The sequence below is a fragment of the Bos mutus genome, chromosome 18, assembly GCF_027580195.1.
Source record: "Bos mutus isolate GX-2022 chromosome 18, NWIPB_WYAK_1.1, whole genome shotgun sequence".
In the NCBI taxonomy this organism is placed as follows: domain Eukaryota; kingdom Metazoa; phylum Chordata; class Mammalia; order Artiodactyla; family Bovidae; genus Bos; species Bos mutus.
Genome location: NC_091634.1, coordinates 9,354,660 through 9,405,676, shown reverse-complemented (window position 1 = coordinate 9,405,676; position 51,017 = coordinate 9,354,660). Strand labels below are relative to the sequence as shown.

At 49.9% G+C, this 51,017-nt stretch overlaps 2 protein-coding genes, 1 non-coding gene and 1 pseudogene across 6 annotated transcripts; 2 read left to right on the top strand and 2 right to left on the bottom strand.

Moving 5' to 3' along the window:
• Positions 1-368: 368 nt before the first annotated feature.
• Positions 369-20,559, top strand: CCDC61 (coiled-coil domain containing 61). 4 transcript variants are annotated; one of them, XM_070387479.1, is made up of 14 exons: positions 369-415; positions 8,447-8,605; positions 8,855-8,937; positions 11,770-11,927; positions 12,501-12,662; positions 17,100-17,310; positions 17,389-17,471; positions 18,161-18,330; positions 18,447-18,522; positions 18,823-18,959; positions 19,034-19,112; positions 19,288-19,342; positions 20,069-20,144; positions 20,259-20,559. In XM_070387479.1, exons 2-14 carry the CDS (start codon positions 8,458-8,460, stop codon positions 20,354-20,356), a joined length of 1,536 nt encoding a protein of 511 aa, XP_070243580.1. In that variant the 5' UTR covers positions 369-415; positions 8,447-8,457; the 3' UTR covers positions 20,357-20,559. The 4 variants fall into 4 exon arrangements, with proteins under 4 accessions (XP_070243580.1, XP_070243579.1, XP_070243581.1 ...); XM_070387478.1 differs by having other exon boundaries at positions 20,066-20,144; XM_070387480.1 differs by lacking the exon at positions 12,501-12,662 and having other exon boundaries at positions 20,066-20,144.
• A 572-nt stretch (positions 20,560-21,131) lies between these two features.
• PGLYRP1 (peptidoglycan recognition protein 1) lies at positions 21,132-23,319 on the bottom strand. The gene is made up of 3 exons (XM_005893902.3): positions 22,924-23,319; positions 22,077-22,198; positions 21,132-21,391 (listed from the first exon to the last, which is right to left on the bottom strand). Exons 1-3 carry the CDS (start codon positions 23,190-23,192, stop codon positions 21,210-21,212), a joined length of 573 nt encoding a protein of 190 aa, XP_005893964.2. The 5' UTR covers positions 23,193-23,319; the 3' UTR covers positions 21,132-21,209.
• Positions 23,320-29,683: 6,364 nt separating this feature from the next.
• On the top strand, positions 29,684-30,549 carry LOC138991670 (phosphatidylethanolamine-binding protein 1 pseudogene; annotated as a pseudogene).
• A 5,559-nt stretch (positions 30,550-36,108) lies between these two features.
• On the bottom strand, positions 36,109-36,181 carry TRNAW-CCA (transfer RNA tryptophan (anticodon CCA)). The gene has a single exon. It is a non-coding gene; the product is annotated as a tRNA-Trp (tRNA).
• Between the last annotated feature and the right edge of the window lie 14,836 nt (positions 36,182-51,017).

Genomic DNA, 51,017 nt, shown 5'->3' with positions numbered 1-51,017 from the left:
ACCCGGGGCGAAGACCTCGCTCTGCGCATGTGCGTCGGACACTTTCCCGTCCCGCCCCCGTCCCTCCATATGGGCGTGGTCTCCTCTGCCGCAGGGGGTTGTGGGCGGAGTCAAAGAGCTACTTCCGGGATTTCCTCCCTCTCCGAGGTGCAACCTTCTTTCTATGATTGGCAGTAGTTTCCAGCCAATAGTGATTGGAGAGGAAACTGACGCTCCGACACATTTCGGAACTTCTCTTCCGAGTTGACCAATTGCAAGCTCTGAAGGGGACTAAAGTGACGGGCGTCTGTTTTGACTAATGAGAACTTGGCTGCGAGTAAGCCAGAACCAATCATCAGCGAGAAGGCCGGATCCTGGGGCGGGGTTGGAGCTTCGGCAGTTGAACCGCTCGCGAGGAGGGGCGTCCCTGGAGAAGGTGAGAGACGGCTAGGGTTGCGGGTGCGTGGGTCAGAGTAGCGATCCTGGGGGCGAGGGGGTGCTCTCGGGGGAGAATGGGCTGAGCAGGCATCTGACCTAGTAGTGTGAGGATCGGGAGGGGTTGCCTTTAACACGGGTAGGCGCTTTCGTGAGAGGTTGTGAGACAGAGGGTAGTATGTGAGTCGGGGGCTGCTTTCTGTTTCGCATGAGGCTCTTGAACGGGGAAAGTGTGTAAAGTAGGATACAGCAGATGGTGAAACGTAGAAATGCCCTTGTAGGACAGACTTGCAATTTATTGGGAGGTTTTAAGACAGAGGATTATTACAGCGCGATGTGGAGTGGTGGAGGTCCCTGCCATCTGTTAACAAGCTTTGATTTGGGTGGAGGGCAGATGAAGAACAATATTGTGGGAAGGAATGTGTGAAGACTCCAGGGATGAGAGTGTGTTTTGACGACTTGTGAAGGCTTTTGATACACGTAACGTTTACTGAGGGCTGTGTGACAGGCACCTACCAAATGTTGCATGTGAATTAACTCAGACTTCTTAATAATGCCACGGGTGGTTAAGAGTGTGGGCTCTGGCATTGGGTTGCTTTAGTTTGAACGTTGGCCCTGCCACTGGGTGAATTGTTTAACCCTCTGTGCCTCAGCTTCATCACCAGAAGAATGACCTCTCTTCTCTGGCTATACCATTCACCTGGTGGACTCACCCAGCCTCTTGGTTTCATATACTCTTTATGTAATGATGTTTCTAAGTGTGTATCTCCATTTGGAGTCTCTACCCTGAACTCAAGGCTCATATGTGCAGTGGCTGGCTGTTCTCTACTTGGAAGTCCAGCTGACACACAGACTTCAAAAACGTGTCCCAAACTAAACTTGGAGTTTTCCCCTTCAGCCTCCAAACCTAGTTGATGACAGTTCCATCCTTCCAGGTACTCAGGACAGAAACCTTGGAGTCGGCCTTCACTCCTTCCTGTTCTCTCACCCACGTACTGTCCATCAGTCAGCAAATCTCATGATCAACCTTCAGAACACATGGGACTTCCCTAGTGGTTCAATGTTAAGACTCTGCGCTTCCAATGTAGTGGGTGCCGGTTCGATCCCTGGTTAGGAAACTAAAATCCCACATGTCGCACAGCATAGCTTAAAAAAAAGAAAAACACCACATCCAGAATCCAGTCATATCCCACCACCTTCTTTGCTACATTTGGCCTAAGCCATCACCTGTTCTTACCTGGTCTGCTGCAGTGGCCTTCTCACTGACTTCCCTGCCTCTACCCTTGACCCCATGGTCAAGTTAGTTCAAAAGTTAGATCAAAAAAAAAAAAAAGTCAGATCATGTTGCTCTGCTGTTCATAACCCCCCCATGGCTCCCATCTCATGCAGTAGAAGTCTTTGCCAAGCCTACGAGGCCCCACCTGATCCAGCTCCCCCTCTTCCATGCTCTCAAATCCCACCAATCCCACTTGTTCATCCTGCTTCAGTTGCCCCAACCCGTTTGCTGTCCATCAAACAGCAATAAAATCTCCACTTGGGAAATGTACTTGCTGTCCCCTCTGTCTGCAATGAATTCCCCCAGGCTCTCACTGACAACCCAAAACCAAAATAGCTCCTGTCACCCTCTGGCTTTATTTTTTTTCATAACACTCACCACTACTTGACGTAGATTAGTGTTTGTTTATATCCACTGGGCTACTTCGACGTCCCTCATTAGAGTGTGGGCTCCAAGTGGATCTAGAACTCAGCAACTGGAAACGTGCATAGTACTTAAAGGTATTGCTGCTGCTGCTGCCAAGTTGCTTCAGTCGTGTCTGACTGTGCGACCCCATAGACAGCAGCCCACGAGGCTCCCATCCCTGGGATTCTCCAGGCAAGAATACTGGAGTGGGTTGCCATTTCCTTCTCCAATGCATGAAAGTGAAAAGTGAAAGTGAAGTCGCTCAGTCGTGCCCGACTCTTAGCAACCCCATGGACTTGAGCCTACCAGACTCCGTCCATGGGATTTTCCAGGCAAGAGTACTGGAGTAGGGTGCCATTGCCTTCTCCACTTAAAGGTGTTATTTGTACTGTTTCACCATTACATTTCTTGAGAGGTCTCCCTGTGATATAGGGCAGGACTGTTAAGCTTTGGGAGGGTGTTGGGTTGTGTGTTGGGGTCTAGATGGGGTCATAAACTGAGCAGAATGTGGTGGCCAGTAGCAGAAGATCTCAGCTCTAGTTTGTGCTGGGGAAGCTTGTGGGAAATGAAGATTCCGGGGCCCACCTCCAGAGATTCTGCCTCTAGCTTTGGGACCACGCCCAGAACACTGCCTTGTCACCAACTCCCATGTTGAAGCTGAAGGTCTGCATTCCTTACTTTGAGAAACAGGTCAGTTCAGAGCTCGGGGTGGAACTCTTCATCAGTCAACTCCCCTTTGTTGTTGGCCTGGTGCTGGCCGGTGTTGGGAACCCTGAAGTGATTGAGGCAGTCCTTACCCAGCTTGGGAGTCAGGGAGGGCTTCCTGCAGCAGGGGGGACACTGGAGCTGAGACCTGGAAGATGACAGAGGAGTGAGCTGAGAGGAGAAGACCTTGCTTGTATCTCCAGTGCCCTGAACCCTGTCTCCTGGTATCGAGCATGAATTCACAAGCAGCTGCTGATCTGTGCCAGGCCCGGGGAGCTGAAGATACAAGAATGGTCAAAATGGCTGTGCCTTCATGGGCATCTGGCTTGCCAACTTATCATCAGCTAGTTGTACAGATGGTAATAGCTGACCAAGTGCCAGGCACTATTTGAAGCATCTTATATATACTGACTAATTCAGTTCCCACAATAATCCTATGTGAGGCGGGAGTTCTTATAATCCCTGCTTCACCAATGGAGAGAGGTTGGGAGAGGCTAAATGACTTGCCTGGGGTCACACTGCGGGTTAGGATCTGAACCCTGGAGTGCTTAAGGTGTGAGGCCCCATTTGGATTTGTTCTGGGAGGGAAAGGAGCAGAGGGTTAGGGGAGGAACTGGAAGGTGGTAGTCAGGGAAGGGCCGCTGAGGAATGAGTAGAGGGTGAATGTGCCAGTCCCTCACTGCAGGATTCCAGGCAAGTCTCAGTTTCATCTACAAAATGGGGGATGGTTACAGTACCTACCAGAGAGTGGAACTAATGGTGAATCATTGGTTGTTAAGTGGGCATGGTGTTTATCTAAGGCAAAACACATTTGAAGGATGGCAGGGGAGGGAGAGTCTGATACCCCAGGGGGTGGTGATGGGCTTCAGTGTGCACTATGGAGGTCTGGATGGTGGAGTGTCTTAAAGGGTTTTGGGGTCTACATTCCAAGGGGATAGTGTGGAAGACCTTGGTCTGTATTTTGGAGTGCAGGGCTAAGGGAGAGGGGGCTCTGTTCAGCCCTAATTCAACCATGTGATGGCTGGGGTGGGGGGGGGCAGGGGCCATGAGCTTGGAATGGGGCTAGGAGGAGTTACTTAGGCCAGGCCGTGTGTGTGTGTGTGTGTGTGTGCGTGCGCACGCACACACATGTGCACATGTGCATGCATGTGCGCACTAGGTCATGACTGGCTGGACTGTTTGGGGGTGGCAGATAGTGGGGAAACAACCATCAAGGGTGGGGACTGCCAGGGGCGGGGATTTACTCATATCTGGTGTGGGAGGTGGTGATTTGGATTTGTTTTGGGGGAGCCCAGCGTAAGGATTGTCAGCTCTGGTCGGTCCTGTGAAATCTGAAATATCCAGGGAGCACAGTTTGGGAAGAGGAGCTGGGGTGGTAATGCAACATTGAAAATGCACAGGTGGGTCACTTTAGCGAAAGATGGGAGGGCTGGGAGTTGGAAAATGAGTGTGTGTGTGTATGCGCGCGTGCACTCATGCACTAAAACCATGATGTCATGAGGCCAGAGAAATGGGGTTAGGTGTGTGGCCCAGAGTGGGGCGCTGGAGAGTCCACACTTAGTGCACGAAGTGGAGGTTCTGACGTCACGGGTTGACGGGGGTGGGGTGGGGGGGCGGCGCTTCAAAGGCAAGGCATCCCCGCTGGGTTGGGGAGGGGGGACGTGTCAGAAAGCTGAGGTGGAGAGAAGCTAGGAGAGACCTGGTACTGGAACAAAACCAGCAACCAGGATGGGCCACTGGTTGGCGGTCACAGAGCACGGATGGGGGATGCAGGTAGAAGGACAGTGGGGGTGGGGTCGGGCGTGAAGGAGGGAGGAGGGGCTCAGGGTCTGGAGGATCGCAGGGTCCGGGCGTGGTGATCAAGGGAAGAGAAATGGAAAATGTGGGGGGCGGGCGAGAGAGGGAGTATACATAGAATTTGAGAGGGGACGGAATCCAGATGAAATACAAGGGTTATGGAATACAGGCTGAAAAATGGGGTGTGTGTGGAGTAGAACCTTGGGCTGATATGCGGATAGAATCCAGGCGGAACAGCGTAGGGGGCACAAAATTCAAATAGAATGTAGGGGGAGCCCCAGTAGAACATGGGGGACTTGGAGAGGGGGTAGTGGCCAGAATATAGGGAATGAGTGTTGGGGAGCTGGTGTCAGGAGGGGGAGAGTCGAACTGTGGGGATGGCGAGTGTGGAGATTATTCTGTCTAGAAGAGGGAATGGAGGGAGGGGAGCGGGTAAAGTTTGTGCAGGTGAAGGAGGCAGGTGTAAGGAGAGGATTGAATTCGGGCAAAATATTCAGGGGCTTAATATCTGGGGACTGAGGTGGGCGGGTTTGTCATCAGGACAATTGGATGAGAAAATCCCTGTTAGCAACTGAAGGGCTATGAATGGGGGGCTTTTGTGCGGGAGTGGGTAAGGAGGAGGGCGGGGCCGGGTTAGCAGCCGGGATGGGGTGGGGCAGGCCCTCTTCCTCCTCCGTCTCCCGGATCGGGTACCACGAGTACCTTGGTGAATTAGGGGCGGTTAGGCTGCGTGGTTCAGCAGGTGTTCCGCAGCTGTTTTTGACTCCTTGGTAACCTGGATGGCGCGGCCGCTGATTGGCTTGAGGCGTGGGAGGGGCAGAGTGGGTGGGCGGGGTTTAGAACACCCGGTGGGGCGGGGCCAGCGCTGCCTGGCACCCGTATTGAGGGCCGGGGACTGAGGGATATGTTGAAATGTGTAGCTGTTTGTTTGCCAGTAGGTCAGGAATTATTAACCCCCATTTCTGAAACTCCGGAGAATGAAAGTACAGTTGTGAGAGTGTGAATTTTCCGAGGCAAAGTGGTCTCCAGATTTCATCAGCACCTCCAAAGCACCAGAGACGCCTTCCCCAAATAAAGTTAAGAGCCTGGACCTAGGGTCAGAGAAGCCTCTCAAGATGTCTGGGGCTCAGGCAATTGTCTTTGGGCCTTTGAGAAAGGGGATCTGTGGATGGGCTTCAAGAGTGGTATTCTGGGAGGCCCTGAAATTACTTGGCAAAGGTTTTTGGATCTATTCATTTATCTGGGGAGACTTAAGAGATCTCATTAGATTTGCAAAGACTCTAGGACTCTAAAAAGATTAAAAATCACTGACCTAAGAGATTCAGGGCTCATTTTTTTTTTTTAATAGTGGCACTTAATTTTATTTATTTATTTTTTGGCTCCACTCTGCCTGGCTTGCAGGATCTTAGTTCCCCAACCAGGGATTGAACTCAGGCCCTCTGCAGTGAAAGCAAGGAGTCCTAACCACTGGACAAACAGTGAATTCCCAGGGCTCGTCTTTTTCTCAAAATATTAGATTTTCTAATATCAGACTTCAGGAAGGACTAAACTGGGGAAAGTGTGAGGACTAAAGAGACTAAAGAGAAGGAAGGACTAAAGAGAAGGAAGTTAAGCACAGGAGGGGTCCCTGTGATCTGAGTGGGGGACAGCTGTTGGTGGCTCTGTCTTTGGAGCACCTCTGGGACTCTGGACAGAGCTCTTTTTCTCACGGAGCCACAGTTTCCCCATCTGTACACTGGGGAGAGAATGGGCTTGCCTTGTCTTTCTAGTCCCTTTCAAGCTCAGAAACAGCCACAAAGTAGTAATAACAAGAATAATGACGGTCAGGTGTGGGGATGAAATAGATGAAGAGGATTAAGAGGTACAAACCTCCAGTTAGAAAGCAAGCCACATCATATAGTCAATAATATTGAAGTAACTTTGTACAGGGACAGATGTTTCCTCGACTTATTGTGGTGATCATTCCATCATGTGTGCAGATGTCAAGTCACCATGTAGTACACCTGAAACTCACATAATGTCCATCAATTACATTTCAGTAAAAAATGATGATGATGCCAATCCGTATTGAATGCTTGGTGTGTGTCACACGTGGCTCAATTTTGCTGAGGATTTTTACATGGTTAATTCATTTAATCTTTACGCCAGTCCAGGGAGATGAATGCTGTTATCCTCCTATGGGCTTACAAAGGCCTGCAGGAACATCATCTGGCCCGTTACATCTCTGATCTCCTCACTTTCCCCTCTCCCTCCCTCACGCTGACCTTACTGTTTTCAGAACAAACTAGGAACATCCCACCTTGGAGCCTTTGCCTGGCTGTTCCCTCTACATGGAGCTTATTCCCCAGATATTCACCCATCTCCTCTCTTCCATCCAGGCCTCTGCTCAGTGGGGAGGGGGTGGCCCTTCCTTGGCCCCCTTAGCTAAAAAGAGCAACCGCCACCCACTAGCATCCTCTTTCTCCTCTTCTTGACATTTTTATGTCTCTATTGCCGCCTTCTTGAGGGTAGGGATAGAATCTGGTTTCTCATCATATCCCCAGCACCCAGGATAGCATGTGCTTTATTTTTTTATTTTTAAACTGGAGTACAATTGCTTTACAATGTTGTGTTAGTTTCTGCTGTACAATGTGAATCAGCTATAAATGTACATATATCCCCCTCATCTTGCGCCTCCCTCCCACCCACCCTCCACCCCACCCCTCTAGGTCAACACGGAGCACCAAGCTGAGCTCCCCATGCTATATCTATTTCACGAGTTAGAGTGTATATATATCAGTGCTACTGTCTCAATTCGTCCCACTCCCTCCTTCCCCCTGCCTGTGTCCTTAAGACCATTTCCTAAATCTGCATCTGTATTCCTGCCTTGCAGGTAAGTTCCATTCCGTACCAAATGGTTCCCAATCCTTACCATTTTTCTAGATGCCATATATATGTGTTAATATACAATATTTGTTTTTCTCTTTCCGACTTACTTCACTCTGTATGGCAGGGCATGTGCTTTAAAGGTAAGGAATCTGTCTCCAGGAGAGGTTAAGTTTCTCGCCCACGTACATGCCCAGAGCTGAACCTGGTTATGAACTCAGGCAGCCCGGGGCTGGCATTCTGAATGACTCCCTAGAACTCAGGCTGAGGATGGCGGCCTGACCCCCTCCTCCAGCTTCTCTAGCACTAACAGTGAGTAGTAGTCATGTTGGCTAAGAGAAAGTACTTATACTTGCAATGGACTAATGAAGAAGATCAATGATTACTTCAGTTTAAATGCTTCAGGTGTCTCATGGAGAATCTGTTAGCCATGCACTGGCTCTTCTCTAGACTTGGGGCACTCTCCTTAGGGGTAGCCACATGGTTTGTTCCCTCACCTCCTTCAGTTCTCTGCCCAAATGTCACCTCCACAGAAGGCCTGCCCTTGACCCCCTATTTAAAATCCCTGTCCAGCCTGATCTCAATGCTCCATCTTTCTTTCCAGCTTGACTTTTCTTCACAAACGTTTGAATAAATGAATAAGTAATAAATATATAATGCATATAGGGATTAATAAATTAATAATAGTATTAATCATGATTCTCTTATTGGAAATCATATATTCTATTAATCAGCATATATTAGGCATAATAACGTGCAGAACACAGTTCCCAGGGCCTTTACGTGTATTGTTCAGTTTAATCCTCATGACAGCTCTATGAGGTAGGTGCTGTTCTGTACCCATATTCCAGATGAGGAAACTGAAGCACAGAGAGGCAGAGTCTCTTCCTAAGGTGGTGCATGGTGGGACCAGGATTCTGGCCTTCCAGCTCCTGAGCCTGGGCTCTCAGCCCCTCTGGGTCTCTGTCTCATCCACCTCTCCAGCGACTCTGGCCATGGACCAGCCTGCTGGCCTGCAGGTGGACTACGTCTTCCGGGGTGTGGAGCATGCTGTGCGGGTGATGGTGTCTGGGCAGGTGCTAGAGCTGGAGGTGGAGGACCGGATGACGGCCGACCAGTGGCGGGGCGAGTTCGATGCTAACTGTGAGTGTGCCTGCCTGGGTGGGCTCGCCTGTCCTTCCCCAGAATCAGTGTCTCCCAGAAGATGAGGCCAGTCTGGATCCTGCTCACCTGCCCCTTCTACCTGACCAGAGCTCTCTAAGGGGGAGTGTGTGTAGGACTCATCCCTCGGGCCAGAGGCACTGGTGCTGGGGAAAGGTAGAAAGCTTGGGTGCATTGCCCTTGGGCTGGGCACGTGGTCGGAGCTCAGGAAGGACTTTTCTCTCTACCTAGTCATCGAAGATTTGACTCACAAGACAGGGAACTTCAAACAGTTCAGCATCTTCTGTAACATGCTGGAGTCGGCCCTCACCCAGGTAGGGGCCAGGGTTGGGGGAGGTTTTTGTCCTCTGGGTCCCTGGGAGGGTAGATGCCCGTCTGATGTATGCAAGACCTTCTACTTCTCTTTCATTGAGGAAATAGGGCTGTCTTTTCTTCTTTCCCAAATGTACATGGCGTATTCTCATTGTAATTGTGATGACAGTGGTTCTCATGGAGAAAATTCAAGTCACAGAGAAATGTAAAGAAGAAAGTAAAAATCACTGCATTCCTCATGTTCACTTCTGGTAATATTTTGTTAGTATTTTGATGAAAATCACTCCAGCCATCTCTCCATTTCTCTATTCACTTGTGAACATGTGTGGTGTGTATATTTGCAGATCTCTAATTTTACAGAGTTGATAAATTTCCCAAGGTATTCTGTAACCTTTAAAAAAGATCCAACAGTATTTCATAAAAAATTTAGTCATATCAGTGGATGTAGCTAATCATTTCATCTACTGGGAATCTGTTGTGTGCCAGGCACTGGAAATACAACACTGAACAAAAGAGACAAAATCTGCCCTCACGAACCTGACATTCAGTGCTCCCACTAGACAGACAGTTGAAAAAAAAATATATGTCAAGTAGTTGAAAGTATTAATATGAAAAAAAGAAGCAGGTTGGAACGTAGATACTATTCAGACATCGTTTGAAAACTATGAACTGCATTATTTCTCTGATTATGGATAAAATTACACTCATAAAATTGTGATGATATTAATGTGTGTGACTTAGAAAGTGAGAGTCTTAATTCCCTTTCTATCCCCCACCTTAGACTGTTAACATTTTGGTGTCTATAAGCAGTATAGCATAATGGCCAAGATTAATGGATGCTAAAAGTCAGACTCATCACTACCGCTTACTACTTGGGTGCCCGGGGCCAATTACTTCCCCTCCGTGTCTTAGTTTCCCTATCTGTAATGTGGGGGTGATAGTCCCCTTTTCAGAGGGTTATGCAGGTTAAATGAGTTATATGTAAAAAGCTTAGAATAGTGCCTGACTCACAATAAGCACTAAACAGATGTTGTCTGTTTTTATTATTATTGTAACTTTTGAGTTTGTCATCCTTGTTAGTGGTTGCTTAGCATTCAAGTGTACCCATGCATCATGATTTATTTAACCCAGAGGTTCTCAAACTTTTTGGTCTTAGGACCCTTTTATATGCTTAAAAATTACCGAGGATACCAAAGAGCTTTTGTTTATGCCTGTTTCATCTAGCAGTATTTGTTTGCCATGTCATAAATTAAAACTGAGAAAAATATAAAGATATTTATGAACTCATTTAAAAATAACAATAACAAACCTGTTATTGACCTAAGTAATATTTTTATGAATAGTAGTCTCAAAACCAAAATTATTTAGAAAGAAATGTAGTTTTTTTAAAAAAACATTATTGAAATCTCTTTAATATCTGGGTTAATAGATAACTGCTAGGTTATCATGTGCTTCTTCAGTCTGTTGTGATGTGTCCTGGTTGACATACATGCAGAAAAAAAAAAAAAATCCTCAGGAGGCTATGTAGCTGGCAAAGGTAGTCCTTTAATAGTTTTTTCGGATAATTCTGCTCACACATTAAAATTGGATACATGGTAGTTTCTGAAAGGTTTCTTGCAATGTGGAATCTGAGACCATATCAATGAATTTTTCCTATGCTGTCATATTAAAATCTATTGGCATATCTTGTACTTTGCAAGTATCTTTTACCTATTTTGTAACATCATGGGTTTGTAATATCACTTGTAACATCAGGAGTTGGTCATTTGGGAAATATTGCTTCATGGAATTGTGCAGCTCTTTCAGAGGTTGCCACATTTCATTATACAGTATCAGGAAGTCACATTTGTTAATATCCTCACTGATCTGGCCAGGAAAATCTTTCAACATTGAGAAACTGTCAAGCCCGCAGTGGCAGGCCCAAGTTTTCTAAAATTTGAATTTTCACTTTAAAGGTTGAATTTTATCGTTGCCAACAAATACTGTTAGCTGTTTTTCTTCAAGTGACAGGCTCACTTTGTTCATTTTTGAGAAAATGCTTGCCAAACATCAAAGACTAAATAACCATGGTTTTGTCTGTCAGTACCTTTTCAAGTAAAAATAGTGTTCCATGAAAAAGTGGCTAATTTAGCTCCAAATTCAGCCCCACAAGTGCTTTTCTTAGAAAGTGTCATACTTGGATATGCAGCCAAATGTGGACTTTCTGTTTTGTCACACAGAGTAGTAAACATCTGTGTGCTCAAGGGTCAAGATTCAAAAAAATTATTAAGTTTTGCAGGTTCATCAGGGACATTCGTAGGTTTCATTTTGTTTTTATTTATCTATTTCTTTGTGTGTTTCTCCCTGCCTCCCCTCCCCCGTGGAGACTGTATGGCAGCCGTGGAATATATAGCAGTTGCTAGTACATTCGACGCCCTGGCTTGAATTCTGCTAATGGGCACCAGCAGTTTTACCCACCATGACTTTTGTACCATCAGTGCGCATGTCAGCACAGAAAGAAAAGGCAGATGACATCTTAGTTATTATTCCGCAAGTTGTTTTGACTGCATGTACTCCCCTAAAAGGGTCTTGGGGACCCCCAGGGGTGCGCAGACAACACTTGGAAGTCACACCACTAAGCTGTCTCCTGTGGCTGAGAGTTGCTGTTCTTTCCAGTTTGTCCCTCTGATGATTTCCTGCACCAGAGGGCCATCTTGACCCACAGCCTACCACGGCTGGGTAGGCAAGCCCAGCTAGCCCAACAGATGATCAGGGCATGGCCTGGGCGTGTGGGTTGTGTGCTCTGGGTGTGGCCATGTTGAGTCTTTTGGCAACTCCTCCATTCTCTCCAACAGAGCAGTGAGTCGGTCACCCTTGACCTGCTGACCTACACAGATCTGGAGTCCCTGCGGAACCGAAAGATGGGGGGCCGCCCAGGCCCCTTGGCCTCGAGGTCTGCCCAGCTCAACTCCAAACGCTACCTGATCCTCATCTACTCTGTGGAGTTTGACAGGTGGGTACAAGGGTACCCACCAGGCTGGTAGCTGGTGGTCAGGTGGAAGAGGATGTGGCTAGGACTTAGGAACCGCTGGTACCCAAGGCAAGGTGGGGATGTTGCTTAAGCCTTGCCTTTGGAATCTTCAGTGTTGAGGTTTATGTTGTTTAGTATTGTGTTTGGCTGCAAGTATCAGGATAACCATTACCAGGGCCTTGAACAATAGTTTATCACATAACAAGATGTCTAGGTAGGTGGCTGCTACTCAACAGCTTCATTAGGGACTCAGCCTCCTTCTCTTTTTGTTTTTCTTTTGTCATCTTTGACGTATTGGCTTTTTGACCTCATCATTATCTCTTCATGGTCACAAAAGAGCTGCCGGACCTCCAGACATTGCATCTGTATCAAAGCAGAAGGAAATGGAACAGAACTGTGCTTGCTAATTGTATCTGCTGTTTTCATCAGGAAAACAAGTGTTCCCAGAAGACTCTCAACCAATTTCATGTAGTAGTGTTTGGCCAGAAATGGTCACCTGTCCTTTCCCAGGTGGATTCTTGGCCTCTGAGATGCCATGGTTCTAATCCTTCTCAGGATTCACTACCCGCTGCCCCTCCCGTACCAGGGCAAGCCGGACCCTGTGGTCCTGCAGGGCATCATTCGCTCACTAAAGGAGGAGCTGAGCCGCCTTCGAGGGCTGGATGGCCAGGACACTCGGGACGGCCGGGAAACTGAGATCTGGCACCTGCGGGAGCAGTGAGTCTTGAGGGTGGGTGGGCAGTGGGGGCTGGGGGAGGGGACACATCCCATCGTGCACTGCAGGACCCACTGCTTAGCAGTGTTGGAAAGATGGCCCTCCCTCATTCCCCAAATATTTATTCTGAGCCACTCCTTTGTGCCCGCCGTGTGTTAATGGTGCTGGGGACACAGCAATGACTGAGACAGTCCTGGTCCTATCCTGGGGCTCCCAGTCCAGTGGGGGAGACAATGTCTGCAGTCAGAGAAGATTCACCATGGATGAGGGAGTGCAGAGGGAGACCCGACCCTGCCTGGCGAGGGTGGGGTGTTCCAGACAAAGGGCAAGGCAGGTGCAAAGGCAGGGTGTGAGGCAGGGCTCTATTCAGTTGAATCCACCTTCCCCGAGTACCTCTTTTTTGCTGACCTTTCCCTAACCATGATGTAGTGCCAGCCCAGGGGGCAGAGACTTTGATCACATACCCACCTGAGTATATTGCAAATAGAGATGGGGTGAGACAGGAAAGGGAGCCTCTGCTTTGGGAGGCTGTAACAGGAACCTGATAGGTTCTTGGGGTGGGGAAGAGTGTTTTAGCAGAGGGAACAGCATGTGCAAAGGTGGGAATGTTTTGAAAACAAGGGGACTTAAAGAGTGAAGTGAGGAAAGCAAAGGCTCCTAGCATATTTACTGAGTGCCTGCTGTATGCTTGGGACTTGGTCTCCATCTGGTAGGGGTCCTACACATTCAGTTCAGTTCAGTTCAGTTGCTCAGTCATGTCCAGCGCTTTGCGACCCCATGAATTGCAGCACGCCAGGCTTCCCTGTCCATCACCAACTCCTGGAGTTCACTCAAACTCAGGTCCATCGAGTCGGTGATGCCATCCAGCCATCTCATCCTCTGTCGTCCCCTTCTCCTTCTGCCCCCAATCCCTCCCAGCATCAGAGTCTTTCCCAATGAGTCAGCTCTTCGCATGAGGTGGCCAAAGTATTGGAGCTTCAGCTTTAGCATCAGTCCTTCCAAAGAACACCCAGGACTGATCTCCTTTAGGATGGACTGGTTGGATCTCCTTGCAGTCCAAGGGACTCTCAAGAGTCTTCTCCAACACCACAGTTCAAAAGCATCAATTCTTCAGCGCTCAGCTTTCTTCACAGTCCAACTCTCACATCCATACATGATCACTGGAAAAACCATAGCCTTGACTAGATAGACCTTTGTTGGAAAAGTAATGTCTCTGCTTTTGAATATGCTATCTAGGTTGGTCATAACTTTCCTTCCAAGGAGTAAGCACCTTTTAATTTCATGGCTGCAGTCACCATCTGCAGTGATTTTGGAGCCCAGAAAAATAAAGTCTGACACTGTTTCCACTGTTGCCTCATCTATTTGCCATGAAGTTATGGGACCAGATGCCATGATCTTCGTTTTCTGAATGCTGAGCTTTAAGCCAACTTTTTCACTCTCCTCTTTCACTTTCATCAAGAGGCTTTTTAGTTCCTCTTCACTTTCTGCCTTAAGGGTGGTGTCATCTGCATATCTGAGGTTATTGATATTTCTCCCGGCAATCTTGATTCCAGCTTGTGCTTCTTCCAGGCCAGCGTTACCCATGATGTACTCTGCATATAAGTTAAATAAGCAGGGTGACAATATACAGCCTTGACGTACTCCTTTTCCTATTTGGTACACATTGGGGAGGGCTAATACTATTTTTAGTATTAATAATAATAGCAGTATCTAATGTTTATTGTGGAGAAGGCAGTGGCACCCCACTCTAGTACTCTTGCCTGGAAAATCTCATGGATGGAGGAGCCTGGTGGGCTGCAGTCCATGGGGTTGCTAAGAGTTGGACATGTCTGAGCAACTTCACTTTCACTTTTCACTTTTCACTTTCATGCATTGGAGAAGGCAATGGCAACCCACTCCAGTACTCTTGCCTGGAAAATCTCATGGAAAGAGGAGCCTGGTGGGCTGTAGTCCAAGGGGTCGCTAAGAGTCGGACACGACTGAAGCGACTTAGCAGCAGCAGCAGCAATGTTTATTGAGCACTTAACTGTGTGCCAGGAACTCTGTTCAGTGCCATATGATATAATTCATTTAATCCTCCCAGAGTAGGCACTACTATCATTTTATGGAGGAAAACTGAGGCCCAGAGAGGTTAGAGAATTTGTTCCATACACAGTAAAGTACTATGGCCAGGCTCGACCTTGTATCCAAGCAGTCAGCTCAAGCCCCTTTTCCTTCCTCAGCCACTGTGCGCCGGCGGCAGGACTGAGTGCTCAGGAAGGACCAGACCTCTCCCCTTTGAGCGGCGGGAGCTCTTTGGGCTGGAGAACCCTGTGATTCTTCCTCGTGTGTGCATGTGTTTCCCAGAATGGCCACAAGACGGCGCTCTCTGCTCTGAGAGCCATAGCCAGGCAATTCTTACCTTCCTCTTCCCAGCTTGAAGTTAGGGAGTTTGGAAAGAGGCCAAGATTCATTAATTCACTCATCTAACATTTAATGAGTTCCTACGGTGTGCCACGTACACTTCTCGGCCCTACTTGATGTTTATTGAGCCATCACTCAGTACTGTACACAGTCTAAGCACTCTTTATAGATTCCTACAACCTTATCAGTAGGTGTTATTATTATAATCCAACTTCACAGAGATGTGAAGTGAAACTGCCCCAGGTCACACAGCTTGTAGGAGCTGGAATAGAGTTGGGTACAGTCAGCCTGGCCACAAAACCCGGATCCCGACACCGGGTTTGACCGGAGAGCTGGAGGAAGGATACAGATAGAAAACAGATAATCACACTGATCAGTGATTGGTGTTGGGAAGGAAGTGTACAGAGATCCGGGGGGCAGAGACTAGAGGGACCTGACCTCACCCCTGGCTGGGGTTGGGGGCCAGGCAGGCTTCACTGGGGTCTTGATGTTTGGAGGATGAGTAGAGTCATTCCTGCCAGGAGGAGGAGAGATGGTTTAGGAGGAGGGAACTGCATTTGCAAAGAGCATCGTGGGAGAGGGAGGTGGGAGGAGAGGAGGGGAGAGGGGAAGTCAGCTGGAAGGGACCAGATGAAGAAGCTCCTTGGAGAGTGTAGGGGAGCCACAGATTTTTAGAAAACGTTTAATTAGGAAAAATTCCAAGCATGCACAGAACTAGTAGTATAACACACAGGTGCTTGTGCCCCAGCTTCAATGGTTATCTAACACATTTTGCCCATCTTCTATGATCTACACCCTTTCCTGTCCTCTGAGAAGCAAATCCCAGATATTGGATCTCCTCTGTAAACATTTCAATATGTATCTTTTAACATATAAGGTTATTTTTGATAAAAGCAACAAACATAAGCGGTATTATGACATCCAACAAAACTAACAAAAATACCTTAATGTCATCTGATACCCAGGGTGTGCAAATGTCTTTTTGTAATTTGCTTGTGTGAATAAGTATTCAGATATGGCCCCACATTACAGTTTGTTGTGTTTCTTAAGTCTCTTAATTTATTATAGCCCCCTTTACTTTTTCATGCTGCTGCTTTGTGGAAGAAGCCAGGTTATTTATACAGTTTCCCACATTCTGGATTTTTTCTCTTTTTTGCCACATGGCTTGTGGGATCTTAGTTCCCCAGCCAGGGATCCAACCCCTTCCCCTCTGCAGTGGAAGCAAGGGCAAAGTCTTAACCACTGGACCACCAGGGTTCTTGTTGATTTTATCACTGTGATTCATGTTCAGTTCAGTCGATCAGTCGTGTCCAACTCTTTGCGACCCCATGAATCACAGCACGCCAGGCCTCCCTGTCCATCACCAACTCCTAGAGTTCACTCAGACTCACGTCCATCGAGTCAGTGATGCCATCCAGCCGTCTCATCCTCTGTCGTCCCCTTCTTCTGCCCCCAATCCCTCCCAGCATCAGAGTCTTTCCCAATGAGTGAACTCTTCGCATGAGGTGGCCAAAGTATTGGAGTTTCAGCTTTAGCATCAGTCCTTCCAAAGAAATCCCAGGGCTGATCTCCTTCAGAATGGACTGGTTGGATCTCCTTGCAGTCCAAGGGACTCAAGAGTCTTCTCCAACACCACAGTTCAAAAGCATCAATTCTTCGGCGCTCAGCTTTCTTCACAGTCCAACTCTCACATCCATACATGACTACTGGAAAAACCATAGCCTTGACCAGACCTCTGTATTTCCCGTGAAGTGGTGGTTAAACCGATAGGCTAATGAGATGCAGGTTTCTGGGACGCCTTCCCCCGTGGTGCTGTGTATCTGCCTACAGTCAGGTGATGTTGGGACTGGTGGGTGTGGATGTTGAGCGCTGGATCCCTGTCTTAAAAAGGTCCTGTCAACCCAGCATCTCTTGATGGTTTTTATTTGCATTTCTCTAACGCAAGCGGAGCGTGCCCACCCGGGTGGAGGAGGGCAGAGTATGGAACCGTGCCCCTCACCCGGCCCCGGCATTCGCCTTCTACCTCCTTTTCCCAGGGTGTCGCGCTTGGTGTCTGAGAAGCGCGAGCTGGAGGCCCAGCTGGGCAGGTTGCGCGAGGAGGCGGTGACCGGGCGGGCGGCGCGCCAGGAGGTCGAGTCTCTGCGCGGGCTCGTGCGCGGCCTGGAGCTGGAGCTGCGGCAGGAGCGCGGTCTCGGGCACCGCGGGTCGGGCCATCGAAGCCAGGATTGCCGCCGCCTCGCCAAGGAGGTGAGGGGGCGGGGCGGCCGGCGGGGCCCGGACTTTGGCTTTAGTCTGGACCTCCACGCCCCTCTTCTCTCCCTGCAGCTCGAAGAGGTGAAGGCGTCGGAGCGGAGCCTGCGTGCGCGGCTGAAGGCGCTGAACACCGAGCTGGCCCTGTACAAGAGGGGGTGAGGGGCGCGCCCGGGGCGGGGCCTCGGCGCTGCGGACCCGCCTGCGGGTGGGCTACGGGGCGAGATGGGCGGGGCGGAGCCCACGTGACTGGGCGGGGCATGGGTGACGGGGCGGGGCCCAGAGAGGTTGGAGAGGACCGGTCGGGCCTGAGTGGGCGGGGATGGAGGGTGGGAGGGACCTAATGGACTGCCAGCGGCTTAGGAAAGGAGTCAGTAGTTGAAAACGATGGGCGGGGTCTGTAGAGAGATGGGCAGGCCTGAGGCGGCATTCGGGAGGCCGGCCTGGAGCTAGGGACCGAAGAGGGGCGGAGCCTGAAGGCTAGTTGAGTGAGAGGGCGTGGCTAAGCAGGTGGGGATCCGGGTTATGTTTGCTGGCATGTATTGGGGTGCGTGTTGAAAAATTGGGAATGATTTCCAGGGAGCTTGGGAGACCTCTGGGAGAAGGGTCTACTGAGAGGATGTGTTAGAATGTAGGGAACTGACAGATGGTTTTTTTTAGGGGGTTGGTTGGGGGGTTCTGAGCGGGTGAAGCCTGGGGAAAGAGGTCTGTGAGGACCGTGTGTAAGAAGTGAATGTTAGGAGTTGACGGTGGGGGGGTGGGGGTTGGGATAGAAGGTTCGGAGATGGTGCAGTCCGGGAAGAGTGTTGTCACCGGTGGGAAACTTACAGTGGGTTCGTGCTCCCAGGAGACGGACCCCGCCGGTGGTGCCGCCCTCGGCGCGGGAAGATCGGGCTTCCACGTCCCGGGAGCGCTCGACGTCGCGTGGCCGTGGCGCCGCCCGCTCCTCATCCCGGGAGAGCGGCCGCGGAGGCCGGGGTCGAGGCCGCCCTGCCCGCCCCTCGCCCTCGCCCACAGGTCCGTGATGGCCCTCCCTGCCCGTGGGAGGAGGTGTGTGGGACTAGAACTGTGGGGGCGTGATCCGGTGACCCCAGCCTCCTCTTCTCTCCATACCCACCCCCACCCGGTCCTAGGTGGTCGCGTGCCCCGTTTCGACCCAACAGCCTTTGTGAAGGCCAAGGAGAAGAAGCAGAGAGAGATCAAGATGAAGTTAGAGCATGTTTCCTCCTCACCTGCCCGTAGCCCTGCCCCTTTCCCTGCCGCTCTGAAGCGTGCCCTCATCCAGCCCCTTCTCCCATCTCCATCACCTGTCGCCTGCTCCTGCTTCCCGCCCGACCTTCTCCTCTCCTGATTGCCAGCCTCCCCTCTCCCCATGGCTTGTCCCTCACACCCCTTCCTGGTCTGTGTCTCCGCATTGTTTTCACCTATGTAGCTGTGACCCGCAGGGGCGCAGCTACGCCCTTCCCGGGACTGGGCACACAGGTGGACGTCTTATTTCTCGTTCCCCAGGCAGCAGCGGAACCGATTGGGCAGCGGAGGAAGCGGGGACGGCCCATCCGTCTCCTGGTCTCGCCAGACTCGGCCGCCGGCAGCGGTGACCGGTCGAGGAGACGCGGCTAACCGCTCCCGAAACCGCAGCTCCTCGGGTAACTGGGCTGGCGAGCGGGCTGGGCGGGATTGTGGCCCGTGCGGGAGGCTCACACTCTCCGTCTCCCCCTAGTGGACAGTTTCCGCAGCCGCTATTCGTCCGCCAGCTCCTGCAGCGAGTTAGAGGATTTCTCTGAGTCCCTCCCTAGAGGGTAAAACTTGGGCTGGGGGAAAGGACCGCCTCCGAACGGATGTCTGGGGAGATTCAAAACACTCTTTTGAGGGGAGATTGGGTGATGGAGGCTGGAGCCTTGAAACCGACGAAGAGTGCGAGATGGGAGGTGCCCCAGACTTTTCCCATTGGCCCTGATCACTCCCTCCTCTCAGCGTTCGCCGCCGGGGGAAGGCGCCCAGCCCCACCACGTGGAGTGGGTTCAATACGGTGAGTGTCTTTCCTCGGGCTTTGGAGAAGGCGGGGCAGCATTAAACCACCAGAAGCTCGCGCTCTTTTTCTCCCGTGATTCCATTCTAGTGGGTCGGGTTGTAAAGGGCGATTCGGAATTCCTCTGGAGGCAGTGTTTTGATACCTTTGGGTTGGAGGGGAGAATGACGGTGCGGTGGAGGGTGGTTGTTGTTTAGTCACTAAGTCGTGTCCAACTCTTTGCGACCCCATGGATTGTAGCCTGCCAGGCTCCTCTGCCCGTGGGATTTCGCAGGCAAGAATACTGGAGTGGGTTGCCATTCCCTTCTCCAAGGGGATCTTCCCGACTCAGGGAACGAACCCGCACCTCCTGCATTGGCCAGCAGGTTCTTTACCGCTGAGTCACAGGGGAAGCCCACCGGGAGAGCAGGGGATGCCGATTAGCAGCAAGGCTCTGGCCTCAAATTGCCAGGTCTTAAAACCTGCCTCCGCTTGCTATAACCTGTGTGATTCAGGGAGTTACTTAGCTTCTGTAGCTATCAATAGTTTCTATATCAGCTAAATGGGAATTGTAATAGTATTCACCTCAGAAGATTCTGGTGAAGATACAAGGAGCTTGTTTTGCATAAGTGCTCAGCAGATGTCACCCCTTATTTTTATGAGGTCCTTTGGTTCAGAATTTCTGGTGGGATTTGGGGGGTGCCGGAATAGAGGGTGCCTGACCCCCTTTCCCGCCATCCCCAGCAGCAGAAGTCCACCCCCCTTGAACGCGGTCGCCATCAGAGACGCCTGGCCAGTTCAGGGGGCTGGGTTCCCATCAAAGGTGAGCCTGGGACTCAACACCTCCCCCGCTCCTGCCCCAGAGCCCACTGGGATGGTACCGAGGGCAGGATTTTGGGCCCCTTACAGACCCCCACACCCACGCCTGCTCTCACAGAGTACAGCTCGGACCACCAGGCGGCTGACATGGCCGAAATAGATGCCCGCCTGAAGGCCTTGCAGGAATACATGAACCGACTGGACATGCGGTCGTGACCTCGGATGCTGACTGGACCTCCAACCCCACCCACCGCTGGATTCGGCGTGGGGGCGGGGCCGGTGCGTCCTGGCCCCGCCCCAGCCCCGCCCCTCCTGGTGCTCTTTGGGGGGTCTCAGGCGTGTGAGGCCCCACCCCCTCCCGCAGGCATGGCCTGCTGGGAGGGAGGGTAAGTGAGTTTTGTAAATAAACATATTTGCCTTTGGGATCCCTCAGTTTATGACTGAAGGGTTGGGGTGGAGTGGGGAGAAATGAAGATCTGGTGGCTGGGATGGCAGGGTGTGTAACTGGGACCTGTGTGTATTTCTGGCTGTGACTTGGGAGGCAGATGGGGCTACAGGCTCAGGAAAGACTCCCGCACTTTCTAAAGCGATGAAAGAGGGGGACCCGAGGGTTGGGAATGAGCAGCTCATCCCCACAGCGATCCGAGCAGAGATGCTGCACTGAATGTCTTTGGTGGTGAGGTAGAGAGGGGGTGTCTTGTAGCATGGCTCACTGTCCAGGAGGTGAGGACTCCTGAGCTGCTGGTGGTGACGTCTCAGCGGACTTGGTGCTGATTCCCGGCGCTCTGACCTGAGACCTCCGGGTTCTGAGCTGTGATGTTGCTTCCCAGCTGGGATCTCTGGGGTCTCGGTTCAGGGTCGGGACCTCTGGGTTCTGAGCACCAGCAAGGTCAGAGTGCTGGGAGGTTAGGGGTAGGGGCGGGGTGTGTGGCTGAGGTCTGTGGGAGGAAGAGAGAAGAGGCATATGGCAGGACACAGGAATACAGTTTAAGCTTCGCCTTTATTGGGGCAGGGGAAGGCGGTGGGGTTTCTGATGGGATGGGTGGGGTGTGAGAAGACGGACAGGCCCTCACACGCGGCGATAGTGCGGCCACTGCTGGATGATTTTATAGAGCTGGTCCCCTGGAGAGAGCGTCTGCTGCACATCGCGGTGTCCTTTGACCTCGTAGTTAGGAGTCAGGTATCCCCGAGCTGCGCCACAAGCCAGCAGACTCTGGGCTGCCCTGAGAGCAGAGGCCGGGGGCACCCGATCTGGGGGAGGAGAGGCAGGAGTTAGGCTGGGGCTTCCTCCAAGGGCCGAGGGAGTGTGGGCAATGCTGTGATTTTGCACTCCGAGCTGGCCCACTTGGGCCCAGAACCCGGCCTGCCACTGCTCTCTGTGCCTAAGTTTTCTCGTCTGTGAAAGGGGAGAATGACAGCACCTGCCCACAGGGCTGGGGGATAAGATGAGTGACTGTGTATAGAGCAAGCCCTCCACAAGTGTCGGCCTTCAAGATGATCATTTATTCACCCTCCTCTGCCCCCAGACCTTCCCATCCGATCCACAGCTGTAGCTGCCACTTATCAAGCACTTCTGGGGCTTCCCTGGTAGCTCAGACGGTAAAGAATCTACCCGCAATGCAGGAGACCCGGGTTCGATCCCTGGGTCGGGAAGATTCCCCTGGAGGAGGAAATGGCAATTCACTCCAAGCACTTCTCAGGTTAACCCTAACCCTCCAGTTCATGGACTGACCTAAGAACTTTTATAGAGATGAACTCATCTGAAACCGTGTAGTTGGAAATGGACTTTATCCAAAAGAGGAAACGAGGCTCAGAAACAGAATCACGCCTGAGGTCACAGAGGTTGTAGGTGGCAGAGCCTCCCAGCCAGGACGCAGCACGAAGTGCCATCCCCCAGAACCCATGTCAGCCCCCTCGCTGACGGCTGGACACTTACGCATGTAGTTGCCCATGAAGGAGATGCCGATGGCTATGGGGTTCCACGTGGGCCCAGAGTGAGCACCTAAGGTGTTCCAGCCCCGGCCCTCATACACGAGCCCATCTTCTCCGATCAGGAAACTGTGGGTGGGAAAATGATGGAGGGCTTCCTGAAGGAGGACTCCTCCCTCCTCTGCTCACCCCACCCCTGTCCCTGCCCCTGCCACTCACAATTTCCCCAACAACCCTCCTCCTTATCCCCTGATCTTCCACAATAAAAACAATGACCCTCGCCCTTGCTATTTGTCAAGCACAGCTCTAGTGCACCTTTTCGCATCCCTAACCCCATGAGTTGCCACTGCCCCCATCCGATAGCTACTCAGAGAGGTGGCAACACCTGCCCGAGGTCACACAGCCAGGCATCGTTCTAAGGAGTACTGGCTGGCTCAGCAATAGAGTGGCCCACGACCCGGTTGACTTTGCAGAGGAGGGAGATGACCCTGAAGCTGAGAGAGGGGACTGCCTGCCCCAGGGCTCAAGCAGCGGTAAATGGAGCTGGGACTGTAGCCCCAACCCCGGCTTCACCAGGCACTAGACTTTACCAAGCGAATCCAGTGCACAGGGCTTGTTCCTGTGCACCTGCAAAAGCTGTCCCTTCCTCTGGGGTCAGAGCCAGGACTGCAGCCCCTTCCCCTCCCCCTTGCACATCTGCACTGCCTGCACACGCCCAGCCCTAAGCTGCGACGCTGGGGGAGAAACAGACGCTGCAGGCGGCTCCAGAATTGGTGCCTGCGGTCTCCCGTCGCCCCGCGCGCTCCTCTCGCCTATATCCCCGGCTCCAGCCCCGGCCTCCCCTGTGCACTCACTTGTAGCCCACGTCGCACCAGCCCAGCTCCCGCATATGGTAGTGCTGCACGTTTTGGGCCTGCTTCTGGCACGAGGCCGGAGTGTTGCAGACGCTGCCCGCCGTGTGCGACACCACCACGTAGCGCACAGGCTGTCTTAGCCTCTGGCTGCACTTGGATGCCAGGGCCCCCCACTGTCCGCGGGACACGATGGGGCCGCAGTTTTGAGCCGCCCCGAGGCCCAGGAGGGCGAGGAGGACCCAGGCGAGCGGTGTGCAGCGGCGAGACATGGCAGGCAGGACAGGACACGCGGAGATGCCTAGGACGCGCGGCGGCCCTGGGCCTTTATCTACGGGGACTCGGTGGGGGCAGTGGGGTGGAGGGAGCCATGCGGGAAAGGTCTTGCCTCACAACCGAAGGGACTCCTCTTCCTACTCTGGCGGGGCCCCAACAGGATGTGGTATGGTCAGGTCTGGGCGGGGTAGGGAGAGGGGAGCCCGCTCATCCAGCTGGGAGTCGGGGGTGGGGAGAGGCACACAGGCCCCTGGGCGAAACCGTGGTTTCTGGAAGACCCAGTGTCTGGATCTCTGCCCTGCTTTGTCTCTGCCCTCGGTGAGCCATTGGACAACTCACCAGGAGCTTAAAACCAGGAGGAGAGAAAACCGGGAGGCCCTGAGGCCTCTTCTGCCTTCTTCCTGCAAGAAACTGAAGAAACACAGGCGCCCATTTTTGAAAGCACTTCTCCTGGGCCTAAGCCCGATATGGAAAGCCCATTTCACAGTTGAGTAAACTGAGGCCAGAAGCGGGCTGATCACTTTGCTGACACATGGAAGATAGGAGAGCCTGGTGGTCCAGAACCCCCATTCAGAGCCAGGCTGCCTGTGTTTAAATCTGGTGACATTCCAGTGTGTGAACTTGCGCAAGTGACTCTAACCTTTCTGTGACTCAGTTTTCCCCACCTGCAAAATGGGCCTGATCCTATAAAGTATCTAATTCATGGGATGATCGCTTAGAAGATGTCTGACTCAGAGTGCCACATAAGCTTCACCGGGATTTGACCTCAGATCTTCCCTTGGAGGTAAGCTCCACAGGAGGGATCCTGAGGTCCAGAGAGGAACAGCCATTACCTAGCACCACTCAGCTGCTTGGGATCACAGGTGGGGCAGAAGACTCCCCTGGGGACTCTGCCTTGCGCAGGTCTCCTTTCCCATTACCTCCTAGAGGCACTTGCTGAGTTCAGGGAAGACTGCCTGGTTTGCTTTTCCTTCTACTTTGGTAGGGTTTTGGTTTTTTTTTTACAAGATAACATATGCTACACTTTGCTGTATAGCAGACGCTACATTAACATTGTAGATCAACCATGCTCTAATGAGAAAATTTTCAAGGACTTCCCTGGTGGTCCTGTGGTTGAGAAATCACCTGCCAATACAGGAGACACGGGTTTGATGCCTGGTGCAGGCAGATTCCACATGCCGAGGGGCAGCTAAGCCCACGTACAACTACTGAGCCCATATTCTAGGGCCCATGGGCCGCAACGACTGAAGCCCATGTGCCTGGAGCCCGGGTTCTGCAACAAGAGAAGCCATCGCAATGAGAAGCCTGTGCACCAAAACTAGAGAGTAGCCTTTGCTGGTCGTAACTGGAGAAAGGCTGCTCGCCACAAAAAGACCCAGTGCAACCAAAAGTAAATAAATGGAAAAAATTAAAAATAATGTATGCTGGCTGTAACAAGTTGAATTGACACAAATTTTAATCAGCTGTGTCCCCCTCTGTCCAGCCCCACCCACCCGAGGTCACCAATGAGAAGAGTGTGGTATATTTTCTTCCACCGTATCCTCCAAGCTTATGTGGATCATGCTTATACCCCATGATATCGCTAAATGGCTCACCAGGCATCCTCAAGCATGTTCATGAATGATCTCAGTGCGTGCTCCCGGCAAGGTGTGTGAGGCAGATATTATTAACCCTGCCTTTTCTATAATCAAGGAAGCTGAGGCACAAAAGGGTTATTACATTCAGGGAGAAGATGGTGATGCCTGGATGTTGCCACAAGTTCCAGACTCCAGAGATTAAGCTCCAAACCACATTCTGCTTCCTACAAACATACATATATGGACACATTTTTAAAAGTAAAATCAAAACCATAGCATCGATTTGCCTTTTGTCACCTAATATTTCATTGGCATCTCTCCAGGGCAACATCTACATAGTTCTAATCTGTCTTTCATAAAAGTTACATAATATTTCTTTTTAAAATTTGATTTTTGGCCGTGCTGGGTCTTCCTTGCTGCGCTCAGACTTTCTCTGGCGAGCAGGGCCCACTCTCGAGTGCACGGGCTCCTCACTGCAGTGGCTTCTCTCGTTGCAGAGCCCGGGCTGTAGGCAGGCAGGCTGAGTAGTTGCAGCTCACGGGCTCTAAAGCGCAGGCTCAGTAGTTGTGGTGTTCGGGCTCGGTTGCCCTTCAGCATGTGAAATCTTCCTGGATCAGGGATCCAACCCGTGTCCCCTGCACTTGTAGGCAGATTCTTAAACAACTGGACCACCAGGGAAGTCGGATATAATTTCTTCTTTGAAGATTTTTCAGTCCCTCTTCACCCCCCACCCCCAGTGCTGCACAAAATATTATTGTCAGACATAGCAGCCTTACACAGTGGAGTGTTTATAAATCATACATATAGACTTGCTAGGTCGAAGGGTATACGTATTTAATAGATATTACCAGATTGTTTTTCCCAGAAGACTGTTAACAGTTCATATTTCTACTACTAATGTATTGGAGCCCCCACTCACCCCAAAAGTGGGTGTTATCACTTCTTAAATTTATGGGTATAAAGTGGAATCTCTTTGGAACATTAATTGGTGATTTTATAACCACTTGAGGGACTTTGTATTTCTCTGTTTGCTGCCCATTTCGGATGTGTCTTTGGTCAGTTGTCTTTAATTTTCCATTGACCATTAAAAAAAAATTGGATTGCCTTTTCTTATCAAGTTGCAAAGTAAAGAAAACAACCCCATTACTAGGGTTGCTGAGTTGTTGAGTATGTATATTTTGTGTCTCGGTTCTTTATAGAGCATTAAAGAATCAGGTACATATAGAAAAGGGTACAAATGCACTTTTTATAGACTTAATACAATTAATAGAATTGATAGTTAATAGAGTGAATAGTGGAGAGCTCTGTTACTTTGCATACCATGAGGACACCATGGACAAATATCCTGGTCAGGAAAAAGCTACGTTTTAGATTTTATTAGGTATTGCTTAATGGCATTCCTAAAGAAGTTTTAGTGTTTCGTTTCTCCAGCCATGTGATCAGTCCAAGGAATGGTATCTCATTATTGTCTTACTTGCATTTCCTCAACCTTAGACATATTTTACATATCTTTTTACATATTAATGGATGTTTGTGTCCATCTTCTGGGAACTGTTTGCTTATTTCTTTAATCATTTGCCTGTTGGGTTTTTGCATATGAGGATTTAACCCTATGTACTGCAAATCTTTTCCTCCAGTCTATTAAAATTTTTAAAAAATAGTTTGTTTTCTGTCTTACCTTAAGAAGATCTTTCCACAAATAAGATTATAAAACATTTTCTATTAAAAAGACGTTACTGTGTGTGTGACTTTTAGACCTTTACCTGGGCTAAAATTTATAATTGCGTATGGTGTGAGCCTAGCTTTACATTTCAGCTCTGCCACTGAATAACCTTGAGCAACTGGACAGCATTGGACAGAGCTGAACGCTTCCTCCTCCTCAGAATGCGCACTTCCTCTAGCTTTTGTGTCCTAAGACTTTCTTGATTTTCCTTCTCCTTCTCTGGCTGGTCTTTTGTTCTCACTTTCAGACTCATTCTTCCCTTCCTGATCAGTATACTCTTCTGCCAGGTGACCATATCCAGACAATAGCTTCAGTCACACCAAAAGGCAGACAATTTTCCTATTTTTATGTCTGAGCTCTCAGCTGAATCCTGGATCTGCGTATCCACCTGCCTACTTGACATCTCCACTGGGGTGCTCCAGAGGCACCTCAAACACAGGATTTCCAAAATGGAGGATTTCCTCCTCCAGAACTGGCCCTCTTCTGGGAGTCCCTGTCTGAGCGAATGATATGATCATCTTCCAGTTACAAAAGCCATAAATCTGAGCACCATCCTTGACCATCTCCTACCCTCTCCCCAAAACAGCACCCAAAATGATGCCCAGCACCAAGCAGATGCTCGATAGATAGTTACTGAATGACTGGATGCCTGTTTAGTCCATCCCCAAGTCATGATGCTGCTATCTCCTAAATACTACCCCCCCACTTTTTTTTTTTGGTTGCACTGGGTCTTCATTGCTCAGCATGGACTTCTGCTGGTTGCTGTGAGCAGGGGCTTCTCTTGTTGCAGAGCACGAGCTCTAGAGTGTGCGGCTCAGTAGTTGTGGCACACGGGCTTAGTTGCTCCACGGCATATGGGATCTTCCAGGACCAGGGATCAAATCTGTGTCCCGTGCGTTGGCAAGGTAGATTCTTAACAACTGGACCACCAGGGAAGTCCGTCTCCTAAATATCTGATAAATCAGGATACTCCTGTCTATTTCTGCTCTCTCCACTCCGATTCAGTTACCATCTTCTCGCACCTGGATTTTGCTCCTACCTTCTCAATGACCTTGCATCATGCACCCTGGCCCCTGTGAGGCCCAGGCTCAAATCAAAAACCCAGACTTATTTTTTCCATGGCTCCTCATGACTCAGGATGAGACCCATGCTCCTCACCATGGCCTACAGAATGGGCTGCTTCCACCCCAGCCTCACCACGATCATGGCCAAGACCTTCTTCCGGAGTTGCCCAGCCACCCTGCCCTTTTGCTGTCTATGAAGAAACTTTGACTACCTTGCCCCCAGGGGACTCTGTACAAAGAGGAATTTGAAGAAATTCAGCAACCTTGTAATTTAACTTTCGGATTACAAAACACTCAACTAACCTTTTGTAAAAAAGACAGAAATATTTACACATATTCCTTAACGAAACTTAGGGTGCAGTCATTAGCTAGGTGGGATGAAGACTTCCCTTGTTAGAATTTTATTTATTCTGTGTCTTGTCAGCCTAAAAATGAGACATGCCCCTGCGAACATTTAGAGCAATTTATAACAACGGGTAATTGTTATATTGCCCATAACAGTTGGGACTGTATTACTTGAGTCTTTTAAATGTTTTTAATGTAATTTAAAAATATTTATTTATTTAAATATCTGGCTGCATCAGGTGTGAACTCTTAGCTGCAGTATGTGGGATCTAGTTCCCTGGCCAGGGATCAAACCCCTACCCCATGCATTGGGAACTCAGAGTCTTAGCCGCTGGATAACCAGGGAAGTCGCATGTAAGTTTTCAATTGAAGTATAGGTGATTTACAATATTGTATTAGTTTCAGGTGTGCAGCAAAGTGATTCAGTCACACACATATTTACATATATATGTGTTGATATTCTTTTTCAGATTCTTTTCCCTTATAAATTATTACAAAATATTGAGTATAGTTCCCTGTACAACACAGTAGGGCTTTGTTGGTTACCTATTTTATATAAAATATTACTTGAGTACTTTTTTGATAGGCTGAAATTAGATTTATTCGCTATGTTTTAGGAAGCTGAATTTTTAAAATATTTAATTCATCAGCTGTTGTTTAATTTTTAAAATACTTAATTCAGCCGGTATAAACCCCCTCGAACTGGACATGGAACAACAGACTGGTTCCAAATGGGAAAAGGAGTTCGTCAAGGCTGTATATTGTTACCTTGCTTATTTAACTTCTATGCAGAGTACATCATGAGAAATGCTGGGCTGGAAGAAGTACAAGCTGCAATCAAGATTGCCGGGAGAAATATCAATAACCTCAGATATGCAGATGACACCACCCTTATGGAAGAAAATGAAGAGGCACTAAAAAGCCTCTTGATGAAAGTGAAAGAGGAGAGTGAAAAAGTTGGCTTAAAGCTCAACATTCAGAAAACTAAGATCACGGCATCTGGTCCCATCACTTCATGGGAAATAGATGGAGAAGCAGTGGAAACAGTGTCAGACTTTATTTTTGTGGGCTCCAAAATCACTGCAGATAGTGATTGCAGCCATGAAATGAAAAGACGCTTACTCCTTGGAAGGAAAGTTATGACCAACCTAGATAGCATATTCAAAAGCAGAGACATTACTTTGCCAACAAAGGTCTGTCTAGTCAAGGCTATGGTTTTTCCAGTGCTCCTGTATGGATGTGAGAGTTGGACTGAGAAGAAAGCTGAGCGCCGAAGAATTGATGCTTTTGAACTGTGGTGTTGGAGAAGACTCTTGAGAGTCCCTTGGACTGCAAGGAGATCCAACCAGCCCATTCTGAAGGAAGTCAGTCCTGGGATTTCTTTGGAAGGACTGATGCTGAAGCTGAAACTCCAGTACTTTGGCCACCTCATGCGAAGAGTTGACTCATTGGAAAAGATTCTGATGCTGGGAGGAATTGGGGGCAGAAGGAGAAGGGGATGACAGAGGATGAGATGGCTGGATGGCATCACCGACTCGATGGACGTGAGTTTGGGTGAACTCCGGGAGTTGATGATGGACAGGGAGGCCTGGCGTGCTGTGATTCATGGGGTCGCAAAGAGTCGGACACGACTGAGTGACTGAACTGAACTGAAATCCCCTCGAGATTTTCTTGCAGTTAATAAAAAATACTTGTTTTTTTGTTATAGCAACAATGATAGAAGTCCAATTAAATGGTAATTCTAGCAAGAACAAGTTTAAAACACAAAGCAGGAGTCCACAAGCCACTTCCTCTGCTATCTGACCCGCTCGGCTCCGCGATGCCGGTGGACCTCAGCAAGTGGCCCGGGCCTCTGAGCCTGCAGGAAATGGATGAGCGGCCGCAGCACCCGCTGCAGGTCGAATACGGCGGGGCGGAGGTCGACGAACTGGGCAAAGTGCTGACACCCACCCAGGTTAAAAACTGGCCCACCAGCACTACATGGGATGGCCTTGGTCTAGGTAAATTGTACACCTTGGTCTTGACAGATCCGGATGCTCCCAGCGGGAAGGACCCCAAATACAGGGAATGGCACCATTTCCTGGTGGTCAACATGAAGGGCAACAACATCAGCAGTGGCACGGTTCTCTCCGATTATGTGGGCTCTGGGCCTCCCAAGGGCACAGGCCTGCACTGCTACGTCTGGCTGGTTTATGAGCAGGAAGGACCACTGAAGTGTGATGAGCCCATTCTCAGCAACCGATCTGGAGACCACCGTGGCAAATTCAAGGTGGCCTCTTTCCGCAAAAAGTACGAGCTTGGGGCCCCAGTGGCCGGCACGTGTTACCAGGCCAAATGGGATGATTATGTGCCCAAGCTCTACGAGCAGCTGTCTGGGAAGTAGAGGAGATGGACACTGTCCCAGAGTTCCCAGACAGTGTTTCAGTGTAGTGATGCATGTAGATTTTCCCCCATCTCTCTGCCTAAGCCCTGAGTGGTCAGATTTAGATTTAGGGTGACTTTTCTTTCCTTCTGCCTGTATTGTATAATTTTAGGGGGGTTATGTTTTGATCAAATTTGAACTCCGTTTTGGTGGGGATTCTTTGGTACTGTGATGCGGTTTATCCAAATGTTAATAGACGAACAACAACCCAGACTTTAAAGAAGAAAAGCAAAAGAGACACTGATGTATAGAACAGTCTTATGGACTCTGTGGGAGAGGGAGAGGGTGGGAAGATTTGGGAGAATGGCATTGAAACATGTAAAATATCATGTATGAAACGAGATGCCAGTCCAGGTTCAATGCACGATACTGGATGCTTGGGGCTGGTGCACTGGGACGACCCAGAGGGATGGTATGGGGAGGGAGGAGGGGGGAGGGTTCAGGATGGGGAACACATGTATAAATTTTTTTTTAATAAAATAAAAAAAAAAAAAAAAAAAAAATTCTGGTAAAAAGACCAGGTCTGCAGTATTAGAACAGAACTTCAAAGAGTCTTTAAGGGAGGTTGAAAACAAAAAAGAGATTGACTGTCTCTGCCTTTGTGAGCCTGAGCACAGAATTGTGTGTGAAGGTACCTACTGGCATGTGTTTTCACGGCTCTGTCTCACCAAGACAACCAGGGGCCGGCATGTCCACTAACCCCCAACGTCTCAGGCTGGTTACTGCGTGTCAGTGTCCCACTGTGGCTCCTTTAAAGAGCAATACTGGAAAAAGCTCCGTAGAAGAAATTGCTTTGCTGTTAAAGCCTGGCCATCTAGACGAGCAGCAGGGCTGGGTAAGAGGTTATCAGAATCTGAAAGTCTGTGCTTGTTAAATTGATCACACTTTGGTTTAAAAAAGAAAACGGGTCTGGAGTTGGTGAATATTGTGTTAATTTTGCTGTTTGCTTATAGTTTGAATAAAAATAAAAACACTGTGTAGATGTGAAAAAAAAAATTAAAACACAAAGCAGCGTCTTTACGTTTCCCTCGATGTTCCCAAGCGTGGAATGTTCCCCGCTCACCTGCTCCATCCTAATTGTCACTTACTAGTCCTTCAGCATCGCCTTCTCAGACTGACACTGCCTTTCTGATATCTTGGACGAAGACAAACCCTGCTATTTTACTTTCCCCACACTATTTCCATCTCTGTATTTGTCACAACTGGAGTTATAAACCTCCCTGTTTCATTCTTTAATCTTTGTTTCTCCCATACAGTGCGGTCTCTAAGAAGGGCCATCATATAATTTATTGTCCAAACCATGACACCTCAGAGTGAATGAGGGAGCCCTTAATATTTACGTTGCATCAGTGGGTAAACACGAGATTGTCCCCAGAAGTACAGGATGTACTTTTGCCCCATTTAAAGGTAAAAAATGGGCTATCATTTCCCCCTCTCACACACCATTATATCCTAAGTTCTAAGCACACAGTTGGCAATAAACGCATATGAATATCACAGGTTGAGTCACCCTCACTTTCTCCCTCTGTGAAATGGACTTCACAACAGTCCCTCCCTCACAGGGCTGTTGTAAACACTGGGGCTGCCTCTCACACGATGGTTAATAGAGTACAGATGGAGGCCTACACACCCTATTGCTAAAGATTTAAAAGTTATACACCCAGAACTTCCCTGATGGTCCAGTGGGTAAGACCCCACAATCCCAATGCAGGGGGTCCGGGTTCCATCCTTGGTCAGGGAACTAGATCCCACATGGGTGCTGCAGTGAAGATCTTAGGTGCCACAGCTAAGACCCGGTGCAGCCAAAATAAATAAATATTTAAAATATATTGATTTATTTGGTTGCGTTGGGTCTTCCATGGGATCTTCATTGTGGTATAGGGTTTAGTTGCTCCACAACATGTGGGATCTTAGTCCCCCGACCAAGGGATCAAACCCACGTCTCTTACATTGGAAGGCAGATTCTTAACCACCGGACCACCGTGGAAGTCCCAATAAATAGTTTTTCAAAGTTTTACACCAAGCAAACAGCTGCTAAACAAAATATGATCTACCCTCTTCACAAAGACACCTCCAAAAAAGAAAACAGAAAGATACGTGCAAAGTGACAGTCCCTATCAAACGACTCTGGGTGGCGTGATTTCAAAGTGGACTTTCTTTTCTGCCAAAGTCCTAGGTTCACTCTGGGGAGATAAGGTGGGGGAAGGGGGGCAGCTTTCTCTCACATTTATTGGATCGTGAGGGTACCCCCTGTCAGTCTTCCAGTAATTTGCGATACTCATGTGATAAACACTTGCTTTTAGTTCCTTTTTATTGGGGGAGGGGCCTGCTCTCCTTTCACACCTCCCTCCTCCCCATTCAGGACTCCCTATATGCGTCTTCTCCCCTTACCTGGGCTACTCAAGCAACCTCCATTCACAGGTGCTCCCAGCTCCCTATCCTGCAGGAATGGGGAGGAACTGGAGGCTGGAAGATCCCACTGGAATTTAGAATTCCCTGACAGCTTGGAATTCTACCCAGGAACATGGAGACTTTCAGACAGGAGGCCCCTCCACTCCTAACTTGAAGACCATCCCTCTTCTTTTCTAAATGCCCTTCCCCCATCCCACCATGGGGGCCACCTGTGCACCCCACCAGCTTGCCCCTGCTCTGTCCACAGCCCCAGAGATAGAGCGGTTTCCTCAGGTTTAGAGGTGCACTCCCGATCCCCTAACATCACTGACTCAGGGGACAGGCCCATGCCCAAGTTTCAGAAAAAGGCTGAGCTACTTGTTCAGCAAATTCGGGGGCTTCGAGTCCCAGACCATGTCCAGAAATGGGGACTCGGGCACATTTTAGCTCCTGGGGATGCCTTGCCCTTCGGAGTCAGACTCAAGCCTGAATCCAAGGGCAAAATTGTTAATTCCAGTCCATATAACTTACTAAGCACCCGCTGTGTGTCCCACTTACCTGTTGTAGGTGCTAGGAATTCAGCTGTGAGCAAAACAGGACTTTCCAGCACTCACGTTCATGTGGGGAAGACAGACAGTAAGTAAGGAAACGAATAACTACTTCTGAAAAGCCTGGTACACTGTATTTCACTTGGATGAAATACAGTTTCATTTCACCTTCAGCTCTAACCTGGGGATTGTTCTTGGCATTGTGGGAGATGGAGCATCCTTCCCCGTGTGTCCCCACTTTCGCCGCCAGAGGGCGCGCCGACCCTGTTTGTCCACACGCGTCGCCGCGCGTTTTCTCCCTTAGTCTCAGGTGGGTCACTTAGCCTCGAAGGAGTCCTGTTTTGTGATTTCCCTGGGGGCCTGTCTCTCCCGTGACATAACTGCTCTCCCTCCCTGCTCTGCCCCACAGCGACCAGGTATGTGGTCGGGACTGGGGTGGAGTGTGCCCCGTACACCCCGCGTGAGTTGTACTTGTGGACGTGGGTTGGGGGATTCCAAGCGCTGGACCAGGACCAAAGTATATGAAGCGAATGCGTGAGGTCAGTGGTGAGGCTGGCCACACATCCGACCCGTCTGGAAATGCGGAACAAGGAGTCTAGGTGTGTGAGTCAGGGGTTTGCATGAGAGCCACCTTCGCGCAATGGAGGCGCTGGTCTGCTGAGATGGGTACCGAGGATCGCCCAGCCCGCCAAGGCCGACGCACGCGCATCTCCTGATGGGGTGCGGAGTGAAGAGCAAGCACCTGGAGCCAGCTTTGGGCCATGTGTGATGAGAAACTGTGGGGCAAGGTCCTTTTGACAAGTCCCTGTCACTCTCTGTCTACTCCCTTTCACACTTTCTGGCCCCAAATGTTTCAGCCTAGGTTGTGCTTTCCCTGCCTCAGCTCCCAGACCAGTCATTTCTCCAAGGAGCTCTGTCCTTTGAGCCAGGAAAGGCTTTTGTTTTTTTGTTTGTTTTTTCCTTTAATTAAAAAAAATTGTATTTATTTGGTGCACCAGGTCTTGGTCGCAGCACTTGGGATCTTTACTTTCAGCATATGGGATCTGGTTCCCTGACCAGGGATCCAACCTGGGGCCTCTTCATTGGAAGCTTGGACTCAACCACTGGACCACCAGGGAAGCCCCTACAGGTGTGGAATGTTTAATAAAATACTTAGTATATTGGAAGGCACTTTCCGCACCAATGGACATTTTTCAAGAGGTTTAGTGCGAGGAGCCCATGAACAATCCAGTCATGGTGACTGGGTAGAGAATGGAGGATGAGAACAGTCAGTTTTTTCCCTGCACCATCTCTCCCATGGTCACCTCCATCTTCCAGAAATGGGAATCTTCCCTCAAACACGATGAGCTCATCATTCCACAAGCTCTCCAAGGGGGTGACTCTGCCGCAATCTTCGTCAAGGCCCCAGTGGACCCAGAAATGCGCCAACCAAGGCCGCTTCAAGTCCCATGCCAGGACTGGAGGTCACACAGACACTAGAACTTTTCTCATTCTGGGCCAAAAGTGTCTCTGTGCTGAGTTGGTGGTGTCTGTGGAGGGCGTCCCACAGCACCTCAGAGATGATGGGGACGGTCCTCCTATCCCAACCTGAGACGATTTTCAAAGCCCCTCCTCTACCGCCTCCTCCTCCAGTAAAGGAGCAAGAGAACCTAGAACCAGTCTCCCCACCCAGCTCCCTCCTCCAGAATCTTACCCAGAAGGGACTGTCAACACCGTTGCTTAGTCGATAAGTCATATGCAATTCTTTGCGACCCCACCAGGCTCCTCATCCCTGGGGTTTCCCAGGCAAGAATACTGGCATGGGTTGCCATTTCCTTCTCCAGGGGATCTTTCTGATTCCTTCAAAATGCAGGGATTGCACCTGTGTCTCCTGCATTGGCGGGAGCATTCTTTACCCCTGAGCCACCTGGGAAGCTCTGTGTCAACATTATAGTAAGTGAAACTGGAGTCTGCTGGTGAGGAGAAAATAGGTGGATCTGAATCCTGAGGCCATAGACTGAGAAAAGAGGCAACTGGGAAGGACAGGGAAAGGGTAGAACAAAGAGGAAAAGTCGAGGGACACTTGGAGGCAAGATTTCAACCTGAAGTTCCCAGAGCGTCTTACCTATGAACCTGTGGTGCCTGGCCCTTGATCTCCTAGACTGAGCTATGGTTCCCATGTTTGAATGGAGTCTGGGGTCCACCCACAGGGCTAGACTCTGAGTGCCCCACCCCTACAGCCCTGTCCCACATTCCTACCCCCTCATTTGCAGCCCCACCTCCTGATCTTCTCTTTATTTTTATTTTCATAATTAATTACTTTTTGTGGTGTGTAATGTCTTATTCAGGAGAAGACAATGGCACCCCACTCCAGTACTCTTGCCTGGAAAATCCCATGGACGGAGGAGCCTGGTAGGCTGCAGTCCATGGGGTTGCGAAGAGTCGGACACAACTGAGCGTCTTCACTTTCACTTTTCACTTTCACGCATTGGAGAAGGAAATGGCAACCCACTCCAGTGTTCTTGCCTGGAGAATCCCAGGGATGGGGGAGCCTGGTGGGCTGCTGTCTATGGGGTCACACAGAGGCGGACACGACTGAAGCGACTTAGCAGCAGCAGCAGCAGTGTCTTATTCCCTGACCAGAGATGGCACTGGTACCTCTTGCAGTAGAAGCATGGAGGAGTCTTTTTCTTTTTTTTCACTTCATTTTATTTATATTTATTTTTAGAAAGTGAAAGTGAAGTCCCTCAGTCGTGTCCGACTCTTTGCGACCCCATGGACTGTAGCCTACCAGGGTCCTCCATCCATGGGATTCTCGAGACAAGAATACTGGAGTGGGTTGCCATTTCCTTCTCCAGGGGATCTTCCTGACCCAGGGATCGAACCTGGGCCTCCTGCATTGGAAGTAGACGCTTTAACCTCTGAGCCATCAGGGAAGCCTGCTTAGTTCTATTCTAGTCTCTGTTCTGTTTATTTTTATTGGAGTATAATTGCTTTATAATGTTGTGTCATCTTCTGCTGTACAAAGAAGTGAATCAGCTCTATGCATACACATATCCCCTCTCTCTTGGCCTTCCCTTCCATCCCCCCATCCCACCCCTCTGGGTCATCACAGAGTACAGAGCTGAGCTCCCTGGGCTCTACACCAGGTTCCCACTAGCTATCTATTTTACACATGGTGGAGTCTTCACCACTGGACTACCAGAGAAGGCCCCAGCCACATCTGCACCCAGCCCCCTTCTGGAACGTTCTGGTGAAGAATGACTTGAAAGGGTGTCCAAACCCACCTCCCCACCCTGGAACCAAACTCCTTCCTCTCTCCTTGCACTTACTTCATGGGCCAGTCCCGTCCCTTCCTGGACCCAGACTTCTGTAGTGTACTTTTTGAGTTGTGAAAGACATGGAAATTATTTTCTTATGTGTTAATTTTATATTGATATAAAACAATTTTATATCAGAATTACACAGAATAAAGTGATACCTTTTGGCCCTGAATTGGGTGTGCCCCCAAACGGGCCTCCGACAATCAGCCCTCTCCCCAACTTTCTGTTCTAAACCTTTGTGGAAGGCTGGTGTCACTGGTTGTGGCCGTTAGAGAGGCCTGGGCTGAAATGACCTTCGGTTAAAGGTCCAAACATTCCAGAAGTTTCCAGGCCCTTCTCTGAGCAGAGCTGACTCCAGAGGAGGAATGTCTTACCAATCGACCACTCTGACCTTTGCCTGTGCTCTGCCTTACTAAGTTCAGATACCTCCGTTTCCAGAATCTTGTAAAGGCGCAAATTTTGATTTCTTTCTAGGAAATCCTTTTTGGAGACAAGCAAATTCTTCCTTTGTGAGAGTTCCAACCCCCACACCACAATCTCTGGGCCGGTACAAAGTCCAGCCCCGGGGTTGATTTCCAAGAAAGGGGAGACTTTTCTTTCTGCCTCCTGGTCCACCCTCAGAAGCGCCCCGCCCCGCGCTGGGCCCAGTGCCCGCCAGGGGGCGCGCCGACCCACCCTCCCTCCTTGGTTGGGGGGTTGGGAGGGAGAGACCAGTCCAGACTCGGGCTCCGCGGCGAAGACCCCGTCCCTCCCTGCCTGTGAGTCGCGTCCCCCACCTTGTGCCACACCCTGTCGAGATCAGTGCAAGAAAGCGGAGACTTGTGATTGAAATGGAATTTTTATTCAGTGCAACCAGGAGGTCATGGTAACTTGAAACTTGTTCTTAAGTGGAAAAGTGGGTGTTATCTTGCCACCTTTGGAAGTGGAGAAAGGACTGGACTCCGTTTGCATCGATCCCGCCATGATAGAATATGTAAGGTTGCAGAATTCACAGAGTGCCTCCTGGTTTGCTCCTGGTGGAGAAAATGCCAAGGGGAATCACGGATCTCATTAAGGGTCCCCAGGTCCAGCCTGGGGATTGATCATCCCTCACGGTATTAGTCACAGGGGTCATTGTGAGAGGTCAGGGTCCTGGGGACATCCAACAGCAAAGTAACCTCTCACGATTGTCCATGGTCACAGAAAGGGGACCAGTCTCCCTACTCAGGATAGATTTAGGATGACTGTTACAAAGGAGACAGAATAAGGAGGGAGGGATTGAATCTGAGTGTCTCCTATCCCTCTAAAACCCACTCCATGTCCCAGATCTAAGGGGACAACATATCTCTCCAGGCTCATTCAGGACACAGCATCCAACTGACCTCTGATCAGCCAACACTGAAGAGAGACAGAGAGAGCGGGGGAGCAAGAGAGAGATGGATGCAGAGGGAGGGATGGATAGATTATGGGCAGAGGAGTAGAAAAGAGAAACACAAGCTGACCAATGAAGAGGATGAAATAGAAATAAAAACGAAAGGAGAAAGAAGCAACAGAGAGTTCAGTTCAGTTCAGTCGCTCAGTCGTGTCCAACTCTTTGCCACCCCATGAACTGCAGCACGCCAGGCCTCCCTGTCCATCACCAACTCCCAGAGTCCACCCAAACCCACGTCCATTGAGTTGGTGATGGATGCCATCCAGCCATCTCATCCTCTGTCGTCCCCTTCTCCTCCTGCCCTCAATCCCTCCCAGCATCAGGGTCTTTGGTGGATGGAATAGAGTAGGTGGATGGGGACGGAAGGACCCAGAAAAGCACTCGGTGGGGGGAGATGAGTCATAGAACCGGTATGCAGGCCCCCCTTTCCTCCGTGCCCCCTCCTCCCTTGGAAGGCACAGAACCTCACCTGCCACAAACCCGATCGTCTGAGGATACAGCCGAGTAACAATTTTGACCTTTCACCTTCACCACGAAGGACTCCTGGGGCCTGTTGACCAACCACGGGCAGCACTGCTCGAAGCAGACCCTAAAGGTGCAGTTTCCACACTTCCGGGTCCTGCCCAAGGGTACCACGGCATCGTCATAGCAACAGTCCTGCCGGGGGTCGTAGAACTGGTCCCCGCATCGCTCTTGTGACTGGCACAGCAACAGCTGAGTGCCTGTGGGGGACACTGGAGGAAACAGAGGTGGTGTCACCCCGGCAGCGGGGTGGGCAAGTCCTGGGCTGGGGTCTTCTGGGAGCGGCACCCCACCCCCCAGCGTCCGCGTCCCTCCTGGGCTCACCTGGGGCAGCATGTGAGCAGAGAAGCAAAAGGACGCAGACAGCAGCCAAGACAGCTGTGGGAGAAAAAGGGATGATGCTTGGCCTCAAAAGCGGATGGGGCAGCCACTGGAGCCCAACCTAGAGGAGGGGGGGTCCGAGGGGGTGTCTGTCCTGACCAAGGCTCAGGGAAAGCTTAGAAACAGACCTGTGTTAGGTGTCTGCGGATTATGGGTCTGTGGAAGTTGAGAGGAGGCAGGCAGGACTCAGAGAAATGGGTTTGGGGTTCTGAGGGATGTGGGTGTTCCCTGGGAGGGAAGAGTTCAGAGCAGGAGGCTCAGCTGGAGTCAAGCGTTAAAGGCAGCTGAGCTAACACTGGTGTCGTGTTATGTCCATGACCAATATTAAAATTTAGATGCCAGGATTTGGGGTGGGAGCCTGTCATAATGTACAGCATTGGGCATGAGTTTGGAAATTGATCAGGGACATGGATGGGGCTGCTCTTGGTCTTCCCAAGTGGTTCAGGGATAAAGAACACTCCTGCCATATCCCATGGATGGAGGAGCCTGGTAGGCTGCAGTCCATGGGGTCGCTAAGAGTCAGACACGACTGAGCGATTTCACTTTCACTTGTCACTTTCATGCACTGGAGAAGGAAATGGCAATCCACTCCAGTGTTCTTGCCTGGAGAATCCCAGGGATGGGGGAGCCTTGCCTGGGGAATCCCAGGGATGGGCTGCCGTCTATGGGGTCGCACAGAGTCGGACACCACTGAAGCGACTTAGCAGCAGCAGCACCCAACGCAGGAGGCACAGGTTCAATCCCTAAGTCAGGAAGATCCCCTGGAGAAGGAAATGGCAACCCACTCCTGTATTCTTGCCTGGAGAATCCCATGAACAGAGGAGCCTGGAGAGCTACAGTCCATGGGGTCCCAAAGAGCTGGACATGACTGAGCGACTGAGCAGGCATGCACGCCCTTGGGGATGTGGCAGGGGTACTGCTATGATGGAGTCCCTTGTCTGGCTGGGGGCTAGGGACGAGGAGTGATGGATTGAAGCGAGGATGGCGTTGAGGCTGATTTTGGATTTGGGCCCCAAGAGAGTCGGGATTTGGTCCTTCTTACCCAGGATGCAGCGTCGTGGAGTCATGGCTCTGGGTTGGCTGCGGTGGAGTGGAAGGAAGTGTAGCAGATCCCAGCAGCTGGTTTTATACTATGCCGCCGAAGCCCCGCCCCCACCTCCCCAGAAAGAAGCTCCTGCTCTCATCAGCTCTCCTGTCTTCCTGCCAGGCCTGCAGAGACACGCTGGGGCCCTGGGGCAGCAACAGGTTTCAGATGTGAGCTTGGTCACGTCACTGTCAAACATGATGTCAATTCTTTGAGAGCCAGGAGGAGACCCATGGGGCCCCCTCCTCCCCCTCCCCACCAGAGCCTCCCTCTCACCTCGGACACTGCAGCCTCTTTTGCAAATAGGGATCCTTGGGGTCCTTCCCACTCTCCCAAGATGAATCCACTCGCCAGCTTTCCCATCAGATCCTCTGTCTTCTACTTTCTGGACTTTAAAAAAAAATAATTTTATTTATTTATTTATTTTTGGCAATGCTGGGTCTTCGTTGCCACGTGTGGGTTTTTCTCTAGTTGAGGGGAGCAGGGGCTGCTCTCTAGTTGCGGGACACAGGCTTCTCATCGCAGTGGTTTTTCTTCCCGCCTCTTTGTCACTGAGCCACCAGGGAAGCCCGACCCTTATTTTTTTAGTCTAAAATAGATGACAGACACATTTAAGAGCCTGGCAATAAAGATTCACTGAGAATGAGCTGTGTGGCAAGCCCTGAGTTAGAGGCTGCTACAGGTGCAGTGATTACTCAGTAGCATCAGAGAGGGCTACAGACCATCTTTAAGACCATGATGACTCAGAGAGGTCAGGTTTGGGTAAAAACTCAGTGGCTGTGGGAGCCCAGATTAGGGTGGGAGGTCATGAGATGCCTTGAGTGTTCAGGGAGGGATTCCTGGAAGAGGGGATATGTGAGCTAATATTTCAAGGATGAGGCTGAACTGTATTTTAGGAAGGCTGAGCCCCAGAGAGTGTGGAAGACGGACGAGGGAGCTGGAGCGAGTGGGAGAGGGGCAGGGTCAGTCCCTTGTGAGCATTGAGGACTCAGGACTTTATCCTCAGTGCACTGAGCACCATGTCCATGTCCTGAGCATGGAAGGAGAGTATTCAGATCTGTGTCTACGAATATCTGTCTCCCCAGGTCTGCTCTGGGGAGGCTGGACAGGAAGGTTGAGACTGGAGTTAGGAGCTCAGGGAAGATCCTGCTACAGCAAAAATACCTGTGCAGTGACCAGAGTTCTAAATGTTTTCTTTTTCCCATTGATGCTTTCAAACTGTGGTGCTGGAGAGGACTCTTGGGAGTCCCTTGGAGAGCAAGGAGATCACACCAGTCAATCCTAAAGGAAATCAACCCTGAATATTTATTGGAGGGACTGATGCTGAGGCTGAAGCTCCAATACTTAGGCTACCTGCTGCAAAGAGCCAACTCATTGGAAAAGACCCTGATGCTGGGAAAGATTGAAGGTGGGAGGAGAAGTGGGTAACAGAGGATGAGATGGTTGGATGGCATCACTGATTCAATGGACATCAGTTTGAGCAAGCTCCGGGAGATGGTGATGGACAGGGAAGCCTGGGGCGCTGCAGTCCTTGGGGTCTTAAAGAGTCGGACAAGACTGAGTGACCGAACAACAGCAGAAGAGGGGGCAGGGTACCGCATGCTCCCCTCCCAGCCCCATGTCGCCTCTTGGAGTTTGGGGGTTTCTGCAGTCGCTGAGTAGTTCCCAACTGTGGACTGCAACATTTTAGTAGGTTCGACAACCACTCAAGCTGGGCATCAGCTACATCATTTTTTAATTGAAGAAAATATAGATTAAGGAATGGATTAGTATGTGCTGCAAAGAATCTTTTTTCCAGGTTTTTAAAAAAATTATTTTAAAATGTCATGTTAGTTTCTGCTGTACAGCAAAGTGAATCAGCTATATGTTTCCATATATCCCCTCTTTTTTGGATTTCTTTCCCATTTCGGTCATCACAGAGTTTCCTGGGCTATACATCAGGCTCTCATTAGCTGTCTATTTTAAGCACAGTATCAATAGTGTATATATGCCAGTCCCAATCTCCCGATTCATCCCATGCCCCCCCCTTTCCCCTTGGGCATCCATGCATGGTTCTCTGTGTCTCTGTTTCTGCTTTGCAAATAAGATCACTTGTACCATTATTCTAGATTCCACACATACACGATACTTGTTTTCCTCTTTTGACTTCCATCTGTATGAAGATCTTGAGACCAATCCACGTCTCTGCTAATTACACAGAATCTTATTAATTATTTCACAATTAAATGCTGTGTACTGCAACTCGCATTCAGGAATGTTGGAACCCATGTAGTGATGTAATGTCTGTTTTCTGGCAAGTTGCAGGTGTTGGTTAATAAAGTCATGAATGGAGGAGGCTTGAAGCAAGGGTGGATCCTCCTTTGCCCAATGCTAGTTGTCAAGTCATGTTCTAGAGTTTGGAGCAGCACATTGCTCCTGACCTTGATTCCATTCTCTTCCTGGAATCGCTCCAGGAGGACAGTTGCCTCTGTGAGTATCTGGGGTGCTGTCGATGCCTGGATAGCAGCCAGGATGTGGCAGAAGGCATGTTTTCTAGGGCAGGGTTGGGGTTCTGTTTCTGAAGAGAGACGAGCCCAGACCTCACTCCTGGGCCTGGAGCTGAGTCACTGAAGAACAGGAGAGTGAAAGGAGGTCAGCACAGAGGTGCGGAGCCTGGATGCTGCCCAAAGAGCAGTGTCGCTTCTGAGACCTGTGGACACGTGCGTGCGTCCTCAGTCGCTTCAGTCGTGTCCCACTCTTCTCGACCACATGGACTGCAGCCCGCCAGGCTCCTCTGTCCATGGGGTCCTCCAGGCAAGAATACGGGAGTGGGTTGCCATGCCCTCCTCCAGGGGATCTTCCCAACTCCGGGGATCCACAGCCATTAACTCAGCAGTGCTGAGTCTTTGGGATAAGATAGCCCTGGGTTCACATTTTGCCTTGGCCCCTTCTCAAGGTACCAAAAAAGCCTTTGCAAAAACTTCTGTCCCATCCTACCGCCAGCCTCCTCAGGGAACCCCATCCTACTGTGCCCACCATAAGAACTCACTGTCTGGGACGGCTGTGTCTCCTGCATGTGTGTGCACACTCAGTCATGTTTGACTCTTTGTGGCCTCATGGACCGTAGCCTGCCAGGCTCCTCTGTCCATGGGATTCTCCAGGCAAGAATACGGGAGTGGGCTGCCATTTCCTTCTCCAGGGGATCTTCCCAACCCAGGGATCGAACCCGCGTCTCCTGCATTAGCAGGAAGAATCTTTGCCACCAAGACACACGGGAAGTCACCGTCCACGTCGGAGGTGACTGTGAGGGCACCCGGCCTGTGTTGGCTGATGCCATCACTAGGTGTTGGGACCTGCCTCTACTTACGGCTAAAGAAAGTTCTAGCTGTCTTGGCAACAAGTGTAAGATCCTGACTTCACACAACTATTTGTCTCATTCTGTCATTCTGTTTCTTGAAGCCAAGCAAGACACTGACCCAAGGTCCAACTGTTGGTCAGTGACTCAGGCTGGACTAGATCCCAGGTCTCCTGAGCCCCAGCCCAGGGGCCTCTGAACACCCCTGGCCCAGCCCATCTAGGAAGGACAAGCAGACTCTGCTCATAGACCACCCTGGGGAAGCCCCAGGTGACGGTTCCCAAGTGTCCTGGCTGCGGCTGGCAGAGCTGGCTCCCTGGGTGTGATACCAGGGGTTTGCTGTCAGTTCCTGCTCTCACCGGTTCCCCACTGGCTTTCCGATTGCCCCAGGAATAAATAGACTAGGTCTTCTACCTGGCAGTATCTGGGTGTTATTTCCATCTGGCCTTAGGGAGCCCGTCCCAGGAAACAGGCAGGAATGAGGTGGACTTACATGTGTGTGGAAGGAATGTCAGGTATGCAGGAGGAGGGGCTGGGACTCCCCAGATCCACGAGGTCCCTCCTCTGCTGGCTGATGGGGAGGTTGTGTCCCTCCTTTACACAACTCTATCCCTGGGATCACACAAACAGATCCCTGCTCCCTGCAACGTGACTTCAGGTGACCAAAGAATGGATGGTTTGGCTTGACCCAGCCCTGGTTAGATCCTCCAAATGATATAGTCGATTAAGAGCTTATGTGTCTTAGGAGTGGCTGGAGGAAGAGGCTCTAGGCTGTGTCTCCTTGCATTGATCTAGGATCCAGATCTCAGAGCTGTTGCCTAAACTCACGGTTGCTGCTGGGGAAACACCTGATGACTGCATGACTGTGATGCCCAGGGCTGCAGATACATCAGGAACCCCAGCCACCAGGGCTTGTGGGAAAGGTGGACTGATGCTTCCCAGCCTCTGCAGACAAGGAGGCCCTCAGTGAAGGGCGGAGGTGCCAAGTGTCCTTCTTGCACATTCCTCATGGTTCCCCATTGCCCTCGGCTTATTATAACTCCTTGTGTGTGTGTGTGTGTGTGTGCACACACATGTGTGTGTGTGCGTGCGTGCGCATGTGTGTGTGTGTGTGTGTGTTAGTTTTTTAGTTGGGTCCGATTCTTTGTAACCCCATGGACTGTAGCCCGCCAGGTTCCTCTGTCCATGGGATTCTGCCGGGAGCCAGCACAAGAGTCTCCACCCATGACAAGGTCATGTGGGAGAGATCTGGTGGGCAAGGTGAGCCAGAACTCAAGGGGTGCCCCTCTGGGCCTGCCTGAGCATCTACCCCCAAACCAAAATCTGTCTGTTTTACTATTTCACAACTTTCACCAACTCCTCTGACATTAACGGGGGGGGGCTATCCCCGACCACCTTTCTCTGTAAGAAAATCAACTTAAAACTCTGGTTAATAAGTCTCCTGGGCATAATAGGAGTGTTTCAATTCAAACCCCTCTGATGACTTTCTAGCTTGCCTGACAGGTTTGTTCAGATTCACAGTCTCCCAACCACCAGAGGCACAGGAAGCTTAAGATATTCTAACAATGCAGAGCTTCTCAGAGTTAAAATTGTTAAAATAGAACTAGTAGAGGATTTCTTTGTTGAGCTAATGCTTGCTGCAAAGTTTCCATATCCCTTACCTACAGTGTCCCTGGGAGTGTATTGATTAATATAGTTGGTGTATAGAAATGTAAGTAGTAACTTTAATGTTTGTAATCTTGAACCCTTGAGTTAATTCTTTTCTTGTTATAGCCCACCACACTTTTGCCCTATAGGAATGCAACTTTATCTAATGCTTTCAGAGGGTGGCGCCTGACTTTAGAATAATCACCTTTAGAGAAAAATAAGTTTTCTGAAGAAAGGGTCATAAAATGTTAACAGGCCTCCTGGCCAAAAGATGATGTGAATCACCTAAAACTTTTACATATGATAAGTTTGCAGAAAGAAAGCCTGGCTTCGATAAGGATCAAGGACTGCTGACCTTGCATGACTCTACCCCTTCCCCCATTATCCTCTATGCACAACTTAAGGTATAAAAACTACTTTGGAAAATAAAGTGTGGGCCTTGCTCACTGAAGCTTGGTCTCCCCATGTTGTTCTTTCTCTTTCCTTTTCCTATTCAGGCTGATTCCATGGAGCGCAGGGGCTCTCTGCGTTCACTTTCCTGCCTGGGCTTCTAAGACCCACTCGAGAAGGTGCCTAAGGTGGGGCACCTTCCGCGATTCAAGAGGACGCCTGCGGCCTATGTGAACAGAGCAAGTCCTGTGCTGGGGCTTTATTGGCTTTCTGCGTAAACCAAGGAATATCAGCCTCTTTTCTCTCCTCTATTTTCTTAACTGCAAAATTCTCTCTTTCTCCTTTTATCTATCCTTTCGCCAATGCCGTCCCCCAGAGGGAATCCATGGATCCAACCAGGGCTGGACCCCGGTAGGATTCTCCAGGCAAGAATACTGGAGTGGGTTGCCATTCCCTCCTTCAAGGGATCTTCCCGATCCAGGGATCAAGCCCCAGTCTCCTGAATTGCAGGCAGATGCTTTACTGTCAGAGCCACCAGGGAAGCCTGATTACAACCCAGATGTCTACCAGGGCTCAACAGCTATTTCCTCAGTTGTATGCCTCACCACTCTCTTCCCACCTCCTATGTGTTCCCTACATCCCCAAGTTCCAGGGTTCATACATGATGGTTTCTGTCAGACCCTCTCCCGACTCTCTTCATGTGCCTTCCGTTCGGCCCCCAGATTTCAGTTTAAATGCCACCCTCCTGAGATGTCCCTCAATTCAGAGGATGAGGTCTGTAACGTCATGACATCCTGATAGCACCTTGGATATCTTCTCCTGAGCACTTTTCACAGTTTTTTGTGGCTTTGTTGTCAAGAAAGACACGAGAATCAGGCCTAGTTGTGCGTTTGATTCTCAGTGAGAAGGGAATGAGTTTCGTCTGGAATCAAACAGATCAAGGGTTTCAGATTGAGGCAAACCACACCAGCCTTCACTCTGCACGCGCAGGTGGGAATCTAAATCACACTGTAAAGTGAAGCTACTCAGGGAAAGTATCGTTCCAGCAACAGAACAATGAAAGAGATTGGTCAGCACCAGCGTTGTGGACAGTTCCTTGTGTTCCCTGGACTGACAACATCTGCATTCAAATCTTTTTACTTTTCGGTTTTTAGAGAATTAAGTGTGTTTATTTTTGGCCATGCTGGATCTTAACTGCTGCTTGGGCTTTTCTCTAGCTGTGGAAAGCCAACTCTCTAGTTGCCATGCAGGGGCTGCTCATCACGGTGGATTCTTTTGTTGCAGAGCACAGGCTTTAGGGCTCTTGGGCTTCAGCGGTGGTGGCTCCCGGTTTCTAGAGCACAGGTCCATAATTGTGGAGCATGGGCTTAGTTGCTCCAAGGCAGTGGGATCTTCCGAGACTAGGGATCAAACCTGTGTCTCCTGCATTGGCAGGTGGATTCTTTACCACTGAGCCACCAGGAAAGCCCTTGATTTTCAGTTACAAGTCTGAATGTATTCTAGAGATTACCTTTCAGATCTTTATTAGATTTGTGATTTGCAAATATTTTCTCCTATTCTGTGAGTTGCATTTTCACTTTCTCGACAGTATCCTTTGATACACAGAAGTTTAAACTTTTTTGAAAGTCCAATATAGCCTGTATGTTTTTTTTTCCCTTTGCCTCTTTGCTTTTGGTGTCATATCTAAGAAACGATTTTCAAATCCGAAACAACACTTACTCCGTTGTTTTCTCTAAGACTTTGCTAGTTTTAACTCTTCCATTTAGGGCTTTTTAAAAGATAATTTTTATTTTATTATTTACTTTTGGTTGTGCTGGGCTTCACTACTGCGTGGGCTGTTTCTTTAGTTGTGGCAAGCGGGGCTACTCTTCTCTGCAGCATGTGGGTGTCTCACTGCGGTGGCTCTAGGCCCACGGTAGGTACAGTGTGCAGGCTCTACGGTGTTCGAGCTTCGGTAGTTTGGGCACCTGGGCTCCATAGTTGCGGCACATGGGCTCTAGAGCGCAGGTTCAGTAGCTGTGGTGAACAGGCTTAATTGTCCCATGATATGTGGGATCTTCCCAGACCAGGGATCGAACTTGTGTCGTCTGCATTGGCAGGCGCATTCTTATTCACTGGGCCACCAGGAAAGCTAAAAAGCTTTTAAAATGAAGACAAAATTCATGGAAGATAGGAGAGTGTGCATGGCAGAGAATCTTCACAAATACTTGGTAATCACATATTTTTGGACTGTGTGTAACTAAAGGAAGTAATATCTATTTTTCCCAGTGAGTCACATACAGAGATTAATAAACACACAAGAGATCAGAAATCTCCAGGCACAGGCTTGCCTGCTGCTTTCCAAAGTTCCGGCGATCTGCTGTCCCGCTGTGTCTTTCGGAAAAATGGGCTCAGCTCTCACGTCGTCCACCCCAGGTGTTTGGCACCCAGCCTGGTAGGCTTGGCACCTAGCGTGGTGTTTCTACCAAAAGGAGGGTTGAGGTTGGTGTGGACACGGGCCAGTTCCCAAGAGAAGCCAATTGCCCAGGGCGGGCTTGGAGTTGGCGTCTCTCAGACTGAGGGGCCACTCCTGCCGGCATCCGGAGTTCAGAGCCTGGTCTCTCCGGGTGGCTGAGTCAGTTCCTGGGTGGACAAGTGGGAGGAAATCAGGGCAGCAGGGGTGGGTCTGAGAGGCTGTACTCAGAGAGGCTGTGGGGGGCCCGACCAGGGCTCCATAGACATGGAGGACACCAGCCCCCAAAATGTTGAGGCTTTGGAGTCAGAGAGCCCTGGGTTTGAACTTCTACGCTTTTTTCAAAGGGCCAAATAGACCATTTATAGGCAATACCTTGCATGAGAGGAGGGCCCAGTTTCTCATGTTTGACTCTGACAGCTTTAAAAAAAAAAAAAGATTTTATTTATTTATTCGTTGGGCTGGGTTCTTTGTTGCTGCGTGGGCCCCTCTCTAGCTGTGGCGAGCGGGGGTTACTCTCTAGTTTCAGTGCTCAGGCTTCTCACTGCGGTGTCTTCTCCTGTTTCGGAGCCCAGGCTCTAACCTGGGAGGGCTTCTGTAGTTGTGATTCCCAGCTCCAGAGCACAGGCTCAATAATTGCGGCACCCGGGCTTAGTTGCTCCATGGCCTGTGGGATCTTCGTGATCCAGGGATCGAACTTGTGTCTCCTGCATTGGCAGGCAGATTCTTTACTACTGAGCCACCAGGGAAGTCCAAGCAGCTTTTTATTTTTATTTTATTTTGTTGAAGTATAGTTGATTTGCAATGTTGTGTTCATTTCTGCTGTACAGCCAAGTGATTCATTGTACATATATAAACATTTTTTTTCATATTTTTTCCATTATGATTTATCGCAGGATATTGGATATAGTTCCCTGTGCTATACAGCAGGACCTTGTTGCTTATCCATCCTGTATGTGCGAGTTTGCATCTGGTAACCCCAAACTCCCAAGTCTGTTCTCTATATTTGTGTGACTCTGACAGCTTTTGAGCTTCACCTCCAAGGCATTTCTGGGGAGACCATGCTCTCCTTTTCTTGGGGGCAGAAGGAAAGTCAAACCCTCGACCCCAGCCCATATTCAAGAACCTCACTGTGGAGCTTCTCTGGTGGCTCAGTGGTAAAGAATCCACCTGCTAATGCAGTAGACACGGTTCCGTCTCTGATCCGGGAAGATTCCACATGCCTGGGAGCAACTGAACCCGTGGGCTGCAACTATTGAGCCTCTGCTCAGGGGCCAGCAAGTCTCAACTACTGAACCCAAGTGCCCCAGAGCTAGGGCTCTGCAACAAGAGAAATGCTGGCACAGGAACAGAGACCCAGCACAACCCAAAACAAATAAAAATTTAAAAAAACAAACAAACCTCACTCTGACCCCAGCTCCTGGACCCAAGAACAAAGTCAAAGTCACTGTTCATACTCGCTTCACATGGCACTGAACCTACTTGGGTGAGGCCTGTTGCTGTTGTTTAGGGGAAACATAAGCACTATTTTAAATACAGCGGTGCCTGAGTGTTGTTCTGTCATCCAGGACCATTCCTGGGCAGTCATCGGCCCAGAGGGCAGCAGAGGCAACTGAAAGCCCACATCCACAGTCCCCAAACACTGGGACTTCCCTGATGGTCCAGTGGTTAAGAATTCACCTGCCAATGCAGGGGACACAGGTTTGATCTCTGGTCTGGAATCTAAGATCCCATGTACCTCAAGGCAACTGAGCCCGAGTGCCACATCTGCTGAGCCTGCAAGCCCTAGAGCCCGTGCCCCACAACGAGAGACGCCACTGCAATGAGAAGGGCACGCACCGAAACTGGAGAGTAGCCCCCGCTCGTCACAAGTAGAGGAAAGTCCAGGCAGCAGCGAAGATCCAGTGCACTAAAAAATAAAATGAATTACATTTTAAAAAACAGCAACAGTCCCCAAACAAGTTGCCTGTCACCTGGGGATGAGTCTGGGATCTCTACTGGACTCAGAGCTCTGGGAAGATAGGAACCACGGCTGCCTCATCACCACCATGGTCTTAGGTACTCCCACTGGCAAAGGATGCTCAGAAAACCATGGGAAACAAGAGATGCTGGAAGCCTCATTGGTTGTTATCTCTCACCTCAGTTCCCTGGAAGTAAGGAAGACCCTGGCATAAGGCCCCACTGCAGGTCAGAGACACAGTCCAGACTGGTCCCAGACACCCCAAATACCAACCAGGGAAACTCCATCAGCCTCAAGCCCAGCCCCTGGGAAACTGCAAGGAGGCCCTGCGTTCAGGGATTCCTGAACAAACCCCAGCAGTGCTTCTGGAATGTACCAGTAATCTGCAGAGTCAGGGACTTCCCCTCAGTACCTGAGTGTAAAAAGATTGAACTTCCTCCTGGGTTGTAGGAAATTTTATCGCCATCTGGCCTCAGGGATCCCCTACTAGGGAGCGGGCAGGAACTTGGTGGAACATATTTTCTGAAACAATGTCAGGTATGCAGCGTGCTCGTTAGGAGGTGAGACCGGGACTCCCCAGGGCCAGAGGGCCCCAACTTTTGATATTTGATCATGCTATTTATTCTCCCTGCAGATGTCATTGTCACAGGCTGGTCTCTGCTCCATGTAACACAGGCGACCACTTACCACACCTGATGGTCAGGCCAGATCCCTTCCTCCTTCCGATATTGTGAATCAGCAGAAGCAGCAGTCACAACGACAGAAAAAAAAAGCTACTCAAATGATAAATGATGACAAATAGGACTTTTACAGTGAATGGGATCCGACTCATCTCTGGCAGGGCTGCAAGTGTTGAATTCATGTCAGACCCCCCCCCGCCCAGAGATGACCTGTAACAACACCTCTGAACTAGAAACTTTTAACTTTTTTTCATTAACATTTTTAAAATTTAATTTTTAAATGTTAATTGAAGTATCATCGATTTACCATGTGGTGTTAGTTTCAGGTGTGATTAGTTCATTTCAAAGTGAACAGGGAACTCTATTTCCCAAGGAAGAGATTGGGGTAGGGACTTCCCTGATGGGGTAGCGGTAAAGAATCCACCTACCAATGTAGGAGACCCGGGGTTCAATTCCTGATCCGGGAAGATCCCACATGCCACAGAGCAACTAAGCCTGAGCGCCACAACTATTGAGCCTATGCTCTAGAGCCTGGGAAGAGCAACTACTAAGTTGTTGCCACGAACTGCAACTGCTGAAATCCGCATG

Coding starts and splice junctions, on each gene's coding strand:
- CCDC61 (XM_070387478.1), top strand. CDS start 8,458: ATGGACCAGCCTGCTGGCCTGCAGGTGGACTACGTCTTCCGGGGTGTG. Junction 8,938..11,769: donor TGGAGTCGGCCCTCACCCAG/GTAGGGGCCAGG, acceptor TCTCTCCAACAG/AGCAGTGAGTCGGTCACCCT. Junction 19,113..19,287: donor TCTGAGTCCCTCCCTAGAGG/GTAAAACTTGGG, acceptor CCCTCCTCTCAG/CGTTCGCCGCCGGGGGAAGG.
- PGLYRP1 (XM_005893902.3), bottom strand. CDS start 23,192: ATGTCTCGCCGCTGCACACCGCTCGCCTGGGTCCTCCTCGCCCTCCTG. Junction 22,199..22,923: donor TGGTGCGACGTGGGCTACAA/GTGAGTGCACAG, acceptor TCCCACCCACAG/TTTCCTGATCGGAGAAGATG. Junction 21,392..22,076: donor CTTCATGGGCAACTACATGC/GTAAGTGTCCAG, acceptor CTCCTCCCCCAG/ATCGGGTGCCCCCGGCCTCT.